Genomic DNA, 72,089 nt, shown 5'->3' with positions numbered 1-72,089 from the left:
ATTGGTGGTCGCCAGGGATTTAATTTCTAAATCCCAAAATGAATTACTAAAGTAAAATGGAATTTATGGTAATTTATTTTTATAATAGAGGGAAGATATTAAGAGAGAAAAGGGGAGAGGGAGAGGCAGAGCTCCGGCTTCCTCTGAGCCAAGTAGATATTCTAAGCCCCAGCCAGGGGAAAGGTATCTCAAGATGATGGGCCTTTCTCAGTGGTTCACACCTCCAGAAAGGGCAAGGAAACTAAGTCAGCCTTTACACTCACCATAGTGACTGTCTAAATGGAAAGCTTTGCCTTATGGAATATCATACTGAGGTCTCCTGCACGAGCTCCTCCAGGGGTCCAGTATCACAGCCAAGTGTCTTCACTCCAAGTCTGTGTCTGTCTTCCAGTCTTTCCTCAAGTGTTTGTCTTCCAGTCCAACTCCAAGTGACTGATCTTCCAGTCTCTCCTCCGAGTGACTAAATCCTTGATTCTTCATTGTGTGCCTCTGTTTCCTCTATTTAAAGTTTCTCGTGTCACCTCCCCTAAATTTTTACATCTACCAATCACAGCAAATGCTCTTCTCCAGAACTGCCCATTCAATGTATGAAATGGGTGTCACACTTTTTGTAGTTAGTTAACACCTTTTTTATAATTAAAATGGGTAGATCTACTTTAAATACTGAGTTAACACTTTGGGGATTAAAATCTAAAAATAAACAGGGAATTACAATTTAATCTTCACTGTCAAGGAAGAGCTAAGTATCTTCATTGTTATAATCAGGAGATAGTTAAATCCAATCTTCACAAGCTTTGGGGGTGGAGAACTTTTTCTATTAATGATTTACTCAGTATTGAGTAGGGGTACTTTAAGTTCTTGATTAACTCAAAATAGACAAAGAGAATTGTAATTCTCTCTTCACAGAGGAGATCTGGGTAGTTTTATGATTTCTTGAAATACAATGTCTATGGGGTCAGCAGACAGGCGGCTCAGTGGATTGAAAGTCAGACCTGGAGACAAGAGCATTTTGGGGAGACAGTTTACCTTGTCTGAATAGATCAGATTGGATTTGCTGTAATTGCTCTTTGGGCAGCAGCACGTGTGGCATTAGATAGAGTACTGGAGCTGGAATCAAAAAAGACTCAAATTCCTGAGTTCACATCTTCCCCTCAGACATTTATTGGCTGTGTGACCCTGGAGAAGTCATTTAATCAAATGGACCTCAGTTCTTTATCTGTAAAATAATCTGGAAAAGGAAATGACAAACTGTTCCAGTTGCCAAGAAAACCCCAGATTCATGAAGCATCAAACACAACTGAAATGACTAAACAATTAAAAAATGTACTTGTATATTATCATCTTCTTTGTTGTTAATGGTGATTTTAAATTTGCTCTAACACAGGGGTTCTTAATCTGGCATCCATGAACTTTTTTTTTTGAAACTTACCTTCTGCCTTAAAATCAATATTGTTCCAAGGCAGAAGAGCATTAAGGGCTAGGCAATGGGGGTTAAGTAACTTGTCCAAGGTCACAAAGTTAGGAAGTTTCTGAGACTATTTGAACAGGACCCCACCCCTCATCTCAAGACCTAGCTCTCTATCCACTGAGCCACCTAGCTGCCCCCAAATCCATGAACTTTAAAAATATATATTTGAAATATGTTACATATATGCATATTACATAAATATATATTTCAATATCATTTGTTTCCTTTATAATCCTATGGATTTTATTTTATGTATTTAAAAATATTCTGAGACAGTCATCCAAGACACAAAAAAAAAGATTAGTCAATGGATTGACCACAAGCAGGTGTTGGAAGGGAACCTCTCTCTCCATTATGTCGCTTTGTTTGATGTCATCAATCAGTGACCTGGAAGTCAAAGACCACTGAGATGTGCAGGTATAGACAAACCCTCAGAGAAAAGAAGTTGAAACCAATGAGATGGGAAATTGATCCCACAGGCATTGCCCCCCTGGGCAATGCCAAGCAAATTAAGGAACTATGGTTGGTTCCTCAGATGTGACATGGGAGAGCTAGCGGGTGGAGAAAACTGCTTATAAGGTGAGACAAGGAGACAATTCACTCTCATTCTGACTGGAGCTTGGAACCTGAAGGAACCCATGTCTGTGGTGAGCTTCAAACCATCATGGCAGCAAATAGAGTAGTAAGCTAAGCAACTCTTTTCCTCTTTCCAACATTTCCTTCTCTTTACTATAACTTCTTTGATGTAATAAAGTTATTAAAGCTACTAGCAGCCTTATAATTTAATTTTAACTCCCACATTAAGAGATTTCATTGCTGCCAAGATAAAATCTGGTTTATTTTATTATTTTTTTTTTGATGTTCAGTGTTCACCATAGCCAATACCTTCCAACTCTCTTCTTGATAAAAAAAAATCTAGAGTTGTGAGGCTTCTATGTAGCCTCCCAGGCCTTTGGCTTCATTTGTTGATTAGTTCTGAACTAGTTTCACCATATCTGTTGCTCCTTTCCTATATTTTGCTCTGCTTTGAAGTCATAGTATATTCATGTATCTGTAGGCTTAGTTGGGACAATCTTGCCAACTTCTTCATGGAACCTCTGCAGGAAATGTTAGTTGAAGTTTTCTTCATGGTGGCCTTGCTTTTTGCTCATTATAACCACTTCAAGAGGAGATGACTCATGAAATGATGTATCCTACTGTACCCAGGCCTAGGATGAAACCAATTCCTTCCTTTGCATCTTTGAGGAGAATCTCTAAGCTCTCCTTTCATTTAACTACAGCTTCCTTTTACCTTCTGGTTTCATTTCCACTAAGAATGTCAGTATTGCTCTGGTTCTCTTCCTACTGAGAGGTTGCATGGAGTAGGGGACAGAGAAGCCAGGAAGTCCTGGGTTTCATGTCCTACCTTTAATACATACTGTGTAATGCTAGACAAGTCAGGTAACCTCTCAATCCTCTCAATCCATGCCCCAAAGCAACCAAGAGGAGAATGAAGGGAAAGTGCTGATCTGCATTGGCAAAGGAAGTTTCCTCACCCAGAGCTTCCTCATACTAATGAAATCACAGATCCAATCATCTGTCCCATCAGTTCTTACAGTAGTAGGTAGAACTGGTTGTTACACAAGGATCTCACACTCAGACTACTTATCTTTGATGCCCTTTATTTTCTTCTGTTGTTCCATCAATGCACCAGGAATTACTGAGTCTGCAAGGCTAAGACTCATTTTTAAATTTTCCTTTGTTTCACAGATATGCCAGTGGCCAGAATGTTGGTGAGGACTGTGAGCATAAGATGCATTCTGTTTCCAGAACTGTATTCAAAGCCTTTCTGGATCTGTAGATCTGACACAGACAGCACTAAGAGAGCATGCAGTCACCTCACAATGAGGCAGCAGAATGGGACTTTGGGGGAAGATTTAACTTATTATGCAGCTAAACACCACCAGTTGCAACAATATCATTTTCTAACACTTTATCTTATAATGCTGGGCCATTGCCAGTCATCCTGACTTTTGTCTTACCAAGTAGACTTTGATGACTCTGGAAGAGAATGAGATTGCTCTGCCCTCACTTAAATCCAATTCATGTACCCTATGATGTCATTGGTCCTCCATGAAAAGGAAGGATAGATGATATTTTATAATTCCAACGTGTGGCATTTCAGTTGTGATATGGATCAAATAGATCTTGTGAGCTAGCCCAGGTAACTCTCCATTTTCCATCAGTGGCTTTGCTTGGTTTCCATTCCATGGGACATCATGCCTCCTACATTGGGTATTCCCTGGTGGTCCCAGCTCTCCACACGCATGCTTTTCAGCTTCCTTTTGTGTTGCCTTCCCCTATTAGATTATAAGTTCCTTGGGGGAAAGGGCTATCTTTTCCTTATTTGTATCCCCTGTGCCTGGTACATAAAAGACACTTCATAAATAGTGACTGAGGTGAACTGAATAGCCTGGGAACCAGAAATAACATTATTTAGACAGAAATAAAATCTGAATGTAACTTGAGGACAATATTCAATAAACTGTCACTCTCTCCTATACCTAAGATGGCTGGGTGAGAGAAGTGGAACTCAACTTCCTGTCTTCCTCCAGTTAAGGGATCAGGTCTAGAGATGGGAGGTCTTAGGTTCAAACCTGGCTTCCCAGCTGTGTGACCCTGGGCAAGTCACTTAACCCCCATTGCCTAGCCCTTACTGCTCTTCTGCCTTAGAATCAATATACAGTAGTGATTCTAAGATGGAAAGTAAGGGTTTTAAAAAAAGTCAATTGATATCAACATGGCAATGGGTTCAAATCAAGAAAACATGTAATGCCCAGTGGATTTGCGCGTCGGCTATGGGGGGTGGGGGGGTGGGGGGAGGAAAAGAAAATGATCTATGTCTTTAATGAATAATGCTTGGAAATGATCAAATAAAATATAATTTTAAAAAAAAGATTAAAAAAAAGTCAATTGATAAATCAATAAAGAAAAGAGTCCCTCCACAAACACATCAGCCCAGCTTAGCCATATAGGTGGCATGTGTGGAACATTTATAATTTAATTAAGTTCAACAAACATTTACAAGAACCTACTATCTGCAGAGTTTTGTGCTCTATTCTGGGAGATTTTTTTTTAAATGACTATATCTATAATTTCATCCGGGCAGGGAGCTCCCTCTGAGGAAAATCCTTCTAATGGTATAGTTTGGCACCTGTTCTGCAATTTAGAGTCTTAGAATGTTGCTTAGAGCAGTGAGAAGTTAAGTGACTTATCTAGGATCACAGAGCCAAGATACATCAAAAACTGGATATGAACCCACACTCTTCAACTCTTGGAAGTCTCAAACTCCTAAGTCAACTCTATTCACTACCAAGCTGCTTCTACCTTGGAGAGATATAAAGATTAAATAGGTAGAAGAATAGGGTCAGCCATGAAAGTGACCCTACCCCATGCAAATTAAGTAATAAAACTTGGGGCTTAGATTCATTTATCAGGGAAGAATACAGCTTGATTGTTTAATAGGATACTTCCCTAAGGACCACAGGCAGTCTGCTTGGATTGGCTAAGGGACTTGACATGCTCTCTGGGATGCAGAAAAAATCTCTAAAATAACTGGAATCAAAGCTTCACTAGTGGAAACAAGGAGAAAGAACCTCCCGTGGTGGGGTGGGAAGAACTTTGTCCACTTCCAAGTAGCCAGACTTTGGATTTCCCATCAGTCTTAGCGATCCTCCTGCCCTATCACCACCATTCCCATCAGCTAATGGCAGAGTCTGCATTGGGAGCCAAGGACTGATTGGAAAATAGACCATAGCATCTTATCACTTATTCTAAGTGGAGTGGGGTAATTATTGAGGCTGACCCCAACTCTCACATAAGGCATGGCTCCCTATCCTATGAGTAGGGGGGTTTCTAAATTGGAACATGAGAAAATAAAAGGAATACTGACTATAATAATTAGTTGGATTTGCTCAAGCACCATTTCCCCAGGGATTCCTGATAATATGATAATAATCCTTTGCAACTATAAGCTAAGCTTGAGAAATGGGGACCTACCTGCCCAAACTGTACCAACAAGGCCTGGACTGAGAAAAATTCTAGGAACTTTTCCTGATAAAATGATCATTATCTACCAAGAGGGGCTCCTAAAATTTCTAGATTAGATAATTTATCAGCTTATCTCCTTGAGACCCCAAAAAGTCATTCCTAACTGTCAAGAATTTTCTGTTATACCTGTCCCTCACGCAATAATCTTGTTTTTCCTTTTTTCTCTTCCTCATCTTTCAAACAATAAAAGCTGGCCAATTTCTGCATCTAATGGGCTCCTCTCCTTAGGAGAGATGTTCCTGCATATATGCTCATTCTTCTGAGAAGAAAACATTAAATGCCCTATGTTTCTTCTTAAGTTTCTAGTGTCTTTTACTCTATCCAACTCTAATCCACTAGGGTCAGACACTAGGGAAGTGTCTGGGAAGATTGCGGGTTGACAAGCATATGACATGGTCTTGACTCTCATATAGAAAAAATTCTGGGTGAGGATGTGTTGGCTAAGGGCTAATCTACCTCCTGGGCTCTGATTTTCCCAGAGTGCTTCAAAAACACTATCTCTAGGTTCTACTCTACCCCTCCTATACCTTATTCCACAGCTCTGAACTTTTCCCAGTCTAATTCCTTCAAGAAGTTTTTAAATCTTAGCACTTGCCCAATGGCCTAGTTAGGGCTTTACAGTCCCTGGACCTAGGAAGTGGGGTCCCAATCCTGACCCTCTATAGGCCTGGGTTTAAAGGTCTCATTGCCCTGGAACCTTCTACCATATTTAGAAATAGTACCTACTTGGTCCAATGTTGCTGAGCCATCTGAGAAAAAATGGTACTTCTGTTCTCCATGACCATCCAGCAGCCAGAAATCATGTCTCTTACCACCAGGACTACATCCAGAACCAGGGTCTCCAAGTCCAACCCATAGGACTCTTGTGTGGGGAGTCTTTATTATTGCCTACTATCTTGGAATGAAAGAAAGTCACTGGTACTGAATTTGGTTCAGTCAAGCCTCCTCCCTCCCCCAGGGGACCTGATCGCCTAAATTCAGATATCTAGATAGGACATCCCCAGCTGCCTCAATCCTCACATTCTCAGCATCTAAAGAGAGAATAATCTACGTCATAGACTTCTTCTCATTTTCCCCACCTTTTTATGGAAACCTGGCTTACTCTAAAAGAAATTGTATCCCTAGTTAGGCTTTCCAGTGCAAGGGACTCTTTCCTTCTCACCCTGGGGCAGGAGGAGTGGGGGTATTCATTCTCCCCATTGGGATATTCAAATCCTTTGACTGCCATCACCCAATCTCTTCTTTGAGATTTGACATTTGGCATCACCCATTTCATATCCTTGTGGTTGGCATCTCCCAGGTTTCACATCATTCTCCTTCCTTTTTTTTTTAATCCTTACCTTCTGTCCTAGAATCAATACTGAGTATACTGAGTATCAGTTCTGTGTAATTAGAATCTGTTACCCTAAAAACTATGATCCCCAGCAAAACTACAGTTCCCAGCACCCTACTCACTTCTTGTCATTACATGCTGATGTAGACAGGATATGAATTGGGTGTAGCTCCATCTCTTGTCTTCCTGTCGCAGCTTTGGTGGAGCAGGTAGAAAAACTTAATCACGTGGTTCTGTTTTGTCAGATAATAAATTTATTGGACATTAATTTAAATCCTACAGTTCCAGGACAGAATCGAGGCAAGGACTAGTCTTGGGATTAAGTGGCTCGCCCAGGATCACACAGCTAGAAATTGTCTAAGGCCACATACAAAACCAGAACCTCCTGTCTCCAGGCATGGCACTCTATCCACTGAGCCACCTAGATGCCCCCACTGTCCTTTTTCAGGGAATTCTGTATCTGGTTCAGTGAATTCCTTTCTACTCTAACTCCTATTCCAAATTTCAGGGACAACAACATTCAGGTGAATGTACTCTCAAACACTATGGCCTTCCAGTTTCTTCATAGGTATGCAAATAATGTCAGATTTTTTTCTACTATGTTGTTGAATTTTGCTCAACTATTTCCCTCCTTCATTTTTTACTATAAAGGAGTACTTTTTCATTTACAAAATATATAGGAAACCTAGTCAAATTTATAAGAATAAGACCCATTCTCCAATTGACAAATGGTCAAAGGACATAAGTAAGCAGTTTTCAGAGGAAGAAATCCAAGCTAACAATAGCCATTTGAAAAATGTTCTAAATCATTAGTAAAATCAGTGAAATTGAGATGAAAACAAATCTGATACCATCTCAGATACGTCAGATTGGCAAAGATGACAAAAAAAGAAAATGAAAAGTGCCAGAAAGAAATATGGGAAAATGGGTACAATAACGCACTACTGGGAGAGCTGTAAACTAGTCCAACCAGTCCAGAAAGCAATTTGGAACTGTGCCTAAAAGCTATGAAACTATGAATACCCTTTCAATACTGCTACTAGGTTGACACTCCAAAAAGACCAAAGAAAGGAGAAAGTAATCCATAGGTGCAAAAGTATTCATGGCAGTTCTCTTTATGGTGGAAGAATTTGAAACTGAGGGAATGCCTATCAGCTAAGGAATGATATAACAAGTATGGATATATGAATGCCCAGGAATACTACTGTCCTGTAAGAAATGATGATAGGGATGATTTCAGAAAAACCTAGAAACACTTAAATGAACTCATGCAAAGTAAACTAAGCAGAATCAGAACTTATAAAGTTTTAGCAATACTGTAAAGACAATCAACTTGAAAGACTTAGTCATTCTGATCAATACAATGTTTGACCACCAAGCTACCCTCAGCCCACCTCCTTTTCAGGCATCCATCTCTCCTTTGTGTTGCTTTTCCAGGATAGTTCTTAAATGGCAAAAGGTTGCTGCCTGAACCAGGAGAACATTGTATACAAAGACTAATGCACTGTGATACAATCGAGTGCAATGGACTTCTCTACTAGCAGCAATGAGATGACCCAGGACAATTCTGAAGGACTTATGAGAAAGAACACTATCCACATCCAGAGAAAGAGTTGTGGGAGCAGAAATGCAGAAGAAAAACATGTGTTAGAGCAGGTGGTTCGATGGGGATATGATTGGGGATGTAGACTCTAAATGATCACTCTAGTGCAAATATTAATAATATGGAAATAGGTTTTGAACAATGATACATGTAAAACCCAGTGGAATTGCTCATTGGCTCTGGGAGGGAGGAGGGAGAAGGGAAGGGAAAGAATGTGAATCATGTAACCATGGGAAAATATTCTAAATTAATTAAACAAATTTATTTAAAAAAAAAGAGATTGCTGCCTACTCCCAACCACCACACCCTCATTGCCCTTTGGATGGCATATATCTTTAATTCTTCAGAGATTTCCATGACTGACAGCCAGATAGTATCACCAGAAGAATATTGATGTTAAAAAAAAAAACAAAACTGGACCTTTGTTTCAGAGAGAAGCATGAAGTCATTAGAAACGTGGCAGCAGGGGGTAACTGGATGGTTCAGTGGATTGAGAGCCAGGGCTAGAGATGGGAAGTCCTAGGTTCAAATCTGAACTCAGACACTTTCTGTGTGACCCTGGACAAGTCACTTCACCCCCATTGCCTAGCCCTTACCACTCTTCTGTCTTGGAACCAATACATAGTATTTATTCTAAGACAGAAGGTAAGAGTTTTAAAAAAAGAAAGAAAGAAACATGGCACCATTCATTTCCCAAAAGCAACCAACCCTATTCTCCTCCTTCCATTTGACTCTGACCCCTTTTCATGCTTATTTATAGCATGTGTTCAGAATGCAGGTCTTGATAGAGAAGATTATCATGGCCTGGACTACAGGCACAAGATGCACAGCCTTAAACAGCACATTAAACAAGCATTTTCTATTATGCTTGGTGACTTGAGTGCAAATTTGGCACTGGTAAGAAGGCAAAAAATGCAATGGAAATAGTCATATGAGAACAAATAGAACAAGAAAGTTGTTAGAAACTCTACAGAAGCTTTAAAACCATACAGTATATCAGAAATTCTTTGAGAAAAAATCAGAAGGTGCTAGACAGACATGACAAGCACACACCCACAGACAGGCAAACGTATGCATACATATGTGCCCAAACATGCCATCGGGAAAAGAGCCAAGCAGTATCTAATCAGATTAAACTCAAAGCATGACCTGGGTTCTGGCAATAACTACATGGGAGAGAAACATGGCAGTGTGTGTGTGTGTGTGTGTGTGTGTGTGTGTGTGTGTGTGTATGGGAGCATTTAAACCCTTACCTTCTGTCTTAGTATCTGTTCTAAGATTAGAAGAGAAGTAAGGGCTAGGCTTGCCCAGGGTCACATAGCTAGGAAATGTCTGACACCAGATTTGAACCCAGGAGCTCTCTTCTTTAGGCCTGGAGTTCTGCCCACTGAACCACCCAGCTGCCCCAGCATTTGTTTTTAAAACACAATTATATCCATCTCTGGGTCTCTGCATGTCTGTGTTTGAGGGCTGTGAATTCACTGTGACCTTGAATATTAATACACGTGGGGTGGGGGTTAGGATTACTCATATGTCTGAAGGCACCATCCCATAATTTCATAGATAAGGCAACTGAGGCCCAGAGAATGTAGGTACCTTGTTCAAGGTCACACAGCTAGCTAGTAAACAGCAGAGCCAAGATGCCCACCTGGGTCCAGGACTCCTGGCATTCCCTTACACTGTCTATCCTGTTTTTGTTCGTTTATCACTATATGTACCTGGTATCAAGCAAAGCACCCTGTCTGTGATAATTGTTAATAAGTGTTTGTGGAATTGGATTAAACTAAAGGGAAACCTTACCCATGGAGATTGTGATGGGGGTTCTAATTCTTTTCTAACTTAACTTACTTCCTTCTTTCCTTCCTTTCGTCTCTCCTTCCCCATTCCCAAAAGCTATACAAATGTATACATTTTTTGAGCTACTCAATTGTCTTTCTCAGATTGGGGAGGGAGGGAGGGAGGGAGGGAGGGAGGGAGTGTGGAGAAGGGGAAGAGGGGCAGGCCCTGCCTGACCCCTGAGCTGGGAGAGAGGAAGACCTGTATTTCAGGGGACTCAGGCTTCTTGATACTCCATTCTCTACTCCAAGAATAGGCTTTCAGGGTCACACACACACACACACACACACACACACACACACACACATGTACACTCATTTCCTCCCTCACTCCCTCTCTGTCTCTCTCTCTCCCTCCCTCTGTCTTTGTCTCTCTCTGTCTTTGTCTCTCTCATTCTCTAGCTCCCTCTTTCTCCCTCCCTCATTCCCTCTTCCCTCTCACTCCCTCTGTCTCTCTCCCTTACTTCCTCTCTGACTCTCCCTCTTTCCCTCTATCTCCCTCTCTTCATCTCCCCCTCCCACTCTCCCTCCCTCTCAGGACACCAAAGCACATTTTCCCTTCCCCTTCTCAACCTGGGGCCAGGATGGGGGGAAGCTAGCTAGCCAGCTAGATGAATGTATCAATAGATACTTCCCAGGGTTGTCATAGCAACTGCTACCCTTCCACCCCTTCACCCCCTCCAGAACCTAGGGCAGGCCCAGCAAGGAGTAAAGAGGCTCAGCTGAGCCTCAAGCTAAGGACCAGGGTCACTCACCCCTTGCCTTAGCCCAACAGCTGCCACTGATTAGACAGCCACCCCCAAGGGGGCCTTGCTTTCATGCTATTTCTTTATAGGCCAGGATTGATGCTCTACTCTGGCCCACCCCCATTCCCCCAACAAATCTCAGGGACAGCCAAGCCATAGTGAAGATGAGACTCTTAAGACTACAGGGATTGTGAACAAAAGAAGAATAGGAAAGTACATATTCTCAGATGGATAATAGACGACATAGCCAGCCCCTGGGCTCAGTGCTCTTAGGCTACATTACAGCAAGGAGTAGAATTAAACTCAGTCAAAGGTTTTGTCACTAACTGGAGACAACTAGGAGACAGGCATAAAGGCCTTGGAATTCAAACATTCCCCACATGCAAGTCTAGAAGGGAGAGCAGATGCTTCCATGGGCAGAGGGCTGAACCAGATGACCCCTGGAGGTCCTGACCAAGCTAACTTGGGTGCTACTATATAGCCTTTCAAACTAGGGGAGCCTGGCCTCTTGAAGCCAAAGTCATCGTTTGAGGCCAATTTCCAATGAGGGAATCCAAAGTCAGCCTCTCTAGGTCTGCCCCACTCCCTGGGGCCTGCCAGAAACAACCCTGGCCTTGGAGTCAGAAGATTTGGATTAAAGACTTGGTTCCAACCTTTAGTAGCTGAGTGACTTTAAACAACTCACCTCCCCTTTCTAGGCCTTTTAAAAAATATCTCCCCATGGGCTATTGTGAGCTTTATAGAGACAGGAATTGTGGTGGTGTGGTTATCATAGCTATTTACCCCATTCCCCTATTGCCAAAGCAGGCTTCAACATCCACACACACACACCCCCCAGGGGTGAGGGAGTTCTCTGATTACATACCTTGGAGCAGTGATGTGGGGCCTTCAGACGGCAGCTTCCACAGAGGGTGCTGCTCAGTCTTAGAGACTCTGACCCCATAGAATTCTTTTCCCCTCATCTCCTGGCCTCTAGCTCTTGCCCACTTCTGGGGAGTTGGCTTAGGGAAGAGGGAAAGAGCTGGGTGGTCTAGATGCCAAACAGTAGGGTGGGCTGCTGCCAGAGGGCAGAGAAGCATGGGTGAGATTGGCAAACAGGAAGGATCTGCTATTTCCAGAGAGATAAGGAAGTACTGGGGCTAGCAGGGGTATCCAACAGTAGAACAAAGGCCTGGGAAGCCTTGGCTAAGGATGCATCCGGTCCTGCTCTGCTGATAACTAGCAGCATGTCCTTGGGCAAGACCCTCAATTCCAAGTATCATAGGCTTAAAATTGGAAGGTCTCTTCGAAGCTGTCCACCCGCAGCCTTCCCCTTTCATAGATGAGTAAAGTAAGAACTGAAGAAAAATTACTTTCTCAAAGTCACAGAATTGGAATTCAAACTCAGTCCTCTGACTTCAAAACTCATGCTCTTTTCACCATACTCAACTGCATTCAATTCAATTCATTCAACAAATATTTATTGACTGATCTCTTCCCCTCTATAGGCTTCAAGCTTCTACGTCTGCAAAATAAGAGCAATATCTTCAACAGACACAATATGGCTAAGGAGAATAATACTAAAAGGCAGCCAAATCAAAATTAAATTTAGTGACTGATCTTAAGATTCAAAGATCAGATGGTGAAATCCACTGCCATCTTCTGAAGTGGGAGGGAAGGAGGTCAGAGGGGAACTACAAGAACAGAATTCTGTATACTGTTAGATAGATTCAATGTGTCTAGTTTCTCAGTTTGTTATGAGAGGGGGGTCAATGGATGTGGCAGGATATATCTGAAATGATTCCAGTGTAAAAAACAAAAGACATCAAATAAAATACTAAATAATAATTAATTAAATGAAATGAAAGATCTCTAAGAGTTCTTCCAGCAACAATATTCTACGTTGTCTTCTTGAAAATTTCTTCCACCTTTAACATTCTATGGTCTTAAATTCAGACAGTGTGTTTTCCATAGGCCCGCCCTCCCTCCCTGATATTCCATGGACTTATTAGCTCCTTGAAGGCTCCTTGTTTTATATATACATAAAGCCTGACTTTCTGTACTAGAATCAATACTAAGTATCCATTTCAAGGCAGAAGAGCCTGGCTAGGCAATTGAGGGTTACACAGCTAGGAAGCATCTGAAGCCACATTTGAACCCAGGTTTTCCCAATTCCAGGTTTGGTGTGCTCTATACACTGAGTATATGTATGTGTGTGTGTGTATTCTAGGGCAGCTCTCCAGCCACTGACCCTCACCTGACACCCAGCTCTCACTTGTGGCTCCCAGTAGCTGCTAGCATGCGGCAGCGGCCACACCTCGGGCAACGGCTTCGACAGGCCGGCTAAACCTTGTGAGGGTAGCCATCGGGTCGATGTTGACCCCTGGTGAACCAGGGCTTTGCTCACCCAGCATGTGAAGACTGCTTCCGCGGAACAGGCGGAAGAAACCAACAAGAAGGTTCAACGGCTGAGATGGCGACGCAGCAAGGCACTGTGGAGTGCTTAGGGCATGATGGAGCACAAAAGACAACAAGGCCATCCAATGCAGCTGAGGAAGTCTCCAGGTGTAACGACTTTTCGTGCCACTGGACCCAGGCTTCCAACGCCGAGAGAGTGGAACTGTCTCTGTGCATCGACTTTTCCACTTAAATCTTCATGCACAGGTGTCTTTGTGCACAAAAACGCACAAAGACAATCGTCATCCTCGGTTCGAGAGACAACCAACAACAACAACAATACACTGAGCCCCCTAGCTGCCCCTATTTTTGCATGGTGTGTGGTGCCTCGAATGCAGTTGAAAACCCAAAATATATTAGCTGATAAATGAACACTTGTTAAATTAGGTTGGTTTATCTAAGAAGCTGTTTTTAAATGTATTCCTCCCCCTTCATCCAAGGCAGATATACACACACATACCAACACACCTCAGAGGTTGTTTTGTAAACACATGACACCACCCTGGGCCACTTTGTGTTTGTTAGGATGCCACAGTGACTATGGGAATGGCCCTCATTCCTTCCTGAGCTATGTCATTGTTGGAGTATTTGCACAATCTCCAAGCTTCCTCATCACCTTTAAATATTTCACTCTGGGCCTGCATCATCACTGTGATCAAGTCTGTAGGCCTTGGCCACTGGCAATGGCTGCGTCAACTGTAGGAGAGGAGAGCTGGCACTTGAGAAGATTCTTCAGATCTTAGACCCATAGAACCCAAGATGCCAGTTTGTAGGAAACTCATCTCACACATCAGAACCTGAGAGAAAGGAACTTATAAACTATCTAATCAGCCTCTTCATTTTACTGACAAGGAAATTGAGGCCTAGGGGAAAGAAATGACTGGCCTCAGGTCACATAGTGAGTTAACCCTTTAGAAATTCATACCTCATCAAGAAAGGCCCCAGCTGCCAAGGTGGCCTGAAAATAAAATCTCATATCATGCCTGGAGGCAGGAAGCCCTCCTCCACAACACCAAGAATTAAAAGGAAAGGATTTTGGCTGTTCTCATCCTCATCCACCCACCACAGGTTCAAAGAGCCTGCAAGAGCTTCTTCCTAAGGCCATGTGAGACAGAGCTTGGTTTACATGAGCCTCCCTTGAATGGCCTCCCTCCCTGGGCCTTTGACCTGCCTTCCAAAGGCAGAACATGGAAGACAATGGTGGGTGCGACTTCCTCAGCTCAGGCTGAGGTGAGGCAGGAGAATAAAGTTCCTTCAAGAGGTAATGCTGTACTTCTGAGAAAAATGGACCACCTCAGAGGTTGTTCCCAGCCACCACCAATGGCTTTTTCCAAGTTTCTCCCCTAATTTTATAGGCAAAAGAAGGCAGCCCAACAGGAAGTCTCATTGGCTGGGGTTGGTTAGCCTTTATTGACTTGGAAGCAGCTTCCTTTAACTGACTGAGAACTGCCATCTCCCCTCCATAGGGAGATCTAAGGCCCCTCCAGAGCCCTGACTCTTTCATTCCAGGATCTCCTGGACTTTGTCTCAGAGGATTGAGGGTTTCTTAGAGAGGTGTTGGATCTGGAGTCAGAGGACCTGAATTCAAAACCCAGCTTTGCTACTCATTATCCATGTAGCGGCCCTAGCCTGAAAGGCCTGGCTCTCCTGCTCACTCCAGTTCACTTCTGATATTTCATTTCTGGGCCTCAGTTGCCCTATCTGGATCTCCTGGGCACACATCCAAAGTTATGGCAGGGACCCCACACCCTGCCAACCAATCACATTGGCCACAAGCCCCCAGGACAATCTATACCTTATATGTGTATTCCTAACAACCCTCCTCTTTATCCCCACCTCCAGGAAAGTAAAGAGGGATTATTCTTCCCATTATACAAAGCTAGAAGGGACCCTAAAGACTCCTGGATTTATACACACTCCACAAGCCACACACATATCCCATAAGACTCATTCACCCACTCATCCACCCAACCATAGTGAACATACACACCACAGGTTTCTACTCGCTTAAACCTCCCCCAATACCTCCCCCCACACCCCACCAAGCCAAACCACTGCTTTCAAACCATTTCCCCATGCTCTGGGCCAGATTCTGTAAACCAAGGGAACATGGGGCGGGCCCTACCCATGGGACTCTGCCGGAACCGGAGTGACTGGCACCCACAGGAATCCAGCCCTACTTCTTCCAGCTCCCAAATCAAAACCACAGTCCTCAGGGCCCTTAACCAAGAACAGGTATTGGAGTGGAGGTCCCAGCCCATGAGCTTCCCACATCAGCAACTACTTCCCCTGAGGTGGATAGCATGGCCATGAGCAATGGGGACAGATCCTAGAGGGTAGCACAGGGAAGATGCTGTACTCCCTTTTCATGAGTATAAAGAGAGGGGTAGAGGGATGTAAAAGGTGGATGTAACAGGGCTGGAGTCCTTATCTTGAACAGTCCTTCAGAGAAGACTTTTTGCTCTCAAGGACAGAAGTATCCAGTAGGCTTGGACAAGGCACAGTAGAAAGAACATTTAATTTGGATGTAGATGTTCCTGGTTGACACACTGGCCCTGATAGCTGAGTGTATGGGTAAATTAACCTCCTCTTGGGACTTCATTTCCCCTGTTTAGGACAATCAAATCTGGCTCCAAAGAAGAGTTGAGAAAATATACCTACCACTGGAAAGGTTGGAAACGAAGATGGGGCTAGGAATATAGAATGATGACGCACTTTTCAGAAGCACTCAAACCTATCAATTGTCACATTTTTAAAACGCTCTATCAGTATTGATTAAAGAAATGCAAATTAAAACAACTCTTTTGAGGTATCAGTTTGGTTAGCTTTCTAGAAAAATGACAAATGCTGGTGGACTTGTCAGAAAATTGGAACACTAATTAATATACTGTTGGTGGAATTGTGAACTAGTATATCCATTCTGGAGAACAATTTGGAACTATGTATGCCCAAAGGGCTAGAAAATTCTGCATAATATCATTGCCAGCTCTGTATCCCAAAAAGATTTTAAAAAACCGGGAGAAAGAGGCCTATTTGTACAAAAGTATTTACAGTAGGTCTTTTTTTGTAGCAATAAAGAATTAGAAATCCAGAGGATCAATATGAAAAAGACTAAAAAGCTGTGGTATATGATTGTGATACAATGCTATTGTGCTATAAGAAATGATAATGGGGATGGTTTCAGAAAAACCTGAGAAGACCTATATGAACATGATCCAAAGTGAAGCCAGCCACATTGTATACAGTAATAGCAATATTGTAATGAAGGTCAAATGTGAATGACTTAGCTATTCTGATCAATACAATGAAACAATACAATGACCTAAGACAATTCCAAAGAACTTATGATGAAAAATGCTACCCACCTCCAGGGAGAAAACCAATAGTAACTGAATACAGACTGAAGCATAATTTTTACATTATTCCAGCATGGTAATATGGAAATGTTTTACATGATTTTATATGTATAATTGATATGACATTCTTATATTCATGTATTGGGAAGGAATAAGGGAGAATTCAAAATTCAAAAAAATTCTGATAAATTCTAAAAATACAAAGTAAATTTATTTTTTTTAAAGGACAAGCAAGCCCTAATGCAAATACCAACAACAAGGAAATGGGCTCAGAGTAAGGACACATGTGACACCCAGTGGAATCACACATTGGCTAGGGGAGGGGTAGCAGGAGGAGGGGGAGGGAAGAAAATGATCTATGTTTCCAATGAATAATGTATGAAAATGGCCAAATAAAATAATGTTTAAAAAAAAAAGGACAAGCAAGATGGTTTCAGAAAAACCTGGGAAGTCTTATATGAACTGATGCAAAATGAGGTGGGCAGAACCAGGACACTTAACACTATAACAGCAATATTTTAAGATGATGATGAATGCATGATGAAAAATGCCAGAGAAAGAACTGATGACTTCAACAGACTGAATCATACTTTTTGACTTTAACTGGAAAATATTTAACAAAATAGATTTTTAAAAATATATATATTTAAAAATATATATTTATATATATATAAAAATTAAAAAAAGAAATATTGATGTACATGCTGTCTGATGAGGTAGATGAAATGATTGGTTCTGCTTTTTTTCTTTTTCTTTTTTAATCTTTATTGAGAATCATAGAGGGATAGTGGAAATAGAGCGGGCCACCAAGCCAAGGAGGCCCCAAGTTCCTGTCCTGCCTCTTATACATACTGACTACAACCCTGGGCAAATCACTTAGTGCTCTAGGCAACTCTCTAAGACTGTAAGTTACAGCATGTACTAATCTATATTAGATTCCTCACAAGGAACTCCCCACATCAGTGAAATCACAGACCCATTTGCCAATGGCAGTGGATCTTTGGGTGGAGACTGGAGGGAAGCTGGGAAGAAGTGGATAGACTCACAAATGAATGTGATGAAATAACAAAACGTACCAACAATCAAAAAGAGGGTAAGTTAAATGAATCTTTTAGCTTCTTCCTAACATTGCCATTCTATGATCCCACTCAGTTTCCCCAGGATGCTCAGGATAGAGGATATGGATTTGGCTGGGGAGAAGGTGCTGGCTCAGCAGGCTAGATGAAGCTGGATAGGAATCCCAGCTGCCTGGCGCCTCTCTTTCAGCCCTGCTGTCTCCTAGACCTCCCTGGGGCCTGGCCCTTTGCTCTCACACCTGTCTTTTTTTTTGGGGGGGGGGTGGGGGGTAGAGTGGTAGGGAAGACACACTAAGAAAGCCAGAGCTAGTTTGGAGCTATGAACACTGTCCCCAGACTCCTCTGGGATGAGAGAAGATGAATCATAGAACACCAGGGCAGTGTGACCTAGGACAAGTCTCACTTTTCTGGACCTCTATTTCCTCATCTGTAAAATAAGAAGGTTGAATTTGATTATCTGTATAGTCCCTTCTGGAACTGCTATTCTGTGTTCTAGGCAGACATTCTATGAGTGTGATTAAGGGTGAATAGAAATATGCCTAAAGGTGAGGAGGGGGAAGCTGGTTTCTTTTCGGAGTATGGGGTATCTACTCTGACCCCATTCGCCTCCAAACACAAAAGAGATCAGGTACCCCAAAGACAGGCTAGGGCTGATTATACTCGTCTTAGACACCTCCTCATCATGAAGAATACCTGAGACATGGCTATAAGCTGCTACACCCCCCCCCCCAATAGCTTTGGCAGAAGGCACTGTTGCCTTGGCAACAGCTAAAGTTGCCTTTCTCCTGGTTCTCTCCTCCCCAGGGAGACTGTAGAGGAGATGCTAAGTGTGTCACTGGGTCAAAGAACCAAAGCAAGTTAGAGCTGCAAAGGACAGATGTTAAAAGAATGCATTATCTTCTTCTGATCAATAAGGACTTTCGAGAATTCAATTCAAACAAGACAGATTAAGTCCCTGCTATGTGCCAAGCACTGTGCTGTAGGAGAAACAAAGGAGCGCAAACTCCTTTCTGTAAAAGGGAATTCTTAATCCCTTGCTCTAACTTTACTGGGAAAAGAGCTGGCTGCCTCAGTGGACTGAGAGTCAGGCCCAAAGAGAAGAGGTTCTGTTAGCATGAAGACCAGCCCACAGCTGAAGGAAATAGAAACTGCTCTCAGAGAGGAAGTGATGTAAGGACAGTTGGACAGTGAGAGATAAAGGCAAGTATGAAGTGTGAGAAAGGCTTTCGATCTAAGGTTTCTTGAAGGCAGAGTATTGCTGGCAGTTGCTGGTGACAGTTGGCTGCTATAGAATCAGATTGAAGGAGAGTGTGGGTTGGTAGCTGTCCGTTGTTTAGTGAGTTAGTTAGAATATATGTATATATATTCTATACATACATATATATACATATTCTATACACACACACACACACACACACATATATATAAGTAGTGTAGGTTCAGCCTAGTTAGCTAGGCTGAAGAGTAATTAATGAGACTCAAAAGGCAGTTTTTAGGTAATTTATAGGTTGGTATATAAGAAGATGTAGGTAGTTGTTAGGTAGTGTTAAAATAAAATCAAAATATTCATATGTATTCCCCCTGTGTTTCTCTACCTTACTTGCCAACTGAAATGTTACAATTAGATTGGAAGGGTTTTAGGGAAGAAATACAGAGGGAATACATATAATATTTTGATTTTATTTAACAGAGAGGGGGAAGGGAGAAAGGAGGGAAAAGGATATCAGACTGCTTAACCCCTAACTAATAAGCCTATCTTCCTACACTAAAATCCTAAAGACCAGTCCAACATAAACTCGGAGATCTCACATATACAGAATCCTTAGCATGTAGATGCTGGTATCCAGATGAAGGTCCTCAGAGGTCCAGAAAATGGCTGAAGTCTTCCTCAATCTTCCCTTAGTCCACCTAAGAGTATTGGGGGAAACTCCTGTTCACTCTTGCTTGAAAGTCTGCTTGTCCAAGGTCTACTGGAGTCCACGAGAGAAATAAGATCTGCCATCAGGTTTCCCTGTTAGCTCCAACTCCAGTTGGGGTAAACTCAATCTCCAACAGTTTTGGAACCTTCCCCTGCCAGCTCTGAAGATTCTCTCTCTTGAGGACCTGCCAGTCATGCTTTGCAAACCCTACTGCTACAGTAGTACTAGGGTAGATAGTTAAATATCTCTCTATTTCCTATCTTTCCATCTTTACTATTATTTCCTCAATTAAAACAAAAATGTGTTAAACTGTTCTACCATCTTTGACCAGCTCCTAGTTTTAACCCCTACATTTCCCAATGCAGATCAACAATTATAATTTAGTCTTGCAAGTGTCACATGGGGGCACCCTAAGGTTAAATGACTTCCAAAATCACATAGTCGGTATATGTCTTTTTTTTTTTTAACCCTTATCTTCCATCTTGGAATCAATACTGGGTATTGGTTCAAGGCAGAAGAGTGGCTAGGCAATGGGGGTTAAGTGACTTGCCCAGGGTCACACAGCTGGGAAGTGTCTGAGGCCTGGTATATGTCTTGAGTCAGAACTCCAAGTGATCCCATGGCTCACCCTCTATCCACTATACTATGCTGTCTCACAAAGTTTAGATAAAAAGCATCTGATGTTCAGAATGGGGTCAGATTGTGCCAGAAGGAACCTCAGAGATCAGAGAATATAATCCTCATATTTTACAGACAGGAACTGAGGCCCAGAAATGGGAAGTGACTTCTCGAATGTCACACAAATGAGTCAGAGCTGGAAGTAGAAACCAGGTCTGATTCTTAAGAACAGGACTAGCACCAAGGCTCAGCCCAGGAGCTAGCTGCCTGGCTCTCTGACAGATAGAGGCCCATTTATTTGATGCTGGCCAGGGCTACTTGGATACTTTTCAACAGCCACTTTCACCATCAATAGGAAATCTCCTTTCAATGCTCTCACAAAAAGCTACCATAAAAACCTTCAACCGACAAACTAATTAGTGTTTTCCTTTCCTGATCCTTGGGCCAACAAGATCCCCAGGGAAAAGAGACCATTTCTCCTTCCCCAACCTCAGCCTGGTAAGTCTAGCAGTGTCCCAGCTACCCTTCTGCCTAGGCACTCAGACCAAGCACCCTGAGCTATAATCTCTGGCTCCTCATTCATCCAGCTGCCTCCCACTATTTACCCCTTTGACAAGGCCAAGGAAAAAAGATAGCACCTAACTGAGAAGATTTTAGAATTCCAAGACTGTTTGAGTCTAGAAACTCTCTAATCCAAACTCCTCTTCTTATTGCAAGGAAACAAGTCTAGAGACTAGAAGTGACTTGCAGGCACCTAGAAGAAGCAGTGGATAGAGTACCAAGCCCAAAGTCAGGAAGACTTATCTTCCTGAGTTCAAATCCAGCCTTAGGTACTTAATAGCTATTTGACCCTGGGCAAGTTGCTTAACTGTTTGCCTAGCCCTTATCAGTTTTCTGCCTTGGAACCAATACTTAGCATTGATTTTAAGAGGAAATATAAGGGTTAAAAAAAATGACTTGCCTAAATCATATGGAATAAGTTTATAGAATCAGAGATTCTAAGCTGGAAAGGGTCATCTAATTCAATCCCTTACATTTTACAGAGGAAACTGAGGCCCAGAGAGAAAAGCAATTTTCAGCAAGTCATGCAGGTAGTATCAGAGCAGGATTTGAACCCAGGTGCTCTGACTACAAATTCATGGTTCTTTTGGGATCAGGAAGGTTTCCTATTCCCCATTCAAAGCAATTTCCCAGTCTTTCTTTCCCTGTCTCCTTTCTCCCCTATCCTCCCTCAGATCCTTCCTCCTTTGTGAATTGGAGCAGGAGGTAAGAAGCTGCAGTCAGAAGAAGGTGGGGGAGGAGAAGCCCAAGTAAGTGGCCTTATAGATCATCTTATCTGAGGTTCACAAAAGCCTAAGTGGAACATGGATAGATTTCAAGACATCTGACAACTTCAATGGGAAGGGAAAACGCATCTTTAGTTTCACTAACCTTTAGTTTCCTTTGCAATTCTTTGTATTTTTTTTTAATACATTTAAGAAACTGACTCTGAGAAACAGGCCCTAGGTTCCACTGAGCTGCCAAAAAGGGAACCATGACACAAAAAAGGTTAGGAGCCCCTGATCAAGTCCAACTCCTTTTTTGCAGATGAGGAAACTGAGACCCAGAGAAAGGAAGTGATTTGCCCAAAGTCACAAAGGCAGAAAAGAAGCAAGGTCAAGACTCAGATGTAACCTCTGAAACTTCAAACCCCATGTTCTCTCTTCTATCCCATTCCATTCTATGCCAGGCTAGAATAAGCCTGAGGAAGACTCTGCCCTCCAAAAATCTCAGCTTATCTAGGGAAGTTAATGATTAGTGAAACCTTCAAAGCTTAGCTCTGTCCCCTTCCCCCCTCTTCCCCAACCTCCCTCCCCCAAAGCACACACAACCCAGGGCTAGGGCCTGGGTCCATACCTTAAGAACAGGAAACCAAAAACAGCAATTTCAGAATGAGACCTTTTTTCCAAACAAAACCACTCAGATTTATTAACAAAAAAGCAAACTCCAAAGAACAGCAGGGGTCCAGCCAGTGACATGGTGAAACTGGGTCCCCAAAGCTCAAGGGAAGAGGGATCAAGAGTCCAATTTCTTGGGAAATCTGCCCAGCAGAGTCAAGGTAGTAAGTATCTGGCTATGAATTCTTCTTCTCCCCCAACCCCCTCCCACCTCCAACACACAACACACACAGACACTCACTCACTCTCTTGGTGTGGCTTCAAAGGGGAGACATGCTGAAGACACCAGAACAGGTACCCTAGCACATACTAGGTGTGCTCCCTAAGCCTTAATTATGGGGGGAGATGAGAAATGAGGCCATCAGGGGAAAACAAGGAAAATTGATGATATCCAGCCTTTGCAACAGGTCCTTCCTATGCCAGACTGGTGGGCATCCTGGTGCCCAAGCTCTATAGATACACTCCCATGGTGAGGACTGGCTGCCCTAATTCCCACCCTCCTAAGGGCAACTGTCAGAGCATTAGCCTTAAAGTTTGTGCTGGGAAGACCTTGTGAGGACCTGGGACAAGTTAAGGGGGTGAGGGGGGAGTGAGAGGTTCCAGCCTTCTATGAGGAATTTGCAACACACACACACACACACACACACACATGTGTGTGTGTGTGTATACACATATATATCCTCTGGCTTCTTCCCTCCTCTCATTCAAACTCTATCCATCACTGGAAAGAATGAGCTTAACAGGGCTTCACATGGGTCTGATATCCCCAGGTTGGCTTCCTTTCTCCTTTCCCCACAAACCACTACTGGCTTCTTCCTCTGCCTCCCTGCAAGGAGGGGATCCCCACATACCACCACTACCACTTTCTGAATTGGTCAAAGTGTCTGCTTTCTATCAAGTCTACTGACAAGGGTCCAAGACCTCATCACTGCTGAAGATACTGGTCTCATGGAACCCAACATGCAAGAAATCTGTCCTAAGGTCCCTGGCTCACCAATCCTGGGCCAGATCTCCATCAGAATGTCTAATAACAACCCTGGAGCCAGGGGGTGATAGGGAGGGAGTGCATCATTATGGATATCAACAGTGATATCCACAAGGGGGCCCAGAGCATCCCTTCTCAGGAACACAAAGCTAGGGGCATTTAAACATTGGAGCTTCTTTGAGCTGCCTCATGAGCCTGCCTCAGTCCATACAGCCACTTGATGACACGGGCATTTCGCTCAATGACAGACACACCATAAGGGGTCCGCTCTCTGGCCCTGTCCTCAGCTGTGGCCTCACTGCGCTGGGAGCGAGTGCCCTCTGAGCTGCTGGTGCTGACGCTATGGAATTTAATGGAGACTATGTCCGAGCTGGCCCTGGCGAAGTGCTCCACGCCCAGGCCACGGGCTTCCTCTGGGTCTAGCCCACAGTAGTTAAAGAAGCGTTCAAGGTCAGCTGTGGCCCTGGAGAAGCGGTCACTCAGGTCTGACTTGGAGCGGTGTAGGTGGGTAAGACGTCGAGAACCTTCTTGGGGACTAGGGCCTGGTGAAGTGCCCAGGTTAGAGCAAGGGCTGGCAGGTGAGTTGGGTATGGCCTGAATTTGGGGCTCCCCAGTGGGCCGGACATCCACTCTGCGCACTGCTGCTATGCTAGGGGTTCGAAGAGGGGTAGAGAAGGAACCCTCAGAGGCAGGGCTCATCCGCTTCCCATCCCCCAGGGGCCTCCGACCTAGACCAGGTGAGGGTCCTGCCTTCCACTTGCGTTCTGGGGGAGGGCCATCAGGCAGGGGCGAAGGACTGTCACACAAGTTAATGAGATTGCTGAGGACATCCATGTTGAGGGAGGCCCGGGCCCCACATGCTTCTGCCCGGCGGCTACCCACTCCTGGAGATCGGCGGTTTGGTGTCAATATTGCTCTACGAACCCCAGGGCTGAACAGGGGTTGCTTCAAGAGTAGGGGTTTTATAGGCTCCTGGCGAGTGCTGACCACCCGTAAGCTCTTCACATACTTGGCCTTGTCTGCTTCCAGCCGCTCCACAGCACTCGGTTTCCGGACATTGCCTTCACCCTGATGTCGGAAGTAGCCAGGCCCCTTGGTAAGGATGCGGAAGGGCATGCTGGAGGCACAGGCCCCAGGTGCTACCTCCTTCAGGCTGCCAGCTGTGGGCAGAGTCTCCACGGGCATGACTGTCAGCTCTTGCCTTGTTAGCACCCCAAGGACCTGTGGAAGCTGAGGCTGAGTTCAAGCAGGGATCAGGAAGAAATCACATACCCTGAGCTGGTCTCTGGAGGGGGCTGGGGAGACTGCGACAGCTGGACGTCTAGGCTCCTGAGGCTGCTGGAGTCAAATCCTCTACAAGAAAAGGATGGGGGAAGACTGTGAGGTAGAGCTTCTGTCAGTGACTGTGGCTAGTGACCTGGCTCAGACAAAGGCACAAAGCTAGAGCATCTGAGCCAACATCACTCACTTCTGGCTACCCTAGCCACCCCCACTCCACCCCACCCTCCCAACACCCCTTGACTGCTAGAGCAATGAACTGAACTACTCCCACTAGCTCCCTTCCCTATTTCAAGGTATAGGCCCCACCCCTAGCTGGGATCCCCTCTCGCCAAACAGCCAATCAGCTTGTAGAAAGAAGTTTCAAACAGCCCCAAGACCTGCCCCCTCCACACATTCTTCACTCTCCCTGTGGACCGAGCAAAAATGGGAAAAGGAGAAAGAAAAGGAAGGGAGGGGGGAGGTAAAAAGAGGGAGGAGGGGGAGGGAGGAGACAGGGAGAGAGGAGGGACAGATGGAGGAGGGGTGGGGGAGGGGAGCTGAGAGAAGAGAGAATGGGATATGGGTTGAGACAGAGAAGGGAAGATGGAAAGACAAAGAGGGGGAATGAGACCCAAGAGAGAAGTAGAGGATGAGAGTGAAGAGGAGAGATGGGAAAGAAGCAGAGAGGAGGGAGATAGGAAAAATGAGGAAAAGGGGAGATGGAGAAATGGAGAGGGGATAAAGAAGAGAGAGAGGTAAGAGATGGGGAAAGAGATAGAGAAGGACCTAGGAGAAAGAGAAAAAAGGGGCATGGGGAAAGAGAGGGAATAAAAAGAAAAAGAAATGAGCAAGAGATCCAGGCACCAGAACCCTAGTTTGACTTTGGGAAAATCCTTACACCTTTCTGAGCCTCAGTTCTCCTCTGTAACAATAAACTGGTGGGATGAGGTGATCCTTAGGACTATATAATTCACTCCAGAAAGGGCTCTGGTCCTCTCTTTTTCCATATCTTTACTACAAAACTGGCATTGCCTGACCTTGAAAGGGATGCAATGGATAAATACTGGGACCCAAAAGTTCCCTTCTTATTGGATCACAGAATTCAGAACTAGACAAGATCTTGGACATCATCTAATATAACCCTCTTACTTTACAGATGAGGAAACTAAGGCCCAGAATAGTTTGGTATGTCCAAGGTTATATCTAGAATTTAAGTCCAATTAAAGAGAGAAATAGTATAGTTATGCATAGAGAACTTGCCTCAAAGCCAAAAGACTTGAATTCAAATCCAGCTTCTGCTAAATGCTAGCTATATGATCTCAGCCAAGCAAGTCATAAACCACTCAGTGTTCTGGGTAACTTTCCAGACTCTTAAGTTACAGAAAAGGTACAGAACAGAACTGGCAAAGATAATTCCGCACAGGGACATCCTTTTACCAATGAAATTATATGATCAGTTCTAATCCCCTAAAGCAAGGTCCTAGGTCCTCAACCCAGGTTCTCTGCTTCCAAAGCCAAAGCTGTCACCCTCTCCTCATGCCTGCCCTCTCACTCCCCACTTAGCTTCAGGCTCCATCTAATCAACATATACAGACTCCTACTCCAATGCCTTCAGGAGGAAGGAAGGCAGGACCAGGCAAAGGATCTGCCTCCTTTCCCTCCCAACTCCAAAGAACCAAAAATACCAGGGGATGTGATTCACACTAGGTCACACGGTCCACCCTAGGTCACACGGTACGTCAGTGGTGAAGAACCCACTGTATCTCTAGCACAAGGCTAAGCACATAGTAGGTGTTTAATAAATGCTTGTGAGATAAAACAAGAGAAGGGAACCTGAGGCTGAGAGAGAGGATACAATGCCACCTTCAGAACCAGGGAGAGGTATGTGGGTGGGGGCAGAAAGAATAGTTCTCTCCATCAATTGTCTCTCTGAGGGTCAGGAGACCCTTCATTCCTCTGGATCTCAAGTGGGATGAGAAACTGGAGTCCAAACCCCAAGACACTCTGCTTGGGTCTTACCTGAACTATCAGTCAGTCAGTCCTTAGTGTTCTGCCCTTTTACTTTTATTACTTTGTATTTACTCACTTCTGCCCCAGTACAATGGAAGTTTCTTCGAGGGCAGGGAATATTTGTTGTTTTCCTTTCTGTATATCTCCAGGGTCTGGGGAAGATGAGTGGCACAGTGGATAGTGCTGGACCTAGAGTTAGAAAGCCCTGAATTCAAATAAAATTTCAGAACACTTACTAGCTGTGTTACCCTGGGCAAGTCTCTTAACCCTGTTTGCCTCAGTTTTCTCATCTGTAAGATGAGCTGGAGTAGGAAATGTCAAACCAATAAAGAATCTTTGCCAAGAAAACCCCAAATGGGGTCACAGACTGAAATGACTCAACAACAAAAATCTCCAGGACCCAGCTCATTAAACTGAAGTGGACATGGGCTGGCTAGATCAAAGGAAGTCACCCTCCCCTCCTGGCAGTTCCATTCCCCTTCCTAAGTGACTAGCTACTTATAAGGGGCAGAAATGTGCCCTCCTCCCAACACTTGCTGGCTTCCCTTTCTTCTTTCCTCTTTTTTCCTGCCTAGGCCTTCAGAGTTCACACAGGCACCTCCCAGAGCTGGCTGGTAGGGGAGAGGCCTACAAACCAGTCAGACTCGTTGCATGGAAGAGCTCTCACTCCCTGGGAAGGAGGTCACAGATGCCAAGGGCTGCAGCACTCCACCCCCTGCAGATGGGCCAGCTGGGTTCTCATAATTCTGTCTCTCATTCTCATTATCTCGGGGATCCAAGCCCAGGGGATCCGGGAGATAATTGCACTTCACCCCAAATAAAGGGGACAACAACGATTCAAGCACTCCTGGCTAGGGGCTGCCTGAATAGGTGCCCAGAAGGGACAAGCCAAGGGGGAAAAAAAACCTCACCCTGGCCTCAAACTCAAGAAGCCTCTAGGCTAAGAGACTACCAAAATGGACTTCTGCTCCATCCTCTCTTAACCTTCCAAACTATCAGTTCTCTCTGAATCTTCAAGCACTCTAAGGATGTGATTAAATGGCATATGTAATTTATCTCGTTTTACAGACAAGGAAACTGAGCTCTGGAAGGTAAGGATGTTAGCCCTCTCCCAAGAGGCAGGGTACTGGGTAAGGGAAAGAACTCTAGACTAGAAATCAGAGCCTGGATTTGAGTCCTATCTCTTCTATTATTAGCTATATAGCTTTGGGCAAGCATCTTACCTCTCCAGACCTTGGTTTCTTCATCTACAAAATGGGAAGATTCTAAGGTTCCATTTAGCTCTCAATCCCATGATTCTATACGTCAAAGTTCACAATAAGGGAATTTGTTCAAAATTTGTCTCCATGCCCTGACTCCACCCCAAAGTCTAGCCAACAGCCAGTTGTAATGGGTTTTCAAATGATGCACCTAAATCTGCTGGCACAGCCCCAGTCAGTGACTCAGGGCAGGAAGGACAAATGGCAGATCAATGAAAAGTTCCCAGAACACAGTCCATGGTCCAGAACCTGGTCCTCTATCCAGAGGCACTCTCAACCAACCTACCTCTCCCTAAAGAGTCCTGGAGCTCCTAAAGGGTTCTGGGAGTCAGGTCCCACTGAGACCTGCAGTACATGTTATATAGTTCCTCATACACTCAGGATTAGAAGAGACCTCTTGCTGGGACGGTTTCAGTCTTGCCCCAGGTTCCTCCTTGTCTTCCAGAACCTACAAATTTAACAAAAGTCCCCTGGTTCAGCCTCTGACCAGCTCTTACTACCCAGAACCCAGCTTTCTCTCCTCTGCACAAATATATACACTCACGTAAATGGCCTCAGTTTTCCTCTTCAGCCTCTGCCTCTTATAAGGAATGAAATTCTTCTGGGGGACGGAGGAGTTAAAGAGAGCAGGAGAGGGAAGGAAGAAGTGTCTTCATCCTGAAACCTCAGGACGATTGCCACTAAGGCACTAGCAGTACCAGCCCATGGGAGTCTCACCAGTCCCCTAAGAAATATTTCTAGCACAAATACTCCCCCAAAACTCCCAAGTCCATTCTTCCAGGGCTCACCTGTGCCTCAATACCGCATACCCTCAGAAGTCAGCAACATCCCAGGTCTAAAGGCAGCCACATACTTGTCTGTGTTCTCTCCAGCAGCCAGCCCCTCCTCCGCTCTGCCCTGATCTGAGCTGGCTCCCCTCAAGCTCAGGTAACCCGCCTTTGCGCAACTTCCTGCCACCGTCCACGGGGAAGCTGAGCTGCCCAGGCCCAGGTGTTACCTGAGAAGGGACCAGGGAATGGGAGGAAGCCCCTGCTCCAGGTACAGCCCTGCCACAGAGTCCAGAAGGTTAAGGGAGGAGTTGAGGGCTTCAGGTAGCTAGCTGCAAGAGCCTGCAATCAGTTATGACCCAGGCATGGGGGAAAGCCCACAAAGGGCGGGGATATCTGAGCACTCAGGTCCCAGCTCCACCTCCAGGAGTGCCCCAGAAACTACAACACAAGGGAGCCTGAGTCTGGGGATAGGCTTATGATCCATGATCCAAGTAGGATGGATGGCCATTTGGAACACTGAAGGTCAGAGCTGGGAGGGAACCCTAGAACAAAATATTAGAGCAGAAGGGGTACCCTAGAGTTAGAATCAGGAGACAGGCTCTAGTTTCAGCTCTTCTGTTTCTCTAGAAGACCTTAGACAAGTTACATCCCCACTCTGAGCCTCAGTTTACAGCTCAAAAAAACAAAAAAATCTTACTTGCACCACCTATCTACCTCACAAGTCTGTTGGGAAGGAAATACTTTGTAAAGTTGTTATAAACCTCAGAAAGTGAAGCAGAGAAGTTGAGTGACTGTCCACCAAGGATACTTTAGAGGGGGATTCCATTTCAGGGAAAAGGTGACATAAGGTAATTTCTAAGGCCCCTTCCAGCTCTGGAATTCTGAGATCTAGTCTCCCTATTCTAATCCACCATCTGTTTGGGCAGAGAGGGGGTCCCCACCCTCTTTCAAGAGGGCAAAGAGTATTTTGCCCTTGCATTTATAGTAGGATGCCTTCCCTCCACCCACTCAGCCTTAATCAAAGCTTGATGATTGGCTGATGCATTGATTTCCCCCCTCTGCCACCTCAATGACCTGCTCTGCTTCAGCTTGTCCAGAGGGGAGGGAGGGGGCCCATGTTTAGGGAAGAGGGAGGGAAAGAGAACAGGACACAGGGATGATGAAGATAGGGAGGGATGTAAATAATAAATAATAGCTCCCATTTCACATATAATACTGCTATTGTTTCCTGCCCTTCTCCACATTATAATTAGTTTTATTAGCTCACATTTCCATATCAATTTAAGGTTTATGAAGCGAAGTTGGGAAGGCAACATTAACCCATTTTCAATTTGTGAACTTGAGGTTCAAAAAGGCATAGGGAATTGTCCAGGATTACAGTGAGGGAATAGCTGAACCAAGACTCAAATTCTCTGATTTGCAAGTCTAGTGTTCTTTCAAATAATTCTCTACAGAGCAGAACCATGTCTATGAATCCTAACAATGTCACTGAAGCAAAGAAGCTTCCCAGCCGGATCTACCCCCTCATTCTCCTCCCTCTCCAGCCAAGCACAAGTCCTGAGAGAATAATGGAACAAGGGGTGCCAGAAAAGAACCCAAACCCACATCCCTATCTCCATCCCTAGGGGCCAGACCCTAGGCCAGCTACCCAGGAAAACAGGGGGGAGATGACTCACAAAGGATGTGCCTCTCTCATCCCCCCTACTATGAGTCAGCCCTGAATTGATCACCAACCTGCCCACCCACTCCCAAGGCATGGATGGGGTCACCCTGAAACTTGAGCTGCTGGGTTTTTCCAACCAAAAGGTTCTGAGAGGAAATCGATCCATATCTTGCCCTCCTCTCCTGCCCTCTCCAAGCAAAATCCCCTTCACCATTAGCTCACAAGCCAACAGAGAGAGTGAACAGGGCATTGTAAAGAAGGGAAAAAATGGATTAGGAATGTAAGGGTCTTGAGTTCTCTGGGGTCTTGTACACAAATAGCATAATCTTGGGCAAATAATTTCATCCCTCTGAAACTCTGTGTCCTCATTTGTAAAATGGAGACAATAATGTTTACACTCCTTCCTTCATTTAAAATGTTTACAGATGGGGCAGCTGGATGACCCAGTGGATTGAGAGCCAGGCCCAGACATGGGAGGTCCTGGGTTCAAATCTGAATTCAGACACTTTCTAGTTATGTGACTCTGGGCAAGATACTTAACCCCAATTGCCTAGCCCTTACCACTCTTCTGCCTTTGAAACAATACACAGCACTAATTTTAAGACAGAAGGTAAGAGTTTAAAAAAAAATGTTTACAGAAATAGGAGTCATTTCAGGAGCCCAAGGCAGGGACAATTCTCTAGTAAAATCATTTGGTGGGTGGACCTTCCTCCTAGATGCCAATTTCACAGTATAAGCCCCCAATAAATAGCTAGAGCTTCCTTTACTTATCCCTCAACAACTTGGTGAGCCCAGAATTTACAAAATCTTTAGAATCACAGGCTTTAAAAGAGAAAGGATACTGGCTAAGAGACAGAAAGGAGGATCAGTGGAACAGACTTGGGGTAAGTGACCTCAGCAAGACAGTCTATGATAAGCCCAAAGATCCCAACTTTTGAGTCCAAAACCCACTATTTGATAAAAATTGCTGGGAAAATTGGAAGACAGTATGGGAGTGATTAGGTTTGGATCAACATCTCAAACCCTACACCAAGATAAACTCAGAATGGGTAAATGACTTGAATATAAAGAAGGCAACTATAAGCAAATTAGGTGAACACAGAATAGTATACATGTCAGATCTTCGGGAAAGGAAAGACTTTAAAACCAAGCAAGACTTAGAAAAAGTCACAAAATGTAAAATCAATCATTTTGATTACATCAAATTAAAAAGGTTTTGTACAAACAAAACCAATGCAACCAAAATTAGAAGGGAAGCAAAAATTGGGAAACAATCTTCATAACAAAAAACTCTGACAAAGGTCTAATTACTCAAATTTATAAAGAGCTAAATCAGTTGTACAAAAAATCAAGCCATTCTCCAGTTGATAAATGGGCAAAGGACATGAATAGGCAATTTCTAGTTAAAGAAATCAAAACTATTAATAAGCACATGAAAAAGTCTTCTAAATCTCTTATAATCAGAGAGATACAAATCAAAACAACTCTGAGGTATCACCTCACACCTAGCAGATTGGCTAACCTGACAGTAATGGAAAATAAGGAATGCTGGAGGGGATGTGGCAAAGTCGGGACATTAAGGCATTGCTGGTGGAGTTGTGAATTGATCCAACCATTCTGGAGGGCAATTTGGAACTATGCCCAAAGGGCGATAAAAGAAAGTCTCTACCCTTTGATCCAGCCATAGCAGTGCTGGGTTTGTACCCCAAAGAGATAATAAGGAAAAAGACATGTACAAAAATATTCATAGCTGTGCTCTTTGTGGTGGCAAAAAATTGGAAAATATGGGGATGCCCTTCAATTGGGGAATGGCTGAACAAATTGTGGAATATGTTGGTGATGGAATACTATTGTGCAAAAAGGAATAATAAAGTGGAGGAAGTCCATGGGAACTGGAACAACCTCCAGGAATTGATGCAGAGCAAAAGGAGCAGAAACAGGAGAACATTGTACACAGAGACTGATACACTGTGGTACAATCGAATGTAATGGACTTCTCCATTGGTGGCAATGTAGTGATCCTGAACAACTTGGAGGAATATACAAGAAAAACCACTATCAACATTCAGTGGAAAAATTGTGGGAGTAGAAACAACTGTTTGAATACATGGGTCTATGGGCTATGGCTGGGGATGTAGACTCTAAATGAACAACCTAATGCAAACAGCAACAACATGGAAATAGGTTCTGATCAAGGACACACGTAATACCCAATGAAATTGCGAGTTGGCTACAGGAAGGGTGGGGGGGAAGAGAGGGAGGAAAATAATGTGATTCTTGTAACCAAGGAATAATGTTCTAAATTGACTAAATAAATTAATTTTAAAAATAATTTAAAAATTTAAAAAAGAGAAAGGAACTTTGGGGTACATCTAGTCCAATCCCTTCATCTTCCAGATGATGAAACTGACTCACAGAAGTCAAGCCTTGCCCAAGGTTATCTAGGCTATAAGTAACAGAGCTGGGATTGAAAACCAGGTCCTCTAATTTCAAACCCAGGATTCTTTTGGCTTTACCCTGCTTTAGAAAGCATGTTTATATTTCTAGCCTGATCTACCCCCAAGGGAATAAAGTGAGAATCCTTTTAGTTCAAAATTTATAAGTAGGAAATAGCCAGGTATAAATAGAAAAAGACTTGTGCTAGAAATAGGGAATCTAATATCTAGTTCCAGCTCTAACTCATGATCCCAGTCGAGTCACTTACCGAGTCTAATGTAATAAGGAGAAAGAGCTTGGAACCTAGAAAGACATAAATTCAAATTCTGCCTCTGACATTTCATAGATGAATCACTTCACCTGTGCCTCAGTTTCCTCAGATGTGAAATGCAATAGTAATACTTGCAGTACAGTGCTTAGAACAATGGACTTGAAATCCAGAAGACCTGGTATCTATCTCTGACAGCTGGGTCACCCTTGGTAAACTCATTGAACTTCTGTGGGCCTCAGCTTTCTTATCTATAAAATAAAAAGATTAGACTAAATGACCTCTGAGGTCCTATAATTAAGATCATTGGCCAGCTCTGAAGTCACATTTGCTTTGCAAATTTTGAAGCATGTATCAATGTCAGCTATGGTGATTATTCTCTCCTTACACTCAACAGTTTCCAAGATCCATTCCAGCCTCACATCCTACCTTCTAAGGTAGTGCACTAACTACCTTTTGAAGTATTTCCTAAACTACAGCTACCTGCCCCATCCTGTGCTGTAGAGATACAGAGATAAATAAAATGGATTCCCAGTTTTCAGGACTCAAGTTAGAGGAACAAGAGTCCCATATATCAAAGAGAGGTTAGTAGGACACAGGAGATGGTATTCCACTGTGTCTTGGGTGCCTCTGGACTTTGCTTCCAGTGGGCAAACAATGTTTCGGCAAACATTTACTGAGTACCTGCTCTGGGCAGGAGGTAGGATACAGGAGAGAAAGTGGAGTCTAATGAAAGAGAAAAATTACATACAAGTAAAGATCACTAACAAGGCCACGTTATCTAGGGTTAGTATCTTATAGAACAGGAAAAAGAGTCATCCTTCTTATTCAGTTAACTCCATCCAGTGACTCCCTATCATCTCCAGGATCAAAGATAAAATCCTCTGACTTAGAATGTCCTTTTAAACTTGATCCTTTCCTACCTTTCCAGTTTTCTTACTCCTGACTCTTCTCCACATACTCTACAGTCCAGTGACTCAGTCTCCTTACTAAATTCCTAGCACAAGACACTCTATCTCCTAACTACAAACATGTTCACCGGCAGTCTCCCTTATCAGCTTCCCTGGCTTCCTTCAGGTCTCAAATAAAATCCTTCTACAAGAAGCCTTTCTTAGGCCTTCTTAATTTTTATCCTTTCCTTCTGCTTTATCTTGTCAATGACTTATTTGTACGTTGTCCCCCTCTATTAGACTGTGAGTGCCTGGAAACAGGGAGTGTTGACTTTTCTTTGTATTCCCAAAGCTTGGCTGACACATAGTAGGTACTTAATAAATGCTAAATGACTGCATGACTGGCTATAGACAGAGAAGAGTTCAATCCCTAGATAGGATTTAAGCTAGACCCTGATAAGACTGAAGGAGAGAAGTCAAGAATGTACAGTCACTTGATCATAGGATCCATGAGAGGAACTCAAGAAAGTCTAGTCCAATCTCTTCCTTTTATAGATATAGAAACTTTTGAGACCTGAGAAGTAACCAACATCCTATGTCACACAGTAAAGGATAAGGGAATTTGTTTCTGGGATTCTATGGACAAGAAGCAGCCCCAACTGGCTGGGGCAGAAAATGCATGCTGGAGACTGATGCAGGATAAGACTGGAAGAGTAGCTTGGGGCCAGAATGTGGAGACTCTCAAACACCAGCTGTGCTGAAGACTCAGAAACCAATGAAGGTGTTTATCTGAGAACTATCCCTTTCAAGTTCCAACATGTATCTCTGCTTTCCTGGGATATGTGATGCAATGGAGAAAGCCCTAGACTGGATATCAGGAAACTTAGATTTTCATCCGGTCTCTACCACTGACTCACCTGAGTGATCTTAGGCAAATCATTTCCCCTCTCTATGCCTCAATATCCTTCCCTATCAAAAGATACTGAACTTAGGTGGGCTGGGCAGGGGAGGTAAGGTCCACAAACCCCAATACCATTCCAATCCATCTCTGCCATCCTCCTTGATGGAGAATCCCTATTTGGCAGATGAGGATACTGAGGTAGTCCCAAAGCCAAAATTCCAATCCAGGTTACCTGATTCCTAGCCTAATTCCAAATCTATAGATATTTGTTTCCCCTGGACTGGGACTGAGGGAGGGACAAGGTAGAATTCCCCAGAAGAATTTCCTCCTGGGTACTGGATGACACACTGATGATACACTGATGAAATCAAAACAGTCTAGGGAATTCTACAAGTGGATCCACCCTCCAAGGTTGCCTCCTCTGCTCTCTGCACCCTTCCTGACGCTGGGGTGACTAGCCTATGCCCCTGATCTGTGATAGTTAAAGATCCTTAAAGTGAAACCTAGCCCAGGTGTCAAAAGATCTGGGTTTGAGTTCTAATTGTTACTGACTTCCCCTTTCTGAGCCTGAGCTTCCCCATCTGACAAATGGGGGAGGTTGTCCTCCATAAGACAATCTCTAAGATGCCTTTTGGCTCTAATGGGCTACAGTTTAAAAGGCAGAGAAGAGGAATGAAAAAACCCAAGAGTTGATTAAAGAGATCTGGATTTGAATCCTAAAAGCTGTAAGAATCTGTCAGTCACTTAACATCTTAGAACCTCAGTTTCTTCATTGGTTTAAAAAAATATATATATATATACACATATATAGCTTTGATCATAGAGCTGAAAAGGACCTTTGAAACCATCTGATCCATGTCCTTCATTAGGGCTCTAAGGACCTGGAGAAATTGATTGACTTTGTCTCTGATTTGAACTTATTTTTTTTTAACCCTTTAAAAAACATAGAAATAGGTTTTGAACAATGACACATGTATAATCCAGTGGAATTGCTTGTCAGCTCTGGGAGTGGGGAAGGAAGAGGAGAGGAAAAAATCATGAATCATGTAACCATGGAAAAATATTCTAAATTAAAAACCCAACAGTTTAGCTTCCATCTTAGAATCAATCGCGTGTATTAGTTCCAAGGCAAAAGAGTGGTACGGGCTAGGCAATGGGGGTTAAGTGACTTGCCCAGGGTCACATAGCTGGGAAGTGTCTAAGGTCAGATTTGAACCTAGGACCTCTATCTCTAGGCCCAGCTTTCAATCCACTGAGCTACCCAGCTGCCCCTCTGGAAAAAGCTTCTTGCAGAAGATGGGATTTTGTCTTGAACCTGAAGGAAGGTAGGGGAAATAAAGAGGGAGAGAATTCTAGGCATGGAGGTCAACTAGTAAAAATATTTGTAGTTGGGGTATGGAGAATTTTGTGCTAGGAACAACAAAGAAGCCAATGTCACTGGAGCACAGTATGTGGAGCAGGGAGAAGGAAGAGGTAAGAAGACTTAAAAGGTAGAAAGGGATCAAGTTTGAAGATCTTTAAAAGCCAAATAGGATTTTTATGTTTGTTAGTGAGATGAAGTTGTATTTTGGACACGGTGAATATTAGATTTCTAGGATATCCAGATAGAAATGTATATAGCAGGCAGTTGGCAATACAAGACTGAAGTACAGGCAGAGATGAGGTCTAGATGTGTATATTGGGACCAAAATACAGAGAAATAATTGGAACTAATAGTAGTTAAAGAAATCAACAAAGAAGAGAATGAATTAGAGCAGAGATCCAAGATAGGGTCTTAGCGGACACATACATTTAGCAGGCAGAAGGCAGAGGATGTTCTAATGAAGGACACTGAGAAGGAATTATAAAGGTAAGAGGAAAACCAAGAAAGAACACTGTCCCTGAGAAGAAAGAACACTGTCCTCAGTGAATAGAGAGCCAGGCCTGGAGATGGGAGGTCTCCAATTCAGATTTGGCCTTACACACTTTCTATCTGTATTACCCAAATCACTTAACTTCAACTGCCTAGCCCAGTGATGATGAACTTTTTAGACATGGAGTTCTGGCCCCTGCTCCCACCCCACCCCAGAGACCACATGCTCTGCTCCCCTACCTCCCTACCCTACATAAGGGAGAGAGAAAGCTCTCCCATTGGGCTGCTGGTTAGAGGAGTGGGTGAAGTGAGGAATGCCCTTAGAGAATATAGAAAATACAGTCCACTCCCCTCCAGCTCTGCCACCTGTGAGCTACCTACCTTACCCTTTGTGTGGTCCCACTGGCTGCTGGACAGATTGGCAGGGGGGATGTGAAAATATGTCAGGTATGGTAGAGAGGGGGAAGGGAGCAGCTCTGCCTAAGTCCCTCTACCTTTCTAGTAAAGGGGCGGGGGGTGTCTGAACCCCACAGAGAGTACTCCGTGTGCCATCTTTGGCATTTTTTTGCTACCACTGGCCTAGCCCTTAGTGCTCTTCTGCCTTGGAACTGATACTTGGTATTGAATCTAAGACAGAAGGTGAGGGTTTAAAAAAAAAAAAGAGAGATTGTGAGTCCTAGGTTACTGAAGAATGTATTCAAGCAGAAGTTAGAAGCCCAATTATACAGGGTACAATAGAAGGAATTCATGATCTGAGCAAGAGTTGGACTAGAGGATATTCTAATGTAAGACAAAACAATATTCTAATGTAGGGCAATTTTAAGGTTCTCTTCAGTTCTATCTGGCAAACCTTTAAGTGCCTATTATGTTCTGGGCAGGTTGCTGAGCTCTGTCGATAGAAAGATGAAGAGAATACAATTCCTGCTCCCTCAGGAAGTGGAGGATGTGACATATAAAGGGATAAATATAACACAAAATAGGGAGGCTAAGAGCAATGTAAGTATCCTCCAAAGTGCTTTAAGATAAATTTAGGAGTAGGAGGAACTTGCATTTTGTCAAAACAGTGAAGTGGAAGTGCTCAAATTCGAACCCAGGGCTTCTGACTCTAAATCTAGCTTCTTTTCAACATGTTGCTTCAATTATTTTTTTAGTTGTATCTTTGTGACTCCATTTGGGATTTTCTTGGTAAGGATCTTGAAGTAGATTGCCATTTCCTTCTCCATCTCATTTTACAGATGAGAAAACTGAGGCCAATAGGGTGAAGTGACTTGCCCAGGATTACACAGCTACTAAGTATCTGAAGCCTGATTTTAACTCAGGAAAAAGAGACTTCCTGACTTCAGACCCAGTGCTCTATCCTTTGTACCAAATAACTGCCCAATATAACCTCCTCTTTTAAACTGCCAATGATGGGAAACTTGCTGCCTCATACAGTTGCTCATTTCCATTGAGGGACAACTATTGCCCAAGAATTTTTACTTTATATTGAGCTGAAATCTATCTCTCTGTAACCTTGGTTAATCCAAATCTTCTCCTTGGTCTTAGTTCTGCCATGCAGAACAAGTCAGCTGTGATGAACCAGACTGGCTTGGGTCCTGCCCTATCAGGCTGAAACATGCAAAGGGGGATCAGGTGAGGCTCCAGAAATATCACTGGGGCCAGCAGACTCTGCAGTGGTGCCTGAGGGGCTGCTTGGGTCTGGGGCCATTTCAGTGAGGCAACAGCTGGCTTGAAATGGATATGACCTTGCCAGTTTGTTTCTTCCCCAGGCTTCCTGGGCAGCAGGGCCCTGCTGATTCCTGGTTTAGCCAGGAGAAAAGAGGGGGCAATGGGAAGGGGAAAACTATCTGACCTTGATGCTTCTCTAGTGAGGGCTGGGTTACCCTTACTGAAAAAGAAAACAGCAACTGGTAGGAAGAGTTAGGTAGGAGGAAAACTGTCTTAACTATAAAAAGCCCCAGATGCCCCGCCCAAGACTTTACAAGAGACTAGGGGACTTAAAAAAAAAAGGGAAAAAAACCTAATGTATTTATTATACATTGTTTTGACACAACAGATACTTCCCAACCAACACAATACAAATCTCCTCTCTTTCTACTCTACCTCTTCCCAAGTATATTTCTCCAAAAAAAAGTTAAGTCAAAAAAATCACTGAGGTTTAGAACTGGAGTTAAAGGGCTGTGCCCATATGTCTAATTGAGAAAGGTCTGAGGTGGCTATTTTTTCTCAGAATCAGAGCACAGTATGGGTGAAGTCTAAGTCTCAGGTCTCAAAGAGTGGCGAAGCTTGCTCTATCTAGTCAGCTGGCCTTCTGATGAGGGTGCCCTTGGGGTCAATGAAGGGTAGAGGGCAAGAGTGCCAATTTTCTGTGGTAAATTCATTCCCAGTACTGCGAAAGGAGCCTTTTATGACTGGTAGTCACAGAATGCTGATGATTAATAATATTTCCTATTTTTAATAATAATATCTAGCATTTATATAGCTCTTTAAGGTTTACAGTGTGCATTGCATATGTTTTCATTTGGTCCTCACAGTAACCCTGTGAGGTAGTTGCTATTGTTGCCCCCATCTTACACAGATTTGAGGAAACTGAGGCTGGGAGAGATTAAGTGACTTATCCAGAGTCTTACACTAAGTAGCTAAGGCAGGATTTGTACTCAGATCTTCCTGATTCCAAGTACACCACCAAGAAGAGGGAAGAGGAGGGGAATGACCATCTATAGTACCTACTATGTGTCAGGCACTGTGCTAAGTGATTTTTGCAACTATGATCTCATTTGATCCTCACAACCCTGTGAATTAAGTGTTATTAATATCCCCTATTTTGCAATTGGGGAAACTGAGGGAAACAGGATAAATGCTTTGCCCAGGGTTACACAGCTAGTTAGTATCTGAAGTTGGTTTTGAAATTGGGTTTTCCTGATTCCAGGCCCAGCGCTCTATTCCTTTGCACCACCAATTCCCTCTTAAGAAGGTTATTTATGAATTAGTAAATTCCTGCAGGGCAGAGACTTTTTCACTTGTTTCTGTATCCCTAGAACTTAGCACAGTAATTAGGGAACAAGTAACTAAATCAGTGATGATTTAGTTACAGTGATGATCAGTGACCTTTTGAGCTTTGTGTGTCAAAATTCACCCAAAATACCAAGCATAACTTGGGTGGTGTGTCACTTCAAGAAAAAAATTACCTTCTCAGCATGCGGCCCCATACTTCTCTGTATGTGGCTGGATGTCATAGAAAATGCCTAGGAGTGTCAGTGCTGACATGTGTGTCATAGGTTCGCCATCATGGAACTAAATTAGTAAATGCTTTTTCACTTATTACTAAATAGAGTAGCTGCTTAAGGCAAAGCGAATTTAAGTGTCTTGTTCTGGGATAAATGGACAAGTAAGTGTTATAGGAAGAATTTAAATCCTAAAGCCTAGAATGATGCCCACTCTACTAAAAAGTTATATGCAATGTTTTAAAAGTTCAAATCAGGGGGGCAGCTGAGTAGCTGAGTGGATTGAGAGCCAGGCCTAGAGATAGAAGGTCCTATGTTCAAATCTAGCCTCAGACACTTCCTAGCTATGTGACCTTGGACAAGTCACTTAACCCCCATTGCCTACTCTTCTTCCTTGGAACTAATACACATGATTGATTCTAAGACGGAAGCTAAACTGTTGGTTTTTAAGAATATTTTTCCATGGTTCCATGATTCATGATTTTTCCCACCCCTCTTCCTTCCCCATTCCCAGAGCTGACAAGCAATTCCACTAGATTATATATGTATCATTGTTCAAAACCTATTTCTATATTATTCATATTTGCAGTAGAGTGATCTTTTAACATCAAAACCCTAATCACATCCCCACTGAACCATGTGATTGGTCATATGTTTTTCTTCTGCATTTCTGCTCCCACAGTTCTTTCTCTGGATGTGGATAGTGTTCTTTCTCATAAATCCCTCAGAATTGTCTTGGATCATTGCATTGCTGCTAGTAGAGACCATATGTTCAATTATGCCATAGTGTATCCGCCTCTATGTACAATGTTCTCCTGGTTCTGCTCCTTTCACTCTGCATCAATTCCTGGAGGTAGTTCCAGTTCACATGCCATTCCTCCAGTTCATTATTCCTTTGGGCACAATAGGATTCCATCACCATCATATACCACAATTTGTTCAGCCATTCCCCAACTGAAGGGCAACTTCTCATTTTCCAATTTTTTGCCACCACAAAGGGCACAACTATGAATATTTTTGTACAAATATTTTTCCTTATTATCTCTTTGGGGTACAAACCAGCAGTGGTATGGCTGAATCAAAGGGCAGACAGTCTTTTATCGCCCTTTGGGCATAATTCCAAATTGCCCTCCAGAATGGTTAAGTTTTTCTTTTTAATTAAATTTTAAAAAGAAGCTTCTAGGTTTCCTTAATCTTAGTGCCTTCCTTCTAAGACTACCCTCTCCCTCAATTTATTATGTCTATAACTTCTATACACAACTGTTTATACGTAGTCTCTCCCATTAGGCTCCTTGAGAGCTGAGGCTTTTTCTATCTTTCTTTGTACCTCCAAAATTTAGAACAGTGTCTGGCACATAGTAAGTACTTAATAAACACTAGTTTATATGACTTTAGTTGTTGATAATACTACTTGTCTATCCTGCCATAATTCTGAAGTCATTCTTGACCCTCTATCCTTTTCCAACTCACATATGCATTAAGTTGCCAAGTTTTGCTGAAATTATCTCCACTGCTTCTCACATGTTTTCTTCTCTCTATTCACATAGTTTCCATCCAAGTTCTGCCCCTCATGAATTCTCCCCGGGGAACTGCTACAATTGCCTCTCCCTAATTCCCTAGATCTAGCCTCTTCCTGCTACAATCCATCCCTCCACAACTGTCAAATTGATATTCCTAATAAAAGTCCTATTTACATCAGCTCCATCTTCAAAAATCTTCAATGATTCCTTCCTCCCTCTAGGTTAAAATACAAAATCTTTTAACCAAGTATTTAAAGACATCCACAAGGTGGTCTCCAAATCTTCCTTCCCCAAACATGACATTCTATCCTCCTCAGCATCCTGGAACATGTTTTCCCCTCCAATAGGAATGTAATGAACACCCTCTTCTCCTCTGCATAGCAGAACCCCACCTTCCTTCAAAGCACAGCCCAGACCCCACTTTGATACATAAGGTATATTCTTGTAATTACTTTGCATCAATTTGTATAGATTTGCATTTACAGGTCTGAATACAATATATGTTGTGTCCTCCCTGTGGAATGTAAGCTCCTAGATAGAAACTTTGCATCTTTGTATCCCTAGTGCTTTAATACATAGCCATAAGGTAGCAGAGGGGGCTATTTCATTAGTCCAGGGCTAAGGGGAGACAGCTCCCATCAGCTGAGCAATTCTACTAGCCCCTAAGCCATTTCACCAGCCTATGCTGTTATACTGACTTAAAAATTTCTTTAAATAAAATTCTTTTATACTTCTGGATTGAACAGAGCTTAGAGCCTCCCATTCTTGGGGTGAGATTCTGATACAAACTTCAGTGTGTTTTCCCACAACAATAACAGTGCTTCACACATAATAACAATAACAGTTAGCATTTATATAGGGCTCACTCCCTAACAGGAGCTGTGCTAAAGGATTTACAGTTATCATCTCATTTGATCTTCACAACCACCTTTGGAGAGAAATGCTATTATTATCCCAATTTTACAGATGAGGAAAAGTGTGGCAAAAAAAAAGGTTAACTAACTTGCTCTGTATCCCACAACTAGAAAGCATCTGAGGTCACATTTGAACTTAGATTTTCCTAGATCCAGGGCTAGCCTTCTATTCATTGTGCCACCTAACTGCCCCCAAGTAATAACAGCCACTTCATAACTGTGCATTACCTGAAGGTTGCCCAATCTATTCCCTTGGGAGTCTCTTTAAATGTTAGGAGGGGGCAGCTGGGTAGCTCAGTGGATTGAGAGCCAGGCCTAGAGACAGGAGGTCCTAGATTCAAATATGACCCCAAATACTTTCCAGCTGTTTGACCCTCGGCATGTCACTTAACCCCCACTGCCTAGCCCTTACCGTTCTTCTGCCTCTTTAATGAGTAAACGAATGAATGAATAAATAAATGTTAGGAATCTCTTCCTTACATCGAGGCAAAATTGATCTACCTACAACCCACCCCTGTACCCTACTAAACCACCTCTGGGCAGGCTGACTCCATCACCAGGAAGCCAACTGAGTGGGCCTTTTGCCCGATGCACGCTCCTTTCTTGGAAATTGTGGATTACTTTCAAGAACCCCTTACCAATAAGTCGGGGGAGAGGGGGGAAGAAAACATGCGGCTAGTGACCGTTCCTCTAGCAAGTGGGAGAGCACAGGCACGCCAAAGAGGGAGGGGTATCCTACCGCCACACAAGGTTGGGCACCAACATATATCTAGTTATACGTGTGGCCCCAATTAGGGGAGAGAAGGGATGCTCTCGGATCAGCTGGCCCTAGCCCGAGCCTGACCCCACCCCCTCTCTGAGACGAAGGGAGATGGAGGGACCAGCTCATTGTCATCGACCAAGCGAAAAGAGGCAGAGATGGTAAGGGAACGAGGCCCTACCCCGCGCTGACGACCCGTGCTCCCTCGAATAAATCTGGACCAAGGCCCGATACTCACGTGCCCACCAGCAGACCGCCAGTCGCTATGCCCTCGGGAGGTAGTAGCTCTCCCGCCGCTCCCACAACACGAACACCGGAACCGCCCCGCCCCCCGACGCAGTCCCGGGATCCCTACGGAGAACGGCCTCTCCCAACGTCTCCAAGTCACAGGCGAGGGGGCGGAGAGTGGATCAGCTCTTCCTTCCTTCTGGGGTGCTGGGGCCTGCTCAGTGTCACCTTTCTCTCCTATGAGACTATGACTAAAGTCCAGTTTATCGTCTTTATTTCTTTTGCAGGACCTCCAAGATCTCTCGGGCAGGAAGACAGGAGAAAAGACTCACTCGGAGGTCCGAGCTTCCCTCTACTGTGAACGGAATGGTTCACCCCGGATACACCGATTGGTTCCTGGATTCCCTTCGAATTGCGCGCTGCCTGCGTTGCTAAGCAACTGTTGGAGAGTCTTTGCTCTATGAATGAAGAGCGGAATCCATTGGTTCCTTTGCTGTCTGCCGGTCCTAAACGACCTCCTCCCGTCTGTCCTCGGCCCCTGGGTTCCTAGCCCTCCACGCCCATTGTCGTTTTCTACCTCCTTCACTAACTAACGGAAGAAGCCGCATGAAACCACTTCCGCTACCTTCCATTGTTAGCATCTCCATTATCGTGCACAGTTAATTTACATGTGATGTTGTACCGGGCACTATGCTAAGCACTTTACAATTACTATTATTTGATCCAACCCTGGAAGGTAAGTGCTTTCATTATCTCCATTTTACTATTGAGGAAGCTGAGGCAAACAGAAATTAAGTGATTTGACCAGGGAAACACAGCTTGTAAGTGTCTGAGGTGGGATTCGAACTCAGGACTTCCTGACTCCAAGCCCAGCATTCTAGCCACCACACAATCTAGCTGCCTCATCCTCACTTACCACCATTACCAACTCCAACACTATTTCGATTCATTAGACAAAAATAAAATCTACTATGGCCCCGACACTGTGCTAAGTGCTGGAGATGCAAAAGAGGTGAAAGCCAATTCCTGCCATCAGAGAGCTTACAATCAATGGGGGAGACAAGGGTTAACAAATATATACAAATCGAGCTATACACAGGATAAATAGCAAATAATTAGCAAAGAGAAAATACTGAAATTAAGAAGGGTTGGGGAAGGCTTTCAGAAGGAAGAAGAGATTTTAGTTGGGATTTAAAGGAAGCTAAGAAGGTAAGCAATTTAAGTGAAGGAAGAATAGTCCTTCCAAGCATGAGAGTCAGCCAGAGAAAATGCCCACAGCTGAGAGATGGGAAAGTCATGTTTATGGAGGAGGCAAGTGTCACTGTATCAAAGACCATGTGTCAAATAGTAAGGTGTAAGAAGACTGGAAAAATAAGAGGGAGGCTAGGTTATGAAGGGCTCTGAATGCCAAACATTTTGCATTTGCTTCTATCACATAGGAGGGGGAGGTGGCCCTTGATTCTCAAAAAGCATTATAGTAGACTATTATTATGTCTATTTTCCAAGGAAATCAAAAGAAGGAAAAGTCTTACATGTACAAAAATATTTATAGCAACCCTCTTCATGGGGTCAGAGACCTAGACACTAAGGGGATGATTATTAATTGGGTAATAAACAAATTATGGCATATAAATATGATGGAATTCTATTGTGTTATAAGGAAAAGGACTTTTTCAAAGAAACCTGGTAGGAATTATAGGGGCAGCTAGGTAAATAGTAAATAGAATGCTGTGCCTAGATTCAAGAAGACCTGATTTTGATATCAGTTATTAACTGTGTGACCCTGGGCAAGTCATTTAACCTCTGTTTGCCTCATTTTCCTCAACTGTAAAACAAGGAAATGAGTAGCACATACCTCTAAGAGTTATTGTGAGGATAAAATGAGATAATATTTATTAAGGGCTATGAATTTTAGATTTACTTCACCCTGCTTAGTCTTTAGAATTTTAGCAACCAGGAATGTATACACCCCCACTTAAGGATGAAGTGTGGGGGAGGAAGGTCTATGACCCACATGTGCTAGCAAGTGACAAATCACAAACAACTGACTGACCCACTGGGCCATCCAAGGCCAAGTTTAAGCCACCATTGGTACATGTGACACAGGGAAGTGACATAAAGAGCTACTTTTATATTTCACATCACCTCCTGTGAGAGGGACTTGGCAATGGAATTTGACTGTGGAGGAGTTTGAGCATGAGACCTCAGACTGCTTCCCTTAGACTGTCACGTAGGGAGTGCAAGGCTTACTCTCCTTTCCTTGGCTTTTCTGGAGGCACAAGCTTCTGGGGAGTCCCATCTCTTGGGATTCCCTTTCCTTTGACTTTCTGGAAGCACCAGTCTCTGAGAAGGTCCCTCATCTTGGAAGAGGCCTCCTGGCTGGAAGCCATTCTAGATTTAATCCTCTGCCCCACCCCACCCCTTGCCTGGGGCCTCTGAGCTCCTGCCTGGTATCTCTCTCCTTTTCCTCTCTTTCTTTCTTCCTTAATATCTTCACTCAATTGTAAATAAAACACTATAAAATTCCATTCTGACTTGAGTATTTCATTGGGATTTAGAATTTAAATCCCTGGTGACCAACTAAAATATATTCAGTCCAACCATAAGTTTTACCTCTAATAGTGTAAACCTTAAAATTTCTTAGACTTGTGAATGTTGGAAATTTCACCATTGGAATGTGAATCCCATTGGCAAGGGAGGTTCCTCCTCCTCCCTTCTTAAGATTACTTTAGGACAGAAACCTTTTGCTGAACAATAGAAAGGGCTGCAGCATAGATCAAAATTTAATTATTCCAATCTCCACCCTACTCAAGGGTAACAGGATTTAGGAAGGGCTGCAGCATAGATCAAAATTTAATTATTCCAATCTCCACCCTACTCAGGGTAACAGGATTTAGGAAGGGCTGTAGCAAAGGATCAAGATTTAATTATTTGAGAATATGACCTTCAACAGACAAGTGCAAAGCCACAGACCTCTGGGCGGTCCTGGGTTAAGGTAGAGCCACCATTGGCACAGGGAAGACATGGACAGTGATTGGTAGATGTGAGAACTGAGGGGAGGGAACTTGGATGGTTTCCTTAAAGATAGCAGAGTCTGAGGACTGGTGGTTGGTTGGAGAGGTTGTGCTCTGAGAAGCTTGCTCTGAAGGAAGCTGGAGGTGGAGGCCCCTGAGACTGTTTCTCCATTTTGGTCACGTGAGTGATAGGGACTGATCTCTTTTCTTTGCCTCAGTTATCTAAGGGCTTGGGCCTTTTGGCCCAGCCCAAACAGAAGGGGTATTTAAGCCCTATTCCCTTCTCTCCCCTTTCTCTATCTCTAATACCTTTCTTCCTCCTATTTGTAATTAAACTCCATAAAAGGTTGACTGCTGACTGGAGTTTTCATTTAGGAATTACATAGCTGAATTCCTTGGCGACCTTAAATTGATATATATCAGTCTTTTAAAGTGATTTCCTTGTCACAATAGGATATAGCACAACTTCTGGTACATAGCAGTTACTATAGAAATGTTAGCTATTATTATTACTATATGAATTGGTGATGCAAAGTGAAGTGAACAGAACCAAGAGAAAATTTATAAATTAACAATACTGAGGGGAAAAAAGGCTTTGAAATGCTTAAGGACTCTGATTACATTGAAAAATTAAACACATTCCAGGAGATAAGACAAGATACCTATCTCCTGAAAGAGAGGGGATGGAATCAAGAGGGAGAATGAGACACATTTTTGTAAGTCAATATGGGGATTTGTTTTGCTTCACTATGCATATCTTTTGTTACAAGGGTTTTGTTTATCTTTCTATTTTTTTCCAGCAAGGAGGGGAAGATCTGAAGGAGAGAAAATAAATACTTGTTAATTAAAAAATGAAATTGTTTAATTTAAAAAGAAAGTCATTGGACATCTGGGCTAAGATGGCCACAGAGTAGAAATAAGGGTCTTCTCCTCATGACCAACCAATATAAAGTGCCACAGAGAACAAAAACCAAAATCAGATGAGTGAAGGAGCACTACCTTAGGGCATAGCCTTGAAGGTAGGCAGGGTTTGGGCATTTCCACAATATAAGGGGGTAAAATTACACCTACCAAAGCACAAGCTGATAATCCCTCCCCCACTCCACCTACTACACCAAAATCAGAGTGAGTGCTAGGGCAATCTCTAGGTTCTCAGGGATTGGTTTAGGGCACCACAGGCTTACCCCTGAGAGCAGCAAGACTTGGGACCCAAGGAGACTGAGGAACACAGCTTGGGCGCAGAGATACAGCAGAGAGGGACTGTCCACAGCAGACACCATGGAGACTGGAAAAATAGCCTCTGGGCAAAAACCACTCTGTATCTAATGCCTGCCCTCCTCATTCATATGTCTTACTGGGAATGGAAGAAAAAACTAACATAGCAATGGCCACCAACACCCAAGAACTACAATCTACAACTACCAAAAAAAGAAAAAGCAAGCCTCTGACATTGAATAACTTCTATGGAGAAAAACAGCAGAGTACAGAAATAACAAAAGAGAGTGACAAACAAGCAAACACATCCAAACTTTCCAGAAAAAATGGAAATGGAAATTGGTCATAAGCTCTGGAGCAACTCAAAAAGGAATTCAAGAACCAAGTAAGAAAGAAAGAAGAAACTTGGCAAGAAGAGTGGAAAATAGAAATGCAAGTAATTAAAAAAGAAAATAATAGTTTAAAAGACAGAATCTCCTACTTGGAAAAAGAAGGCCAGAAATCACATGAAATGATAAGTAAATTGGAGACCAGAATTGACCTGCTTGAAGCCATGAAAAACAGAATAGACCAAACTGAAAAGGAAAATCAAAAGATCATAGCTGAAAAGCAGTCTTTAAAGACTAGAATTGGGCAAGCAGAAGCTAATGATCTCACAAGATAGGAAGAATTAATTAAGCAAAGTCAAAAGAATGACAAAATAGAAGGAAACATGAAATATCTCATTGAGAAGACAAGAACCTGGAGAACAGATCTAAGAGAGATTATTTGAGAATCATTGATCTACCAGAAAACCTGGGGGAAAACTAGAGGCCTTGACATCATACTACAAGAAATTATCAAAGAAAACTGCCCAGATATTCTTGAACAAGAGGGCAAAATTGACATTGAAAGAGTCCATAGATCACCCTCTATATTAAATCCTCAAAAGAAAACCCCCAGGAATGTAATTGCCAAATTCAAGAACTTCCAAGCTAAGTAAAAAATATTTCAAGAATCCAGAAAGAGGCAATTCAGATATCAAGGAACACCAATAAGGATTACACAGGATATGGCAGCCTCCACACTAAAGGCCTGAAAGGCTTGGAATATATTCAGAAGGGCAAGAGAATTGGGTCTACAACCAAGGATCACCTACCCATCAAAACTGACTATGTACTTCTAGGGAAAAGTATGGGCATTTAACAAAATAGAGGATTTCCAAGTATTCCTAAAGAAAAGTCCAGAACTAAATGGAAATTTTGAAGTCTAAATCCAAAATTCAAGGGAAATATGAAAAGGTAAACAAGAAAGAGAGGGGAAAAGATCAACAACTTTAGGGAAGTTGCAGGGTACAAAATAAACCCACATAAATCAGCATTTCTATATATTCCCAACAAAACTCAGCAGCAAGAGTTAGAAAGAGAAATTCCAATTTAAATCACCATAGACAATATAAAATATTTAGGAATCTATTTGCCAAGACAAACACAAGAATTATATGAACACAACTATAAAACATTTTCCGCACAATTAAAATGATCTAAATAATTGGAAAAATATTACTTGCTCATGGGTAGGACAAGCTAACATAATAAAAATGACAATCCTACCCAAACTTACTTATTTATTTAGTACCATACCCATCAAACTACAAAAAAACTTTTTTATTGATTTAGAAAAAAAAAATAACAGTTGACTTGGAAGAACAAAAGATCAAGAATATCAATGGAAATAATGAACAAAAAATGTGAAGGAAGGTGGCTTAGCATTACCAGATCTCAAACCATACTATCAAGCAATGGTCATCAAAACAGTATGGTACTGTCTAAGAGATAGAAAGGAGAATCAGTGGAATAGACTTGGGGTAAGTGACCTCAGCAATACAGTCTATGAAAAACCCAAAGACCCCAGCTTTGGGGACAAAAATCCACTATTTGAAAAAAAACTGCTGAGAGAATTGGAAGACAGTGTGGGAGAGATTGGGTTTGGATCAACATCTCACACCCTACACCAAGATAAACTCAGAATAGGTGAATGACTTAATATAAAGAAGGAAACTATTAGGTGAACACAGAATAGTATATGTGTCAGGTGTTTGGGAGAGGAAAGGTTTTAAGACCAAGAAAGAGAAAATATTACAAAATTTAAAATAAATTATTTTGATAACATTAAATTAAGTTTTTGTATAAACAAAACCAATGCAATCAAAATTAGAAGGGAAGCAACAAATTGGGAAAAAATCTTCATAACAAAAAACTCTGACAAAGGTCTAATTACTCAAATTTATAACGAGCTAAATCAATTGTGCAAAAAATCAAGTCATTCCCCAATTGATAAAGGGTAAGGGACATGAATAGGCAGTTTTCAGATAAAGAAATAAAAATTAATAAGCACATGAAAAAGTGTTCTAAATCCTTTATAGAGAAATGCAAATCAAAACAACTCTGAAATACCACCTCACATCTAGCAGATTGGCTAATATGACAGTAAAGAAAAGTAATAAGTGTTGGAGGGGATGTGCCAAAATTGGGACACTAATGCATTGCTGGTGGAGTTGTGAATTGATTCAACCATTCTGGAAGGCAATTTGGAATTATGCCCAAAAGGCTTTAAATGACTGGCTGCCCTTTGATCCAGTCATAGCACTGCTGGGTTTGTACCCCCAAAGAGATAATAAGGAAAAAGACTTGTACAAGAATGTCCATAGCCACGAATGGCTGAACAAATTGTGGTATCTGTTGGTGATGGAATACTATTGTGCTAAAAGGAATAATGAACTGGAGAATTCCATGTGAACTGGAATGACCTCGAGGAACTGATGCAGAGTAAAAGGAGCAGAACCAGTAGAACACTGTACACAGGGACTGATACACTGTAGAACAATTAAATGTAATGGACTTCTCTAACTAGCAGCAATAGAGTGATCTAGGACAATTCTGAGAGACTTATGAGAAAGAAAGCTATCCACATCCAGAGAAAGAACTGTAGAAGTAGAAACACAGAAGAAAGACATTTCCTTGATCACATGGTTTGATGGAGATATGATTAGGGATGTAGACTCTACATGATCACTCTATTGCAAATATAATATGGAAATAGGTCTTGATCAATGATACTTGTAAAACCCAGTTGAATTGTGCATTGGATACAGGAGAGGGGAGGGAAAGAACATGAACCATGTAACCATGGGAAAGTGTTCTAAATTCATTAAATAAACAAATAAACAATTTTTTTTAAAAATTAAAAAAGAAAGTCATTGTAAAGTCCTGGTTTTCCCAATCTAGAACGGGCCAATTATGAGAAGCAACAAGATGGAGTAAAACAAGCACTGAGCAAGGAGACAAGATTCAGATCTTACCTTTGATACTGACTAGCTGTCACTTGTGTGGGACAAGTGTGAAAAAGTCATGTCATTAACTTTTTTAGAATCTTACTTCCCTCTCTGTAAAATGGGGGTAATAATAACCTCAAAGGGTTGTTATGAGGATCCAATGAGACAATATAGCTTGGCAAAACTTAATGTGTTAAAAAATGTTTTTTGTATTATGATGGTCCAGTAATAGACTATTTTATTCTGTCCAAGAACCAATGTAGCAAATGTATGAGGAGGTTGGCCAAGGCTTGGTTAACAAATTAATTAAACTCTCTGAACTTCAGTTTCCTCTACAATGCTGGCATTTAAAGGCCTTTATCTGGTTCCCAAAGACCATTCTGTTCTTATTTTACATTATTTCCCTCAGTTCACTCTTAAATTCAAGCAAACTGAACCACTGAAGCTGGATTCCCAAACTCATAATCACAATCTTATCTTCTCCTTCTCTGAATTCTCAAAGGACATTCCTACCCTCTCCTAACCTACAACTCCTATCCTCCTCCTATCTCTAGTGCTTGGAATGTTCATCCTCCTAATCACATACTTTTAGAATTTTTATCTTTCTTCAGGGCTCCACCCAGGTGCCATTTTCTTTGTGTAGCCTTCCCTCTTTGGCTGAACTGAAAATTGTGAGTGCTCCCCATATCCTTCCTAGAGCACTTGTCTTGATCTCATCTTTGTTTCCATCACTGCCTACCTTGTATTATATGTATATGCATGCCACACCTCTCCCACCCATCCCTTCTCCCAGAAGGTTAATTCCCTGAAGAGAGAAGAAATATCAATTTTGATTTTATATCCATAGTAATAAATGCTAGGCCTTGCACACAATATATGATTAATAAATGTTTATTAGATTAGATTTATATTATCCCTCCTCTCTCAGCTGTACCTAATCTCTCGTATACACTATGTTCTGCTTTGTACTATGGTCACATAGATGTCTTATCCTTCAATATACTGTAAATTCTGCAAAGGCCAGAAACTAGACCTTAAACATCTATGTCTCACTGAGGTAGTGAGTACTGGGCACTGAATACAGTGAGTCTTTGGGTTTGTGGAATAATATTCCAGTGATACCCTCTCCTCCTAAAGAACTCCTTCCCAGAACCATACAAAGGTCATGGTAATAAATGAGAGAACCTAATATTGACTCGGAAGCAAGATTAGGGTCTTATCCAAAGAATTAATGACTCAAGTAATCTCCATGGCAAGGGAGCAAGTTTTATTAAGAGAAGGAAGGTGATTGAAAGGTTTAGTGATGGAAAGGCCTTGGCAATGGAAAAACCCCAGGAGGTTTCTAGGAATGCTTTTTTTATCTTGATTAGTCACTAAGGAAGGGGTCATTTGTTTGGGCAATTGTTGCCCTGTGTTTCCAAGAAATTGATGTCAATTCACTTAGGTCTGCATGGCTTTACCCAAGAGTCACTCTGTTTGCCCACTGGTGGGAAACAAACCACAATGTAAATGGGATGTTAACAATATATTAAATACCTCAGAGCAACTTCTGGTCAAATTTTGCTCTTTACTGGACAGACTCTAAAGAAGGTAATGATTGTGGAAACTGAGCATTGTTTGTACCTAGTCCTGAAAGACTGGGAATCTGAGCAACCCATATGTCTTGAGGAAGCCCCATACTAATCATCTAATCACTGCTTCCATGTTCTTTTGATTATTACAACTACTCTGTAGGGTTTGTGGGACATTTCAGAACACATCTCTATATCTCCATTGACAAAAGATCCTTTACCTCCAAGTCTTACAGTACTTTAATAAACCATTTACCATCACTATGCCTCAGTTTTCCTGTCAGCAGAACAGGATAATAATATCCTCATTCCTGCCAGGAGTGGCCTATGACTTTAATTAATGTTTGTGCCATTCAAGAGTCAGGAGATGAAAGGTCCTAGAAAAGAATGCAGTATTATTTCTATCCCTGGTCTTATGACTTCAAGGCATTCTCCTCAAGACATTCCCAGGAACTGGACAAATAAGGTCAGTCTTACCTTGCAAATTCAGAAAGTAAGACCCTGAAGGGCAAATGGTGCCTCCCTGCACAGCAGAATTTGGAAGAGAATGAATGGGGTTCTTTAATACTGGGTATTTTCAGAGTTCTAAAGAGTAATTTGGTGACACCATTCATTAATCAGTCATTGGGTACCTCAAAAGAGTGGGTTAGAACTTAACATAGATCTGATCTCAATGTGCTCAAGTTCTCAAACAGACTACATGGAATAAGAAATACATTGTAATTAAAAATAGAGAGAAAAGGAGAAGAGGAAGAAAAGGGAGGAGAGAAGGATAATTATGATGTTTATCTAGGAGAAATGGAAAAATAATCAACATTCTTTGATGTTGACATTTTGGTGACATGATCAGTGGGAGGAAATTTTCCCTGACTTGATTACAATGCACTTCATCCTAAATCCCCACTCAACCATCCCAATTCACCCCATGCCCACCTCTTTAAGGCCAGTATTCTCCTGGTGGTAGAATAGAGCTGCAATGGAACACCAAGATCTCAGAAGATCAAAAATGTTAAGTAATTCAAAGGGCAACCCAAAGTTGAAGGGTGGGTGTGTAGGTATGCTTGATTGCCTCATACTGCATTACTGCTCCCAAGATGGCATAACATAGCAGAAAGAGGAATCTCCATTTTCTATTCTGGAGTATTGTTCAGTCATTTCAGTTGTGTTCAACTTTTTGTGACCCCATTTGGGTTTTTCTTGACAAAGATACTGCACTAGTTTGGTTTGCCATTTTCTTTTCCAGCTCATATTACACATGAGGGAACAGAGACCAAGAAGGTTAATTGACTTGCCAAGACACACAGCTAGTAAATGTCTAAGACCAGTTTAAACTTAGGAAGAAAGTCTTCTTGACTCCAGACCCAGTGCTATATCCACTGCACCACTTCACTTCCTCCACAAGTCTGGAGACAAGGGACAAACCTTAACTGGGACACTGATGTTGGGTAAAATCACTTCATCTCTCTGAGTATTAGTTTCATCTTCTATAAAATGAGAGGTTGGCACTATAATATCTAAAGTCCCATCTAGCTTATTCTTACAGAATTTCAGAAGTGGAAGGACCTTCAGAGAACATCTATTTGAACCCCTATCTGAACAAATATCCCCTCTGTAACATCCATAACTTCTCTGTTTATCCAGGATCTACTAGAGACTTCCACTGATGGGGAACTCACTAACTAAGGCAACCCCTTTCTAATATCTCACATTGTTAAGTCCTCCTTCCTAGCCAAATCTAGCTGAAATCTGCCTCTCCAAAATTCTACCTCCGTTTTGTAGTGTTCCCTCTGTCATTTGGGGCCAAAAGAATAAACCTAACCCTTCTTTTCCAAATAGCCCATCAAACAGTTGAAACAATTATCTTGTTGCCATATACTCCCATCCTTTTCATCCTCCAACATTATATATTATATCCTTCTAGTCATGACATTCTATGATGTCCAATTCAATTAAACAAACATTTAAGCACTTATTATGTATCAGGCACTGTCTAAGCTATACAAAGCCAAAAACAGTCACTGAACTCAAGGAAATTATATTTTACTAGGGTGATGCTTTCATGTATACAAGTAAATATAAGGTAAACTAAGAAGGAAGCAGTGTGAGGAGGAGAGGAAAGCAATATAGTTAAGGGAAGATGGTGCCTGAGTTGAGCCTTAAAGGAAAATAAAACTTCTGGAAGGCAGAGAAAAAGTAAATAGGGGAGGAATACATTCCAGACATGATGGCAACTTGGGGAAGTTGGAATATTGAGTGTGAAGAATGACTAGTAGACCTGTTTGGATGAAATATAAAGTCCATTCTTTAGAAATCTTTGGAAAGGTAGATGAGTGTCAGGTTGTGAAGAGTTTTAAATGCCAGAGTAAGATATTTTTGTTTTATTGCCTTATCCTAGAGGCAATAGAGAGCCATGATGCTTTTTGAGGAGGGGATTGTCTTGGGGAAATTATTTTGGCAGCAGTGTGGAAGATGGATTCAAGAAGGGAGAGATTAGAAGCAGGGAGAAAAGTTAGGAGGCTACTGCAATAATTTAGGTGAGAAGGAATGAGAGCCTGAACTTGAGTGGTTAAGAGGGGAATTAGATCCCAGAGATGTGGTGAAAGTAAAATCTATGAGAGTTGGTCACTGATTGGCTATGAGAGAATGAATAAAGGAATGAGAAGAGTCAGAATGTCTTTGAGGTTATGAATCTGAGTGACTGAACTCCCTGAATGATGACACCCTCAGATGAAATTATAGACTATGGGTGACGGACATGTTTAGAGGGAAAGAGAATGATTTTTGATTTAAGTTGAATTTGAAATCCTGAAGGGATGACCAGGAGATGTCACAGTGCTTAACACATGGCTGGTATTTAATAAATGTTTATTGAGTGAGTGAGACAAAGTAGTGAGGAGATGGAGAACTGGACTATAGAGGAGATGTTAGAGCTGGATAAAAATTATTAATTCTAGAACCTCATAGTACTATGAGTGAAATGGACTAAGAAAGGATGAGTTGGAAACAAGAACAACTACTATAATGTTTCAGGCAGATACAACCTCTATGGAGCAATTCTACTATACCTCCTTTATTAACTCACTATCCCACTCCCCACAGCAGCTCTTCCAAACCTTCTAATCCCACAAATGCTACCATGGCTCTACCTCTCCCCACCCTCTCAGCTGAGAACCTTGCCTCATATTTTACAGAAAAAAATTGAGGTCATTTGCCATGTTTGCCATGAATTCCTCCTCTCCCTATCATTCAATGCCTTCTTCCTTGACCTCTACCTTCACCCCTGTTTCACACAAAAAAGTGATCAACTTCCTTACCAAGGCTAACCCCTCTACTCATTCCATCCCCCATCTCCTCCAGCAGATTGCTCCCTCTTTCATCCCCACTCTTTCACTAATTTTCAATCTCTCTCTATTTACTGGCTTATTTACTAAGGCCTACAAACATGTCCATATCTCTCCTATCCTGAAAAAACCCTTCCTTTGACCATTCCATCCCTGACAACTATCATCCTATATCTCTTCTGTCCTGGGTAGCTAAATGTCTCCAAAGGCCATACAATAGTTGCGTCTACTTTCTTCCCTTATACAATCTGGCTTCTGACCTTATCATTCCACCAAAACTATTCTCTCCAAAGTTACCAATGAACTCTTAGCTATCCAATGGCCTTTAATCAGTTGTCATTTTGCACAACCTCTGAAGCCTTTGACACTGTTGATTGAGACTCTCCTCCTTGACTTGAGAGTGAATTGGATTTAACTGAGGTGGGGTTGCACAAAGTCCTAGGACCCCTTCTCTTCTCCTTCTGTACTATTTCATTTGGTGATCTCATCAGCTCCCATGAATTTAGTTACCATCATCTTTGCTGATGATTGATTAATAAATGTTTATTGATTGGAAGAAGGTGGTATCCCAGAGCAGAGTATTCCTACCAACCCCAATCACTACTTGAAATCTGAGCACCTCGATAAGAGCCTGGTAGAGAGTAGGCACTTTTCTGGGCACAAGTCCAGTATCTCCCAAGAATATACTTCTTTGGAAAATTCTATCTGATACCCCAACAAAGAAGTTGAATTTCAGTTCCTGGGATATCTCAGAAGGGCAAATGCCTATTTCCTGTGAGTAGGCCACAAACTTGACCAACAGTCAAGTGGAATTATAAAACTTAGGCCCCAAAGGACATGCTTATTTTAGAGACAAAGACACTGAGATGGGGCAGTTAGGTGGCTAGATTGATAGAGAGCAAGGCCTCAAGACAGGAGGTCCTGGATTCAAATCTAACCTCTGATACTTCCTATCTATGAGACCCTGGACAAGTCATTTAATCCCAATTGCCAAGTCTTTACTATTCTTCTGCCTTGGAACTGATACTTAATATCAATTCTACGCAAGAAGATAAGGTGTTTTGTTTTTGGTTGTGTTTTTTTAAAAAGAAAGAAACTGAGACAAAGACCAGCACTCTACCAAATTGCATACCAATCCTTGGTGCCATAGGCTGGTCCTGATGCCCTTCCAGTGTCCACAAGACTCCAGTGTTATTAGGCTTCTATTTCTCTCAGGGAACAACAAGAGGAGTAACACCCAGGTTGGAAGTCAGGAGACCTAGTTTCTGTTCCAGAGTATTCCACTAGCCCTCTGAATACCTTTAGGCAAGTCTCCTAACCTCCTGGCCCTCAGTTTCCCACTTGTAAGAATAATAGCTGCCCTCCCACTCTCCCTCCCTCCCTCCCTGGGTGGAGGAGCAAATCAGATAAGATTGTATCTGAAAAAGGGCTTTGAAAAAGTGAAACATTCACCATAAGGTGTTGCTGTCTTATTGGGAGTGGTAGAGAGGAAAATAAAATGTCATTCTAAAATTATGACAGCAGTGCGTCCTAAAGCAAGTCTCTTGACCTCTCAGTTTTCCCATCTGGGAAAACAATAGCCTAGCTATTATAAGCTTTGTGATAAAATTTCAGTTTAACTCAAGAAGCATTTAGTATGACTACTGCATGCTGAGGCCAAAGAGAAGGTAAATAGGAGTAGGCTTAAGAAGAGAGAATAAAAAAATTAAATTACATCCGACCCAGGGAAGCTTTCAGTTTAATTTTTATAGAAAGAGCTTGACCTAGAACAGAATTGGGCAACCTTTTGAGCTTGGTGTGTTTGTTTTTTTCGCCAAAAACTCAGGAGGTATGTCACTTCGAGAAAAAAATCATAATTTCGTGATATTCACATCCTTCTTGGCATGCAGCCCCGTGTCGTCAAAAATGGCTACACATGTCGTAGGTTCACCATCATGGGCCTAGAAAGCTCCTAGTCCAAACTGAGGGTTAGAAATTAGATGGGGAATAGAGAGAGGAAGAAACTTGTTCAAGGTCACATAGCTAGTGAACTGTAGAGCTCAGGCTCAAACCCAGATCTGAGTCAGGATCTGTTGCTCTCTCCATCCCCAGGCTCTGGGACCATGTGGTTTCGGATCCCTTCTCCTAAAATAGTTTTTTAAATGAAGGCAGAGCTTTGGGAGGGGTCTCAGGCATCTTCTTGTCTCTTCTACAAAACCTCATGCTTCTCCCTCAAGAATGACATTAAATATAGAAAAAGAAATAGAATTTTGGAGAACCTGGATTGAGTCTAGAAGGGAATGACCAGGATGGAGAAGAGCCTCAAGAATCAGTTGAAGGAAGTGGGAAATGTTTAGCCTAGAGAAGACTTAAGGAATTGGTTTTTACCTCAATGTAAGGAAAGTCTCTGACTACTATTACTAGAATTCTTCTAGGGAAGGGTAAATTACCACTTATCACGGATGCTGCGGAGAGGGATCCTATTCAAGACTAGATTGAACTAGACATCAGATCAAGGATTCTAGTGACATGCAATGGAAAGAGCCCTTGTTATGGGCATGGAAGGGTACCCTTTGGGGTTCGGGAAGGATGCCTTTTGCAAGCATGCAATGACTCCAAAACTTAGCTTAAAAACAAAAAGATATTTATTAATTTAGAAAGTAATGTTGAGAGTGGCCAGGAGGATAGCAAGGTAGAACAGCAAGATGGGGAGCAGTTCCCTGGGGGGACAGCATGAAAAGAAAGGCTGTTTCCTATGCTGACAGCATGGATGGAGAGGCTGTCCCCCAGAAGACATCAGTTCTGGGGATTATATACTCTTTAGATGCTATGTCCTGGTGTGGACTTGACCAGAATGTTAGTCCCTCAGGCATTTGATGGAGTGGGGGGGGGGTCATCTGACTGGGGTCTGCCTGGAGGCATAAAGATTCATTTTTTTGTCCACCTTAAATCTAGAGGACAAAAGAGGGTAAACATCTCAGGACCCTGGGTGGGGTTAAGAGTCACAAGGATGCTAGGGCAAAGGAGTTTTCCCTGATAATAGTTGGCCTGGGTTTCTGGGGGTACAGTGCCCATGTCACCCTGAAGTTGAAAGCATGGAATTGAATCTTGCCTCTGGATGACTGTGAACAAGTCATTCTTCCTTTTCATTTTCTCACCAGTAAAATGAGAAGAGTGTTCTAGATAACTTCTAAAAGACCTTTCCAGTTCTAAATCCTCTGATATAGTACAATAGCTAGCCAGGTACTACTAGGCTGAGTTGCCAAGGACCAATGACTTCTATCCCTTACCTGTCCTAGCAGTTTTGCCCTGGTTCATTCATTCATTTTCTCATTCATTCTGTCCAACTCCTCAGTAGATGTAGGCTTCCTAAAGCTCTAATTCCAACCCTTTCTTGGTTTCCTGAGGAACAATTCTATTTTGGGCTCTAATCTGAGTCTTTTCCAGTGTGTGTGTGCTTGTGTGTGTTTATGTGAAGCACAGAATAATTAAAATCAGTTGAGAGGTTAATATTCATGCCTCTCTGTGACATTTGCAACAGAGCTACTCATTAGTTACTTTACTTTTCACCTCCACTGGGTAAAATCCAGTCAATACAAAATGGGTTCTTTCCTCTATAAGATCATCTCTGCCTTTCTCTTTAGCCAATTTTTTCCCTCTGAGAGAAAAGGGAAGACAGAAAGACAGAGAGACAAACAGAGAGACAGAGAGACAGAGAAAGCTCTGGCTTCCTCTGAGTCGGGTAGAAATTCTAATTCTAAGGCACCAGTCAGAGGAAAGGAGTCTCAAGACAATGGGTCTTTCTCAGAGGTTCACACCTCCAGAAAGGTCAAGGAACTAAGTCAGTCTTTACATTCACCATAGTGACCTTCTAAAAGGAAAGTAATCTGAAGTCTCCTGCACAAACTCCTCCAGAGGTCCAGTTCCACAGTCAACTGTCATCACTCTGAGCCAGAGTGACTGATGATCCAGTCAAACTCCGAGTGACTGAATGAAGTCTCTGTTTCCACTATTTAAAGACCTTTTTCTCGTGTATCACCTCCCCTAAATTTTATGTCTACTAATCACAGCAGAGGTTCCTCTCCAGGACTGCCCACTCTTTCACATGTGAGTCACAGACTTCCCACTCAATGTATGAAATGGGTGTTCATACCTTTTTGTGGTTAATTCATACCTTTTTGTGGTTAGTTCATACCTTTTGTGGTTAAAATGGGTAGATCTACTTTAAATACTGGGTTTACACTTTGGGGATTAAAATCTAAAAATAGATAGGGGATTACAATTTAATCTTCACAATAAAGGAAGAACTAAGTACCTTCATTGTTACAATCAGGGGAGAGCTAAATTCAATCTTCATACCTTCTAGCCAGTTTTTCTCTGTCAGTTTTCACTGGAACTCCACTGGTGCTCCAGAAAGGAAGCCAATTGCCTTACAAGATCCCATTAGGCCCTATATGAAAGGAAAGAAGACACTAATAGGAGGAAGCCCCATCTCAGATATAAGCTTCTTTAGGAGATCATGAGCTCACAGATTGCAGCCCAGTGAAGGGAAGAGTCTACTCCACCAATTCTTGGTAGCCAATCCTTATATTTTGAGGCATGTGGAAAGACAAAGCTTGAGAGATGGTATTGCCCTCCTTAAGAGTTCAGACTCAGCAGTCAATTAAAAGAATGTTGAGGGTAGCCATCAGGTCATTGTGGACCCCTGGTGAACTAGGGCTTTGCTCACCCAGCATGTGAAGACTGCTTCGGCTGAACAGATGGAAGAAACCAACAAGAAGGTTAAATGGCTGAGATGGTGACATAGCAAGGCACTGTGGAGTGCTTAGGGCTTGTTGGAGCACAAAAGACAACACGGCCATCCAATGCAGCTGAGGAAGTCTCCAGATGTAAGGACTTTTCGTGCCACTGGACCCAGGCTTCCAATGCCGAGAGAGTGGGACTGTCTCTGTGCATCGACTTTTCCACTTAAATCTTCATGCACAGGTGTCTTTGTGCACAAAAACACACAAAGACAATAGTCATCCTCAGTTACTGAGAGACTACTACTACTACTTGGCTAACAGGAAGCAGTCAGAGGATATATATTATTCATTGGGTCCAAACTGGGGAAAGGGGTATGTTTGTCATGCATCCATAAAGAGGCACTAGATATGGATAGTTAACCTAATTATAAGTAAGGATTTAATCTAGAGAAAGAGTTTAGAATTTTAATTTGGCTCCTTTAAGCAGGGAAGAGCAGAATTGTCTGTAGGTCACTTTAAGAGAATTGATGATAGGAAAGACAGAGCACTAGTCACACTCTCTGGAGCTTACTCCCTTGGAGCAGGTGTCTGAGATTTGCTCTGATGATCAATCTATGAAGGATTTTCATGAGAGTAACTTTGGAGTAGTAGAGAAACTTTCATCTGAAAATTAGTTAAAAGTGAGTCTTTTCTCCAATAGAGGGAGAAACAGACAAGAGCAGGTAGTTTCCTCTCACTTGAGCAGCATCAGTTTCAGGCACCCTGCTGTGAATGCTGGAGAAGATTACTGGTCTGCCATTTAGCTGACAGTTTGGGGCAGCTGGAGGATTTTAAAAGATAATTTAAGGAAAATTATATAAATTTACGATCATGGGTTCAACTATCATCTTTTCACAAATGACTCCTAGATCTGTATATCCAGTCTTTGTCTCTCCCTTGAATTCTAATCATCACCACTTGCCTACAGGACATTCTTCAACTAGATGCCCCATAGGCATTTTAGATTCAACAGGTTCAAAACAGAACTCATTATCTTTCCTCCAAAGAATTCCCTCATTCTAATTTCTCTATTTCTAAAGAGGGCAGCCAGGTGCACAGTGGCTAGAGCATTGGGCCTCAAGTCAGAAAGACTAGTGTTCAAATAGGACCTCAGACACTCATTAGCTATCTGACTCTAGGCCAGGCACTTAACCCCTGCCAGCATAAAACTGAAGAAGGAAATGGCAAACCATTTCAGGAAAATTTGCCCAAAAAACTCCATGGACAGTTGAACACAATTCTAAATAATAAGAACAATTGAAAGCATTTCTATCCTTCCAGGTTCATAATATCCTGGTCACCCTTAATTCTTCCCACTCTACTTCTGACAGCCAATCAATTGTCAAGTCTTGTCAATTCTACTTTCATATTATCTCTAGTATACAAGTCTTTCTCATGCAGACTAATTGCAGTGGCCTCCTAACTGGGCTCCCTGCTTCCAGTCTCTCCCTTCTTTAGTATATCTTCTATACAGTTGCCAAATTGATGTTCTTAAGGTAATCACCTCATCATATCAACTTCTCTGCTCAAGAATGTCCAGTGTTCCTTCTTGACTCTCAGGAAAAATAGACTCTTCAGTTTGACTTTAAAAATTCTTTCACAATCTGATTCCTGACTCTCTTTTCAAGCTTATTTCACATTATGTTTTATCTGATTGGTTTGTTTGTTGTTTCTTTTAAAGGACATCCCATCTCCAATCTCTGTGGCTTTGCACAGACTGTGCCACATGCCTAAAATGCCCTTCCTCCTCATCTCTGTCTCCTGGAATCCATAGTCTCTTCACAGGGCAGCCTGAGTACCACTGCCTGCAGGAAATCTGTCTTGATCTCCCTCACTGCAATTACTTTGAATCTATTTCTATATATTTTGTTTACTTTTCTAAGTTTGTGTTGTTTTTTGTAATAGAGGATAAGCTCTTTAAGGGCAGAAACCATTTCATCTTTGTCTTTGTATCCTCCAGTAGTTAGTACAGTTTTTGGCACATAGTATGTTCTTAATAAATGCATGTTAGGATGTAGCTGGGCAGCTCAGTGGATTGAGAGCCAGGCCTAGAGATGGGAGGTCCTGGGTTCAAATGTGGGCTTAGACACTTCCCAGCTGTATGACCCTGGACAAGTCACTTAACCCCCATTGCCTAGTCCTTACCACTCTTCTGCCTTGGAACTAATACATAATATTGATCCCAAGACAAAAGATAAGGGTGAAAAAAATGCTTGTTAAAGGAATGAATGGAAAAGAGAGAGAGAGAGAGAGAGAGAGGAAGGGATGGTTAAGGAGCAGAAAAGAATGGAGAGAAGGGCCCAATCATCAACATGTATTTAATTAAGGGTACATTAACATGTGTCGGTTACTGTATTGAGTGCTTCAGATGCAGATATAAAGACTGAAATGATCCTTACAAGAAGCTTTTATTCTAATGGGGAAGAATATAAACACATGTAAAAATGTATACAAGATAAATACAAAATTAGTAAATAAAATCAGTTTATGTCTAACTCTACATGACTCTGGGTTTTCTTGGCAAAGATACTGGAGTGGTATGCCATTTCCTTCTCCAGCTCATTTTACAGATGAGGAAATGGGGGAGGGGGGATGAAGTGACTTGCCCAGGGTCACATAACTAGGACCCATCTGAGGCCACATTTGAACTTGAAAGGTTTGATGCAGGAAAAATGATAAGAAGATTGCTTGAATAATCTAGGGAAGAGATTATGAGGGCCTCAACTAAAGTGGGAAAAAAATGACAGCTAGGTGGCTAGCTAGGATTGAGAGTCAGGCCCAGAGATGGGAGGTTCTGGGTTCAAATCTGTCCTCAGATACTTCCTAGCTGTGTGACCCTGGGCAAGTCACTTAACCCCCATTGCCTAGCCCTTATTGATCTTCTGCCTTGGAACCAATATACAGTATTGACTCCAAGACAGAAGGTAAGAGTTTATAAGAAAAATAAATAAATAAAATGATACCTGTGTGAGGAGAGAGAAGGAATTCAATTTGAGCAATATTTTGAAGATAGAAATGGCTACTGATTGGATATATGGGGGGAAGGATAGGAGTACTGGAGGATAATGCTAAGGTTGCCATCCTGAGACCCTGGAAGAATGGTGGTACCTTTGACAAAAATAAGGACATTTGTTTGGAAGAAAGGAAGGTAAAGGGGGAAAGGTAATCAGTTTAGGTTTAGACACTTTGAATTAAGTTGTCTCCTGGACATCTTGTTTGAAATATCCAGAAGGCAATTGGTGATCCAGGCCTGAAGCATTGTGGAGAGAAAGATGTAAATCTGATATTCTTCTGCCTAGAAATGACCATTAAATCTATGTGAACTGATAGAGTTATCAACAGGGAGGGTTGAGTCTGGGGAGCCAGGAGCTGGAGTAGGAGTTAGAGGAGAGCTTCAGGAATGGGGGCAAAGCTGGGGCTGGAAAATTCCCCAGAGCCTGACCTTCTGGAGGTAGCTGACACAAATTTCCCCAGTGAAATCATCCTATCTCACTTCTCCTCCAGCATGCATTTGTAGAGGGAAGGGAATTAGAACAGATGTTAGAGGAAAGAGGTTATAGCAATGGAGTAGGGGGGGTGGGTCAGGTCTGAGGGGTAGAAATGAAGCCTCTCTAATTCCCCAGACTGACAGACTTGTCAGTGGGAGAGATGTCAGAGGTCAAAGTCTGACCTCTCAGCATAGAAGGTGTGACAGATGGGGATTTGTGAAGGGTGGGGTGGAAGTGAAGATTATTCCCCCAGAAATACGGGCCAGGAGCTCTTTGTTCCTGAGGAAACCCCTTGTTAGGGACACACTTCCCTCCCCACCAGGGCCCCTGGTTCCTTACCTCCCAGACTGGGGTCAGGACAGATGAGGGATGAAAGACCAGAAGGAGAGAAAGCTGCCACTCCCTCCCCCCAATTCAAACCAGCTCTGGCAGACACCTGCCCTTCAGCTTTCAACTTGACCCATTCCAGCATGCAAATCAAAGCATCTCTCCCCCCACTTCTCCCCTTCTCCTCCTTGCCTGGGACCTCTGACTTCAAGAGCTAGAAGAGACCCTTGATGTGCATTGGATTTGGGGTCCAGGCTCTGAGGTTCTGCTACTAACTGTCTTCATTTTCTCATCTGTAAAATTTGGATAATAATCGTAGTACTACTTGCCCAAGGTCACACACTCAGGCAGGCTGTCAATAAGTACTCATTAAGCACCTACATTTATTAAGTACTAGGCACTGTGCTAAGAGCTGGGGATACAAAGATGGCACCCCCCCAAAAAAAAAAACCCAGTCCCTGCTCTCAAGGAACTCACATCTAATGGGAGAGACAACACAAAAACAACTGTGTCCAAGCAAGATATAGAGAGGTAAAAGGGTTAAAAATGGTTTGATTAAATTTATGAGCTAAAAAGAATTATTGTGGTTACCATTTATAAAATGAACTCTTAAGTCATGAGGCTGATTAGTAGCTTTATTACAAGGTAGAGAAAGTAAAAGGGGAAATGTAGGAAGGAAGTAAAAAATATTGCCTAACTAAATACCCTATAATTGCCCATCTGAAGAAATACAGCTCAACTCCCAAAAAGGCTCCCTCGGGTCCTGATCTCCAACCAGGAATCATGGTTTCCCTTTGAGTTTCTTTTTTTTATGCATTTCTTTTATGATTGAGGTCATGTATGGAGATATATAGCTGTTCTATATCTGATTTCTGTTTTGCACATTGAATTCCTTTTTTGAAGGATATCCTGAAAATCCTTTCTGGAAGAAATCCTAGATATGAGACATAGATCTATGACTTAAGAAATTCACTCTGGGGTTCTTCTGTAGGGAGAGGGCATAACCAGCTGGAGGGTACAAGAAAGTCTGGGGCATTAAACTACCCTTCTGAGTGAACCTGGTCCTCAGAAGTCTATAGCAGGAGCTCCCTTCTACTCTCAAGGAGCTTACATTCAACTAGGAAAATAAACATGTTCATAGACCAGTAAATATATAGGATATAAACAAAATAAGTTTGGGGGGATATTGGGCACTAATACCTGGGAAAGGTTTCTTGATTGAAGCACATAGCACATGAACTGAAAATCAAAGGGAGCTAAAGGCTCCAAGAGGCAAAGGTTCAGAGGGCAAATATTTCAGCCACAGAGTGGGCAGCAGCCTATACAGCGGGTTGAAGGTGGGAGATAGAATGTCAGGTATGGAGAACAGCAAGCAAGCCAATTTGGCTAGAGTGTATAGTAGACAAGGGGGCTAATGTGGAATTGATCTAGAAAGAGAAGCTGTAATCAAATTAAGAATTCTCACTTGTATAGCCCTTATGGGTCTTCCCCCCTTAGTATTGATTCCAAGACAGAAATTAAGGGTAAAAAAAAAGAAAAGAATTGATATGATATGAATTGATATAAAGACTGACTGTAAACTATTATCAGCAATGCAAGGATCTAAGACAACTCCAAGGGACTCATGAGGGGGTATTGTGCTAAAATTGGAAGTCCCCATTAGTATTAGTAATCATGATCTCTGGGCTCTCTAGAGTCCTTCCCCTACTCCCACCCTATTATCATCATCTTATTTTCTCATCAAAAAAATTTTTTTGTTTAAATCCTTACCTTCCATCTTAGAATCAATACTATATATTGGTTCCAAGGTTGAAGAGCGGTAGGGCCAGACAATGGGGTTAAGTGACTTTCCCAGGATCACACAGCTAGGCAGTATCTGAGACCAGATTTGAACCCAGGACTTCCCTTCTCTGAGCCTGGCTCCCAATCCACTGAGCCATCCAACTGTCCTTCTCATTTTATTTTTTCTTTTCTTAATTATTCTTTTTTTCCAGATTACATGTCAAAAGATACAATTTTTAATTGTTTCTGACATTTTGCAATCCATGTTCTCTCCCCTTTCTCCCTCCTGTTTCCTCCTCCCCAAGAAGGCAGGTAATATGATATCAGTTGTACATGGTTTTCATGAAATACATATTTCCATGTCCATCGTATTGTGAAACAAGACACATATTGCTGACGCTGGAGTAAAAACTCTTGTTCCTCCCATGGTGATGGATAGACTCTGTCATGAGTCCCTGACAAGTCTTGAATCTTTACCTTGTTGATAATAGTTAAGTCATTTCCAGTTGATCATCAATTTATTGCTGTTACTGTGTATGACATTTTACTTCACTTTGCATTACTACATATAAGTCTTTACAGGTTTTTGTTTTTGTTTTTAAGAGAAGAAAACTAAACCTCAGGAGGAGTCACCAATCCTTCTCTCCAGGTCCCTTCAGTCTTCTTCCAGGATCCATTCTGGAGGATAGCCAGAGATCTGACCTATCCAACACAACCCTTTAGTCTGAAATACATTCCCTCCTAATCTCCATCCATTAAAAATCCTTCTCTTCCTTCAAGATCAAATCCAGGTTCTATTTCCTCCCTGAAATTTTCCCTAATTGACCTTAGTTAACAAGCATATGTTTGTACCAGAGGTTTTTGGAAAGAGGTAAGCCTTTTTTGTCCTAAGGTGGAAAAGCATATATATATATCCATTGTTGACTGATTATGTAAAAGCTTAGCTTTTAAAGGACAATAACAAAAAAAAAAGGAAGCAGCTAGGTAGCACAGTAGGTAGAGTGCCAGGTCTGATATCAGGAAGACCTAAGTTCAAATTTGACCTCAGACACTTCTTAACTGTTTGATCCTGGGCAAGTCATTTAACCCCACTTGCCAAGTCCTTACCACTCTTCTGCCTTGGAACCAATAAGTAGTATTGATTTTAAAACAGAAGGTAAGTATTTTTTTAAAGCACCTATTAGGTGCCAGGCACTGTGCTAAATACTGGGGATACAAAGATGGGCAAAAGACATTCTCTGTTCTCAGGAAACTCACAATCTAATGGGAGAGACAACAGGCAAACAAGTATTTACAAACAAGACATATATATATATATATAAAATATATTAAAATGGTTATTACATATGATCAATGGAGGGAAGGTATTTACATTAAAAGGGACTGGGAAAGAGTAAGCTAGGTGACTCAATGGACAGCCAGCAAATCCTGGTCCTGGGTTCAAAACTGCCCTCAGACACTTCCTAGTTGTGTGATCCTGGGCAAGTCACTTAACTCCTATTGCCTAGTCCTTATTGCTCTTCTGCCTTGGAATCAATATATAGTATGGATTCCAAGACAGGAGGTAAAGGTTTGTTTTTTTGGTTTTTTTTTAAGAAAGTGATTGAGAAGTAATCTCTTCCTCCAGAGATTTTCCTAAAGAGAGCACTTTGCTTGGATCTCTCTTCTCCCTACTCCTTGGGTATCCTTAGGTAGGTAAACCACTTAATCTCCTTGGGCCTCAGTTTCCTCAAATGTAAATGAAGGTGTTAGAACCAGAGGATTTTTCAAATCTCCTTCAGCTAGGATCCTCTCTATGAAACTATGCTCGTTGCCCCTATCACAACCTCCCTCAAATGCAATTATGCAGATACCATGCACTTTTTTTGTTTTATACATCATATTTCCTTAATAGTGGAAAGATTAGGTTGAGAGTCCAAAAAGCCTGGGGTCAAATCCCAGTTGGGATACTATTTGTGTAACTTCAGGTCTGAGTCTCAGTTTCATCCTCTGTAAAATGGGAATAATGCTACCTATATTACCTATCTCGATGCAGGAGCTATCAGAAGCTTTTGTAAGTCTTAAATTTAAGCTTTATCACCCCATTCCCTCCTCTCCTCTGGGATCCCATTATTCAAAGCTCAGGTCCACCACTCCCCCTACCACGTGGGTCTTGGAGCAGGCAGGGAAGCCCTTGCACATCTGTTCCAGGAACCTACCCTGCCCCCAAGCCACAATCTGGGCTGCCGGGAGGGGGAGGAGATCTCAGCTGTTCCAGGTCTCTGGGGAACCCTGGAGGCTGGCACGTGTCAGAGGAAAAAGTAAAGTGAGAAATCCTGGGAGCTTGGGGCCCACTCACACCCATTAAGCTCCTTTGTCCTTTGCCCTTCCCTCCAGGCTCTCCTTCCTAAAAACTGCCTTTGTTTCCAGAAGGCCTGGCCCCAGGGCTCCAGGGAGGAGGCATAGAAGGCCGAAGGATAGGATACCGGGATGGAAATAACCTGAGATAGCCAATTGTCAGAGCTAGAAGGGACCTTAGAACATGGAATTTTAGAGCAAGTCTCACAGCATCCCCACTCTTTCACTGCTTTTCAGCATCTCACTACCTATTGGCTCATTCCCCATTGACTATAAACATAACCGTGCCTCCCTCACCTTGAAAAAGCCCTCTGTGGGAGTAAAAACACTGAGGAAAAGCAATTGCTTGACTGCAGGGGTTGAGGGGACATGTCTGAGGAGAGACTCTAAATGAACACTCTAATGCAAATACCCACAACACGGAAATGAGTTCGAATCAAGAACACATGTGATACCCAGTGGAATCGTGGGTCGGCTATGGGATAGGTGGGGAGGGGGAGGGGGAAGGAAAAGAAAATGTTCTTTGTCTCCAATGAATAATGTTTGGAAATGATCAAATAAAATATTGTTTAAAAAAAATAAAAATTTAAATTAAAAAAAAAAAAAGAGCCCTCCCTTGATCCTTTCCTCCCATTCTCATCCTATTTCTCCTCTATCTTTTCTAGTTAAACTCCTGGAATCAGAGCCTCACTTTCTCTCCTCCCTCTCTTACCCTCTTACAATCCAGCTTCTGACCTAATGGTTCCACCGAAAGTGTTCCTTCTACAGTTACTAAGGATCTCTCAACTGCAGTGGTCTTTAAGCAATCATCATTCTCCATGACCACTCCCAACCTTAGATACTGTTTGGTCCTTCTCTCCTCTTTGGCACCCTCTTCTCTCTAGGTTTTCAGGACAGATTCTCTCCTGGTTCTTCTCCCTCTGGGACCACTCCTTCTCTGACTCCTTTGCTGGATCCTCCTCCAGATTATGCCTTCCCGCTCCCTCAGGGACCTATCCTGGACTTTCTCTCTTCTCCCTTTATACCACTTCACATCAGCACCCATAGATTTAATGACTGTCTCTGTGCTGGTGATTCTCAAGTCTATCTTTCCTGCCCCAAACTCTCTGCTACCTCCAATCTTACATCTGCCTTTCAGACATCTTAAACGCGATGTCCAAAGCAAAACTTGTTAAACTCTCCTACCTTCCCTATCACTGTGGGGGAGATGGAGGGATGACACCAACCTCCTAATCCAGTGATGGCAAACCTTTTAGAGAGAGTGCACAGCCATCCCCACTCCACCCCCCAGACCACTGCTGTACCACACACACACACACACACACACACACACACATGTTGGGTATGTTTCACCCTCTTACCCCACACAAAGGAGGGAGAAAGCACTCCCATTGGGCTGCTGGGAGGAGAGCAGGGGAAGAGAGGAATGTCCTCAGTGAGTGTGGAGAGAGGGAGGAGAGCAGCTGGAGCTCTCTGCTCCCCTCCAACTCTGCCACCTGTGAGCCAGCCACCTTACCTATTATGTGCTCCCACTGGCTGCTGGGCAGAGGAGTCGGGGATGTGAAAAATTGTCATCAGGTGGTGGAGAGAGGGAGGGGAGAAGCTCTGACAGAGTCCCTCTGCCTTTCTAATGACCAACTGGGGGGGGGGCACATACAGTTCAGGGGGAGGGCAGCCACATGCCCACAGAGAGTGCTCTCTGTCATTTTCTGCACCTGTGCCATAGGTTCACCATCACTGTCCTAGTCCTTCAGGCTCTGAAACAAGAAGTCACCCTGAACTCTTTCCTAGCTTTTGCCCTCCATATCCAATTTGTTTCCAAGGTCTGTCAAAATCACCTATGTAACATCTCTTAAATATGCCCCCTTCTCTCCTCTGAGGCAATAAGAGCTTGAACCGGAGTGGGAGCAAAGATACTGGAGTGGTTTGCCATTTCCTTCTCCACTTCTTTTTATAGATGAGGAATGGAGACCCAAAGGGTTAAGTGACTTGCCCAGGATCATAGAATTAATAATAGAATCTGAGGTCAGATTTGAACTCAGATTTTCCACTTCAGCACTCTACCCACTTTACCACCTAGCTGTCTCTATAGGTACCTAATAAGCTCTCAAGGTAGCCATTGCATTTTCAAAGAACTTTAAAGGTTACATAGCATATTTACTTAGAGAAACAGACAGGATGATTTGGGCTCAGGACCCCCTGGAAACTGAGACAGAAACCAGGGATTAAAATAGAGGGTAGGGACAATTAAGTGACTCAGCGGATAGAGTGCCAGACCTGGAGTCAGAGTGGGGAGGATCTGCATTCAAATCTCATCTCAGATATTTCCTAGCTGTGTGACTCTGGGCAAGTCACTGAAACCCCATTGCCTAGTCCTTACAGCTCTTCTGCTTTATTCTAAGATGGAAAGTAAGAATTTTTTTAAAAACCCTTACCTTCCATCTTAAAATCAATACTGTGTATTAGTTCCAAGGCAGAAGAGCAATAAAGTTAAGTGATTTACCCAGGGCCACACAATTAGGAAGTATCTATAGACAGATTTGAATCTAGGACCTCCCATCTCTAAGCCTGGAAAGGTAAGACTTTTTTTTTTTAAATAAAGGGTAGGACCTAATACCAGCTACCTGATCAGGAACAGAAAAGAAAGGGGGTACAGAGAAAGGAAATTAGAATTGAATTGAGAGCTCTAAAAGAAAAAAATGGAATTTGGAATAAGTAACTTAGATCAAAAGATAGAAAATCGTATCCAAGTAATGAACTCCCTGGACAAAAAAAAAAAAGAGCAAACTGAATTCAGTGATTTCATGAGACAATAAGAAACATTAGAACAAAATCAAAAGCTTGGTGGAGGGAGAACAACAGGAAAAAACCCGTAAGAAACCTACTCTTAAAAGCAGTTTAACTGGAAAACACATTGAGGAAAGATAATTTAAGAATCATCAGGTATCTATCTTAGGAGACCATAACTTGGATATCATATTTAAAAAAAAAAAAGGAAAACTTCCCAGTGGGCAAGGTTAAAATGGAGTGAATCCACTGATCAGCTACTAGGGGGAAAAAAGAGAAAAAACTCCAAATTTAAAATATACAGAAGTATCAGAGCAAAAAAAGAAAAAAAAATCCAGTTTCCAAGTCAAAGAAAAAATACTTTAAGCAGCCAGAAAGAAAAACAAAAACAAGGAACCTCAGTTAGGATTATACACAGCTTTGCTACAACTATGCTATAGGAAAAAAAACCTTGGAATATATTGCAAAAGGTGAGCTACTTACTGTCTGTCTCCCCAAGCAATTTTCTAAATGCAATTAAAAATGCATGAAAATGTAAACTTTTTTTTTGTTTTTAACAGAATGGATCTCCCTATCTCTGCCAGATTGGAAGTCTACATCCTGGGTCTGCTCCAAGTGCTGGCTCTCCTCTGATTAGCAAGGGAATTTTACAGCCTGCTCCATTTTTGACCTGAATCATCCTGCACACCAGGATAAGGCAGTTTGGCAATACAGGGAAATAGAGCAATGGGCTTGGAATTAGAAAGACTGGAGATCAAATTCAGCCTCAGACACTTATCCTGAAGGAGTCACTTG

At 42.4% G+C, this 72,089-nt stretch overlaps 1 protein-coding gene across 6 annotated transcripts; it reads right to left on the bottom strand.

Moving 5' to 3' along the window:
* Positions 1-22,418: 22,418 nt before the first annotated feature.
* Positions 22,419-43,697, bottom strand: FAM110A (family with sequence similarity 110 member A). Of its 6 annotated transcripts, none has more exons than XM_007474497.2 (3): positions 28,719-30,107; positions 28,217-28,378; positions 22,419-24,754 (listed from the first exon to the last, which is right to left on the bottom strand). In XM_007474497.2, exon 3 carries the CDS (start codon positions 24,584-24,586, stop codon positions 23,561-23,563), a length of 1,026 nt encoding a protein of 341 aa, XP_007474559.1. In that variant the 5' UTR covers positions 24,587-24,754; positions 28,217-28,378; positions 28,719-30,107; the 3' UTR covers positions 22,419-23,560. The 6 variants fall into 6 exon arrangements, with proteins under 6 accessions (XP_007474559.1, XP_056667962.1, XP_007474557.1 ...); XM_056811984.1 differs by lacking the exon at positions 28,719-30,107 and adding an exon at positions 28,475-28,674; XM_007474495.3 differs by lacking the exons at positions 28,217-28,378; positions 28,719-30,107 and adding an exon at positions 43,367-43,697.
* Positions 43,698-72,089: the final 28,392 nt, after the last annotated feature.

Source organism: Monodelphis domestica, chromosome 1 (genome assembly GCF_027887165.1).
Source record: "Monodelphis domestica isolate mMonDom1 chromosome 1, mMonDom1.pri, whole genome shotgun sequence".
Classification (NCBI taxonomy): Eukaryota; Metazoa; Chordata; class Mammalia; order Didelphimorphia; family Didelphidae; genus Monodelphis; species Monodelphis domestica.
Note: the sequence above shows the minus strand (reverse complement) of the source record. Positions and strands in the feature narration are given on the sequence as shown.

Excerpts from the sequence above, each read along its gene's own strand:
- FAM110A (XM_007474495.3), bottom strand. The coding sequence starts at position 24,586 with ATGCCCGTGGAGACTCTGCCCACAGCTGGCAGCCTGAAGGAGGTAGCA.